Source organism: Taudactylus pleione, unplaced genomic scaffold, assembly GCF_031769625.1.
Source record: "Taudactylus pleione unplaced genomic scaffold, aTauple2 ptg000080l, whole genome shotgun sequence".
In the NCBI taxonomy this organism is placed as follows: Eukaryota; Metazoa; Chordata; class Amphibia; order Anura; family Myobatrachidae; genus Taudactylus; species Taudactylus pleione.
Genome location: NW_028284482.1, coordinates 8,576,416 through 8,648,504, shown reverse-complemented (window position 1 = coordinate 8,648,504; position 72,089 = coordinate 8,576,416). Strand labels below are relative to the sequence as shown.

At 43.4% G+C, this 72,089-nt stretch overlaps 1 pseudogene; it reads left to right on the top strand.

Moving 5' to 3' along the window:
* The first annotated feature begins 46,896 nt into the window (after positions 1–46,896).
* Positions 46,897–51,475, top strand: LOC148532281 (uncharacterized; annotated as a pseudogene).
* Positions 51,476–72,089: the final 20,614 nt, after the last annotated feature.

The window sequence follows — 72,089 nt, the reverse complement described above, 5'->3', positions numbered from 1 at the left end:
TTCTAGATTGGCAGATCTGTGTTTGCTGCAATCGATCTGCAAATCACTGAAAAAGATCTGTAATGTATGGGCGTAGATTGCTAGATTGGGAAATCCAAAGATCGGACAATAAATCTTCAAATTGTTAAATTGTGGTTTTCAGATTGCTGATGTATGCGGGCCTTTAGTCCTACTGAATATTTCTGCAGCATTTGATACCATGGACCGTGGGATTCTAATTGAGTGCCTAAAAAATGTTTGTGGACTGGATGGCACAGTTCTCAGCAGGTTCAAATATTATCTCAGTGGCAGGTTCTAGAGAGTGTCTTCAGGAGTTTATTCGTAATCACCAGTGCCACTGTCATGTGGTGCTCCCCAGGGTTTTGTTCTATATATGCTATCACTGTAGTGACATGTCATGGCCTTGTAGACCACTGCTATGCAGAAGATTCTCAACTGTACATGTAATTTGCTCCAGGTACTGAGAAAATAATAGCAATCTTAAATGTCTGTCTAGCTGAGCTCCAGGAGTGGATGAGTGCCATTTGGCTGCGACTGAATTCTGATAAAAGAGTGGTTGTTAAGACTACAGATTAGGCATCCAACTAGACATATGCTTGCGAGTTCGGAGTTGCAAAACACTGACTTTGTGTGGAATCTTGGTATTGTCCTAGATTGTAGTTTGACAATTAAACATCAGGTGTCAGCCATGATCAAATCTTCATTCTTTCATATATGAATGGCAACGACTCAAGATAGGACAGAAGCAAAGCCAGAATCAAGCACTTGATTACTGTACATCATAAAATCTTGCTGAACTCAGTATCCTCACGTTTGGACTACTGCAATGCCCTCTACCTGGGTCTCCCAGCAAAAGAATTGAGTCACTTACGATTGGTACAAAATGCAACAGCCAGGCTGGTAAATAATAATCAGCTCCTTTACTGCCACATAACACCCATTCTCTACTCCCTTCACTGACTGCCTGTAAGATGGTGACTTACTGACTGTTAAAGCCAGGGCCGGGTTAAGAGGGGGCTGGCAGGGGCGGTCATCCTGGGGACCCCAAACACAGACCCCCCACCACTAGAGCACACAGGGGGGGTTTCTGAGTACCTAGAAACCCCCCTGACGGATCAATTCTCCCTTCTACCGTGGCCAAAATGGGGCGGAGCCTACACGACAAACGGGGCCTTATGAAGTGAGCAGCAGCTGTATAGAATGTAATGGTGCACATTCACCAGGCAATATTAATGAGCTATTGCATGATTATGACATCGTAATCCTGCAATCGCTCATTAATCGTGCACAAATCGTGCACTATAATGTCGGAAACGACCAGTGATGCGCGCTCTCACTGGTCCTTTCCGACATCAATCATTGCCCGAACATGTTGGTCAATCTGCCGAAAACGAAAGATTTACCATGTTCGGGGATGAGGGAGGGTGCCTGCACTGAACCACTAATCAGTGTAGTCACAGCAGGGGACGGGGAATGACTGTACGATTACAATGTTGTAATCGTACTGTCGTTACCCCATCGCCTAGTGGATGTGAGCCATACGTGTATGTGTACTGTTTTATTGTTTATATATGTGTTTATGTGTATATATGTGTATGTGTTATTGTGTATATATAGTATGTGTATATATGTGTGTATGTTATTGTATATACAGTATGTGTTAGTGTGTGTATACTGTGTACTGTATGTGTGTTAATGTGTATGTATGTGTTTGTGTGTGTATACTGTATATGTGTGTATTGGTGTGTATGTTATATATTATATATGTTTGCTAAATATTATATATATACAGTCAGGTGCATTAATATTGGTACATTGACAGAATTTTCATATTTGGCCTCTATTCACCACCACAATGGCTTTGAAATTAAACAAACAAGATGTGCTTTAACTGCAGACTTTCAGATTTAATTTGAGGGTAATTACATCCAAATCAGGTGAACGGTGTAGGAATTACAACGGTTTCTATATGTGCCTCCCACTTTTTAAGGGACCAAAAGTAATGGGACAAACTAAACAATCCTAAATCTAACTTTCACTTTTTAATACTTTGTTGCAAATCCTTTGCAGGCAATTACAGTCTGAAGTCTGGAACGCACAGACATCACCAGACGCTGGGTTTCATCCCTGGTGATGCTCTGCCAGGCCTCTACTGCAAATGTCTTCAGTTCCTGCTTGTTCTTGGGGCATTTTCCCTTCAGTTTTGTCTTCATCAAGTGAAATGCATGCTCAATTGGATTCAGGTCAGGGGATTGACTTGGCCATTGCATAACATTCCAATTTTTAGCCTTAAAAAACTCTTTGGTTGCTTTTGCAGTATGCTTCGGGTCATTGTCCATCTGCACTGTGAAGCGCCGTCCAATGAGTTCTGAAGCATTTGACTGAATATGAGCATATAATATTGCCCGAAACACTTCAGAATTCATTCTGCTGCTTTTGTCAGCAGTCACATCATCAATAAATACAAGGGAACCAGTTCCATTGGCAGCCATACATGCCCATGCCATGACACTACCACCACCATGCTTCACTGATGAGGTGGTATGTTTTGGATCATGAGCAGTTCCTTTCCTTCTCCATACTCTTCTCTTCCCATCACTCTGGTACAAGTTGATCTTTGTCTCATCTGTCCATAGGATGTTGTTCCAGAACTGTAATGGCTTTTTTAGATGTTGTTTGGCAAACTCTAATCTGGTCTCCCTGTTTTTGAGGCTCACCAATGGTTTACATCTTGTGGTGAACCCTCTATATTCACTCTTGTGAAGTCTTCTCTTGATTGTTGACTTTGACACATATACACCTACCTCCTGGAGAGTGTTCTTGATTTGGCCAACTGTTGTGAAGGGGTTTTTCTTCACCAGGGAAATAATTATTCTGTCATCCACCACAGTTGTTTTCTGTGGTCTTCTGGGTCTTTTGGTGTTGCTGAGCTCTCCGGTGCGTTCTTTCTTCTTAAGAATGTTCTAAACAGTTGATTTGGCCACACCTAATGTTTTTGCTATCTCCCTGATGGGTTTGTTTTGATTTTTCAGCCTAATGATGGCTTGCTTCACTGATAGTGACAGCTCTTTGGATCTCATATTAAGAGTCGACAGCAACTGATTCCAAATGCAAATGTCACACCTAGAATCAACTCCAGACCTTTTACTTGCTTAATTGATAATGAAATAACGAGGGAATAGCCCACACCTGTCCATGAAATAGCTTTTGAGTTGATAGTCCCATTACTTTTGGCCGCTTAAAAAGTGGGAGGCACATATAGAAACCGTTGCAATTCCTACACCGTTCACCTGATTTGGATGTAATTACCCTCAAATTAAATCTGAAAGTCTGCAGTTAAAGCATATCTTGTTTGTTTCATTTCAAAGCCATTGTGGTGGTGAATAGAGGCCAAAATATGAAAATTATGTCAATGTCCCAATATTTACGCACCTGACTGTATATATATATATATATATATATATATATATATAGAAATAGACAGGTGTGGCACTCCAGGCAATAACACCCAAAAGTGGCAGCGTTAGTGTGTGTCAATGTTTCAATGTGTTTATTCACATTTTCTTCAGGACATAAAGAATATACAAACAGCTGCTTACCTTTATCCCCAGTGAAGCCACGTGTACCAGCGGGGACCACTCACCCGGGCGTCGACACAGGCTACTGACGTCATCTCCGGGTCACCTACATGTGACCAGGGAACACGTCAGACAACAGACCATCACCATAGTAACATAACCCCACTAGTGTAATCGCCCTGTGGCGGAATAACTGTTAAACACCTCGTAGTTATTCTATATCCAATACCAGATAATCAAGCATCGATGTCATCATCTAACTTATCAACACTTGTATAACCTTACAGAAAGAACTGATCTATTAAGGGAAATCTCTGTAAATTAGGTAACCAGCTGTATGAACAACCTATCAGATAAAGGAATATAGGACATTGGTGGGTATAGATAATTAATTAAATTAAACAGTGAAGGCTATGGTACTCATTACGCCCCTTGGGAGCAAGGGTTCCCAACCTATGTATCCACCTAGCCTCACTTTGTAATAATTTTAACCCATGGTTGCCACCCCTCAGGGAGAGTGGAATATGGTCAATTATGCAATAACGCAATGTTGCCAAAGAATGTGGTACAGTGGCAAAATGTCTAGTGACCGGCTGGTCACTAGAACCCCTGTTCAATGCAGCACGAATAGATGAACGGTGCCCTGCCATCCTCTCCTTGAAAGGTCTCTCTGTTTTCCCTATGTAGGACATCCCACAAGGGCACACAATTTGATATACCACAAAATGTGTATTGCATGTCAATTTGTGTTTAATAAAAAATTTTTTACCAGAAAGAGGATGGCAGAACACATCCCCAGGGATCAAGTAATAGCACGTGACACAAGTACACCTAATGCAGCCCATCTTACCTATCACATTTGGGCCCGAGGAAAAGGGGGTAATGTCAGTTTTTACTAACATATCCCTAAGGTTTCGACCCCTTGTATAACAGGGCATTAATTTGGTCTGTTCTAACCCTATCTCCTTGTCAGATTGAATCAATGGCCAAAGTTTTTTAGCAGTACTAGTAATGCACGCGCTAGCTCGATTAAAGTGGTTACACAAGGAAGAGTCAAAGGTTTTTCTTTTTTGTCTGAACCCATCAATAAATCCATTCTATTGAGAGCCAGAACCTTTTGTTTGGAGATTAATAATTCATTCAAAGGGTATCCCTTCTCGATGAATTTGGCTATCATTGTATGCATTTGTTGTTCAGCCAGGGCAGGGTCAGAAGTGATGTTTTTAATACGCAGTAGTTGGGAATATGGCAATCCCTGTGTTAAAGAACGTGGATGACAACTAGATTTATACAACAGATTATTGCGATCAGATTCCTTAGCAAACAAATGAGTTGAAATTTTACCTCCCTCAATAGAAATCAAGACATCTAAATAATTAATGTGAGAGTCACTAATATTAAAAGTCAACTTCACCGAACTGTTACTAGCATTATGACCTTGAATAATTTGTACTAGATCTTCTTTTGGACCTCGCCAGAAGATCAATAAGTCGTCTATGTACCGTGTATAAAAAGCGATACAACCCGCAATCTCAACATTGGAAAAGAAGAGATCCTCTTCCACTGTAAACATAAAAATATTTGCGTACGATGGGGCCACACTGGACCCCATCGCACACCCCATTACTTGCAGAAAAAACTGGCCATCATACAAGAAAAAGTTCTTGGTAAGTATCAGTTCCATAAGTTTCAGTACCAACGACAACTCTGGGCCCTCATAGTTAGGATGTTGAGTCAAAAATCTTTTCAAAGTAATCAGTCCCAACTGGTGTGGAACAATACATGTTGAGAACTGCAGTTGAGAACAATGAGATATCACCTAAATTGAGAGATGCTCTCCTGCCTTCATTTCCGCTTGCTCCGATATTTTATACCATTCCAAAACTACATAAATCTATGGTTGACCCTCCAGGCCAGCCTATTATTTCCACTAGGAATCGTTATTTCATCCCACCTCAGTTTATTTGGATACACTTTTCCAGCCATGTATTTGTGCCCAGCCCCGCTATTTATTGGATACCTTGACATTATTGAGAAAGCTTTTGTCATTACCATCGTTTCAGGAAGAGATTTGGCTTTGCAGCTTGGACGTGTGTAGTTTATACACTATTATTCCACACCAGTTGGGACTGATTACTTTGAAAAGATTTTTGACTCAACATCCGGTGCTGGTTCTGGAAAATACAGAGGGACCCTACGCATTTTTCCCCCTGTATTTCCAAAACCAGGACCAGATCAGAGCCCAGTGCTGGTTGCGCAGAATACAGGGGACCCCTACGTCGTTTGTCCCCCGTATTATGTCAACCAGGACTGGTTTTGACTAGACTGGTGCTGTTTGTACTTACATACAAGGACCCCTACATCATTTGTCCCCCGTATGTTGCCCAACCAGCACTGGGTCCCTGAAAGCCCGGAGCTGGTTGCCCTTATTTTGCGGGGGGTGCATGGCATTTTTTTTTTATCAACACCTTATTTTTTTTCACAGACGTACGGATGGTTCTCACTGAACCATACCTGCATCTGTGTTTATTTTATTAAAGACAGATGCATGCATTACAGATCTCCCCATGCGTGCATCAGTATTTTTTAAACAAATGATGGCGGTCGGACACACGATGCATCACATGCTGAAATACACGCCATGATCAGCATATGAATACGATGGACCATATGGGCTGCACATTTTATCATATGATACGTTTTACAGGGCCGTAGCTAGGGTAGTGCGGGCGGTGCCATCGCACAGGGCACCACAGGTCAGGGGGCGCTGTTTGAGCCTGTCAAATTTCTGTTTATTATCATTCTTGCTTGTAGATTCCTCTTATTTCATCCCCATCATCTCCTGGCCTCCCCTATCTCTTCCCTGGCCCTTCCCCATGAAGCCATGGTCCTTCTTTGGGTGCATTATATCCCTTTGAAAAATGAGGGGGTGCCAATGCTCTTTCTCGCACAGGGCACCAAAAAGTCTAGTTACGGCACTGACATTTTAGGAGCAGCGGGAGCGCACATCGCATCATATCCTACTTATATACACGATTTCTACACGATTCATCATATGACGCGTCGAAAATCAGGCACTTGGCCAGAAATCGTCCTAGTGTATGGCCAGCATAGGCTTAGGCACCGTGGAGGGAGGGTTAGGATTAGGGAGCCAGGAGAGGGAGGTTAGGTTTAGGCATTGAGGAGGGGGTGATGGGATTAGAGTGCAGGGAGGGGGAGGTTAGGTTTAGGCACTAGGGGATAGGTTAGGGTAGGCATCGGGGAGGGAGGGTTAGGGTAGGAACATACTTACCATTCATTTCTATGGGTGTCGGGGTTCTAGCTGTCGAGAAGCCGCTGTTGGTATTCTGACCAGCGGCATCCGACAGCCTGGATATCATACCCATTCCGTACAGTATTTACCTTACACATTCTAAATATGTCTAATAAATAATAGCTCATGTCATTACTTGTAAAAATAAAATTTATATTCACTTTGCTTGATGCTTCTGCATTTTAAATACCAAGTGTAAAGGTGCGTATCCACTTGCCGAGTAGAATAGACAGTACGATTACGACATTGTAATCGTGCAGTCGTTCCTCATCCCCTGCAGTGCCTACACTCAACAATATGTTGTTCAGTGTATCCCTCATCCCTGAACATGGCCAATCTGTTGTTATCGGCAGATTGACCGGCATGCTCAGGCGATGATTGATGTTGGAAACGACCAGCAAGAGCACGCATCGCTGGTCGTTTCCGACTTTATAGTGCACGATTAATGAGTGATTGAATGATTACGATGTCAAAATCATTCAATCGCTCATTAAAATCGTCTAATGGATACGCATCTTTACTTTCAGGTTTTAAGGGCCGCTGGGTATGTTGCTGGGCCCTCAGCTGGAGAGGAGGTAATCACAAGTTAGATAAGGGTCCACTGAAGGCTGAACAATAATGGACTTTTTTTTTTATAACACCCATCACTATTAGAAATGCTTTGCTGAAAGTGTAAAATCAAATGATGGACCATCCGCCTTCATCTTGTGGAAAAGTTTCATCTGGTTATGATCACCGGCGTAACTACCGTAGGTGCAGGGGTGAAGCTGCTATGGGGCCTGGGCAGCCTCCTGCACCTGAGGTGCCAAGCCAGCCAAGCCGTGGTCAGCAGTGTGCTGCGCAACACTATTGGCTGCTTGTCATTATACCACGCCCCCACAGTGCAGAGGGAAAGGTGAAGCTTTCTGTCCACGATGGCGGCGCTCAGGGTTCTCATAGTCATGCAGAGGGTGCACATAACTGAGCAGGTGAGGACTGGCATAGTCTCTCCCTATGCAGGTTTCAGTGGCATGTGCAGTGGGCTCCCTGTGCTGGGTGTAGTGGGTTCCCAACACAGCATGTGCAGTATAGTGCATACTTGCCAACCCTCCCTCATTGTCAGGGAGACTCCCTGAAATAGTAGCAATCTCCCTGTCTCCCTGAAGAGTATGCCAATCTCCCTGTTTCTACCTTACCCAAATTATGTAGCTGTTATACAGAAAAAAAACCCAGAGATATATGTCCCGGGTCTACAAGTGGTGACCGTCCTGGCACACCCCCCTGCACCATGTCCCTGGCCCCCGGCAGTGACAGTCCCAGAGCACCCCCCCTGCACCATGTCCCATCATCGGCAGCTACACAGGCTGGTCAGAGCGAGCGCAGTGTAGGGCCACATGAGAGGCTGCCAGCTGGGCTTCAGTGACCTAAGGTACAGTATGTATACAGAGTGGGAGTTCCTGGCCTGACTCATGGTGGCCAGAAGCATGAGGCAATAAATCCCCCGGGCAGCTCACATCACCCAATGCTCATGGAGATGGAGACTGGGCTAGCAGAATAAATGTGACAGAGGATATGCATCTCCTCACCTGTCCTTCATGTACAGCAGTCCACACTAATGTACAGTCATACACCCCCCTCCTAGCTATATTACAGGACTTTCCCCACTAACTTCACCCCACTGTCTCCAACAGCCACCCCTCCTCCCAACAGTGCTACACGACGTGCTACACTTTCACCCCTTATTTTCCAGTACAGCTATATACAGCCCCCCTCCACCAGATTCCGAGTCCTAGTACTAGAGGACATGCTCCTCGGTCCTGTACAGCCATATGTCCCCCACCCCAGCCGTGCTACAGGATTTGTCCATCTAACTTCACCTCTGTCATGTAAAATCATATACCCCCTAACCATCCCCTAACTGGATTATCTGGCAGTCATTGTGGCGCTTTCTGATTATCTGGTCACTGCCACTCTCTTTGCATTATCTGATGGTCACTGCCACTCTCTTAGCATTATATGGTGGTCACTGCGGCCATCTGCATTATCTAGCATTCACTATGATTCTTTCTGCATTAACTGGCAGTCACTATGATGTTCTCTGTAGTATTTGGTGGTCACTGTAAGACTCTATGCATTATCTGGCAGTCACTGGTACACTTTATGCATTATCTGGCGGTCACTGTTATGCTCTATACATTATCTGGTGGTTACTGTTACGCTCTATGCATTATCTGGCGGTCACTTGTACACTATGCATTCTCTAGCAGTCACTGTAACACTCTGGACATCATTCAGAGTCTCTCACTAGGGCGCGATCGCTCGCTATGAGCGATTTTTTCACATGTGCGCATGCGTATAATTCGCAGTGTGCGTGCGCAAGTCAGTCTTTGCGAGCTCATTTTGGTTGCTCGTAAGCCATTATCAGGTCACTGCTCTGAGTGACAGATAGTACCATTTATGGGTGGTAACAGGGGAAGGTGCTTGTGAACGGGGGAGTGGTTCTGCAAACGCAGGCGTGTCTGACCGTCAAAACAGCGTTTTAAGGCGTACATAATTTAAAGTGCGCATCATAGCAGATGTCATATCGCATCCTTTACGGTGGAACTTCTCGCAGTGCTTGTGGTAGCCCAGGGTCTACCACAAGCACTGTGTGTGCAGGCAATGGTTTCTGCCTCTGCCGATGTTTGCATTCAATGAATAGAGTAACAGGTGTTAATCTTTGCATTGTTTAATAGCAAAGTGGTTGCGTAAATTAGCATATGTTTTTTTGGAAGATTTATTTTCTTTTGTCTATTTTTGTGTGTTATTTGGATCTTAAATTTGATTACACACACAGAGAAATTGTTATTCCAAGACAATAGTCCCTGTATTTTTAAAAATCGCAAAAACATGTCTGTTTTTAAGTTTTTAAAGTTATAGTGCTTTTTTGTTTGTGGTATTGCACATCCCAGCATGCCATTCCAGAGTAAATACATGTTTTAGGCCCAATACTGTTGCAGGCCATGGCCGGATTTTGTCAACCATACTATTTTCATAATCATAATTTATGTTGGAAGAAGAAACAAACAACATTTTGTCAATGTATTTTTTTTATTTTCTTTTTCAAAAGTTTTAAAGATAATTTCCCAAAGCATCAGTTTTTTGGGGGATTTGAATTGAAACAAAAGCATCATTTGAATATTTTGGTCTAAACATAAATTAAATAAACTATTTAATTCATTAAAATACATGCATTTAGTTTAGGATTACCAACACAAAATGAAGAAGTGGACACACTTCCAGATGTGGGTGAAGAAAGTGTGCCTGTGTCGCCACCAGATGATCCTCCTGCACCTCCTACAAACATATCACCTCAAAACGTTGCAGGCACATCACATGGAACAATACAAAGTCAAAATAGTCCTTATGGGCCTTCCAGGGGCACTAACCAGATTCACTTTTGGGACATAATTTTGGAAAGTTCTGTGTGAAATTCACAAAAGATCATCAATCGGATTTTTTCTTCTTTGTAGCTGACTCCGGTAAACTGAAATTACGGATCCGGGTGGACCGTCGTGGACCATGCTGGGTGCTCGGTCCAGCCACAGCAGGGCACTGGTCTACCCCACCTTCTATTGGGCCAGTCAGATGTTCTTTAATCTCCCTGACATCTTGGCTTATGGACCTTAGATAGGAGGTTTGCTCCAACATGCTGGCCTGGACAGCCTCCATGGCTGCTGCTTGCCTTAACACTGCCACCCTAAGCCCATCCATGACTTCGATAAGGGTGGCAGTGGAGGATGGGGGAGGCACAATTGATGAAGGTTGTGCCGTCACCCCATCCATCTGAAGGCTTGCTGCCATGTTAGTGCCTAAAACATGGATGATAAAAAAAACAATTAATACAAAGTAAACTTAAAAAATTCAGATACAGAGCCAGGTGCATGCAAATAATTACCAGACTCAGCATGTGGGTCATCTTGTGGAGGCTCCTGATGGTATACTTCGGTCTCCACCGCTAGCCTCCTATCTAAGGCCCCCAAAAGGCGATATTGGTCAAAGCCAAGATGTCAGGGAGGGGACCCCCTGGCCCATTAAAGTGTTGGATCTGCAATTTCAGCTTCGACTTGAGTCGACTGCAAAGGTCACTCCAACTTTTGAAAAAGTTCACAACAATTATTTGTTAGGCCAAACATTTTTGAAGGAGCGAGGCCACTTTACAATAATTTTTCAGTTTTACTACTACTTTGTTTGTTTAACTAGAGAAAAACTTTTATTATTTTGTACAGTAACCAAAAAATTCAAAATTAAGTAATAAACTTACTTATTTCTCAGAAAAGTGGTCTCCAAATGAGTGGAGTGCTTCCGATTGATGATCTTTGTAAATTTCACCCAGATTTTTTTCCGATCATCCAAAGGAATATTATGCCCAAAAGTGACTCTGGTTAGTGCCAACTGGATTAGTGTATCTGAAACCCGACAAGGTTTAACTTGACCTTGTATCATTCCATGTGATGGGCCAGTCACATTTTGAGGTGATGTGTTTGTAGGTGCTGGAGGAGGATCATCTGGTGTGGGATCAGGCACACTTTTTTCAGCCCCATCTGGAAGTGTATCCACTACTTCAATTTCTGAAGCAATTCCTAAACCAAATTCATCCAGAAATTCATGTATATCAAGTATGCAGTCCTCATTGGCCTCCTCTGAATCCATGACTGCAAATGTTTGAAAATCGTTGGTTGCTATTTATAGCAATATGCGTACGTGCCTGTTACTGTGCGCCACTCCCACGCAGTGCACTACGCAATGCACAAGCGACCAACACACCCTTTAAAAGCGCCCCTCACAATTCCAAACACTTTCCCCAGGAGCTGCGTAGTATTGGGAGTTCCCTAAAGGCCGCACAGGCATATCCTATCTGTGGAATGAGGTGAGTCACATGATGTCTGATAGGTGTTGTGTTGTTATAGATTTATTAAATCAACAAATGTCCTGTGTATATCAACCATTTTTGAATGGCCAACCAATGAGACTGCACCATAGTTTATATAAAGTTTGCACACTTTAATATTTGTTATTGCCATCATGAGATCCTCCAGCTTTTGCAGACGGAGCTCCGCATATTGACACAAGTCATGGACTGTTGCCTGGGACCCGTAGGCCCGCATGTGCCTAACCACATAAAGATGCGGGCTTACGCGAAGGTCCGATCGAGGCTGCGGCACTTTGGATTCCGCCGGACGGTGGTCCAATTGGAGCGTCGTTGGTCGGATCTCCGTAGGTGGACCCCGGCACTCCTGGAGCAAATGCGTGCGGACAACCGCCAAAGTAAGTAATGTGTATATGCATTGCGTCATGTATGCTATGTGTTGTGTATGCCTTCTGCGTGTGTATGTGTGTGTTTATGCTTTATTTTCTACTTTTGAAGGGATTTTTATTAGCCACATTTTAAGGTCTGCCTATTTTTTAAAACACACAAAATGGCTGCCAACAAGTTGCTACCCATAACTTAAATACTGTCTTTTAAAATTAAGCCCAACTGTTGTAGTCATTAGGTGTGCGTGTGAGTTTTGTGTGCGTGTGAGTTTTACTTTGTTTAAAACCACATGGTTTATGACATATGTGTTTAAATGCAGAATATGTATGACAATTTGAGTGTCAGGCTACATTTTATGCTGTGTCTGTGGATTATTGTCACAAAGGTGACACAGGTGCCTTTATGTATTCCCTTTTTAAAAAAATATAACTTTAAAAAAAAAAACACGCCTTTGCTCTGCTAAAACAGGGAGATCTGGATAAATATTTTTTTGGACTTTGTCAGTTTTTTTAACCAAATTTCAACATTCATAGGATTACGTCAAGGAAAACAAAGGAGGAGGCAATCTCAGGATCATCCACCCACTCCTCCCTACCCACCCAGAAGAAGGATCCCCCACCCACTCCTCCCCACCCATCCCAGAAGAAGGATCCCCCACCCACTCCTCCCCACCCATCCCAGAAGATGGATCCCCCACCCACTCTGCGGGAAGTGGGAATTCGGCTGCATCAGCCCAAGAAGTGCTGGTCCAAGGACCTGAAGGTACATATGTTACTAGGGATTTGCGCCGGACCATTTTTGCCGGATATGGATTTGGATTTGGTTCTAATTCGTCATCCGGCTTTGGATTTGGATTTGCCAAACTGCGGTGACTGGCTTTGGATTTGGATTTTTTTACAAAAATTGACAAAAAAAGCTAAAATCACATAAATTGGTCTTTTTTTTCTTCCTAGAGTATTATTAACCTCAATAACATTAATTTCCAGTCAATTTAGAACACCTCACAGCTTATAATATTGTTTTCAACATTATTTGCCAAAGGTTGCAGTGAGCTGACTGGTTACCAAGTGACAGAGCAGCGGCACAACGACACAGACACCACAGTATAAAGCATATCTATGACACATTGCCACACAGCAGTGGCAGAAATGAAAAGTAGTGCACCCACCCAGTGGGGTACGGCCAGCAGAATCAGAGTACTTGTCTACAAAGTGGGCTACGGCCCAAGGAGTCACAGTGCACAATCTTATTCACATTACACCACACATAGTGCCCCTGATTCACACTACACCATAAAGTAGTGTCTCTTATTTATTACGATACACAGTAGTGCCCCTTTTACACAATGCCCATAGTAGTGCCCCTTTTACACAACGCCCACAGTAGCAGGCCCCCCCAGTAGTATGGCACCCCAGTAGTAGGCCCCCCAGCAGCAGGCCCCCCAGTAGCAGCCCCCCCCAGTAGTATGCCCCCCAAGTAGCATGGCCCCCCCAGTAGTATGGCCCCTCCAATAGCAGGCCCCCCAGTAGTATGCCCCCCCAGCAGCAGGTCCCCCAGTAGTATGCCCCCCAAGTAGCAGGCCCCCCAGTAGTATGCCCCCCCAGTAGTATGCCCCCCAGTAGCACCCCCAGCCCTTACACACATAAAACAAATAAAAAACTTACCTGAATCCCCGCTCCCGCGCCGTCCGCTCTGCATCGACGCGCCGAGGAGGGAGCCAGAAGACGGAGCTCATGAGTGAGCTCCAGCCGGCTTCCTCCATGCAGCAGCCAATGAGAGTCTGTGTGACTCTCATTGGCTGCTGTAACAAACACATAGCTGCCGCTGGCAGCTGTGTGTTTGTATCTGTGTAGGGTAGACCGCTATCACAGCGTTCTGCCCTACACAATAGGAGCCCTGATGTTGGATTCTCTAGCGAGAATCCGACATCAGGCAGCCGCCGTTCGGCCCTGAACGGGGATACGAGTCAGGCGGGGAACACCCGAACAGCGTTCGGGTGGACTCGGATCCCCTATGTTCGGAGCGGTTCAGATTCCACACAATCTGAACCGCTCATCTCTATATGTTACAGATGTCATTATGCAATGTATATGTAATGTAGGAACCAGAAAAGAATGCAATGTGGCAAAGGGATACACACCAATTATTCAGGCCTATGGTGGGTGGTTGTTATTAAAAACTGTTTGCCATTATTAACAAATACTTAATAATTCTTAATCAATTTCCTTTACATTTCAGTTGCAGAAGAGGAGCCACTGCAGGACGTACTCAGGAGGGAGGTGGCCGCATTGGTGAATGTGTCCTCCACATTTATGAGGCCATTAGGAGGATACATAGTGCCCTTTCATTTTTTTTGACCTTCCAAAAATTTTACAAATTAATGCATATAAACAAAACGTAAGAAAGTTGAACTATAGGAATCAATGTTTGGGTAGTCATGTACATTTTTAAGGTGTTACAAAAAAAAAAAAAAAAAAAAAAAATATATATATATATATATATATACACACACACACACAGTATAGATATATTTGCTAATTTTAATAAAAAAAAATGTGCAGATATTATAAAGATACACAGCTAAGATATATGTATATATATATATACATATATGTTTAGTTACAAATTAAGATATATTTTACAGGAAATATATCTAGATCTATCTCTCTATATATTTCTCAATATATTTCTAGGTATATCTATAGATATCTATATATATATAGATATATCGATATCTATATATATTGCGAACAACAATATTTAATTTGTGTCAGAAAGTTGGGGGAAGTCCAATTTGCTTACTACAGCCTATATAAATTCAATGATGAAAACAAACCAAAAAAACCCAAAAACATGGGTGCGAATTAACGCTGATTGCAATCGCATCGAAACTAGGGATGTACAGGCTCGGTTTTACTCGGATTTACTCGGTTCTTATCGCCACTTTACCGCAAATTCGGATTTATTATATTGGCTATCCAAAACACATGATAGGCGATAGCCAACAAAATGCCGTTTAAAGATCCGAGTAAATCCGAGCAAAACCGAACCCGCTCACCCCTAATCGAAACCAAGTAAAAGGTCCATCAAAAGCGCAGATGAGAAAACAAGACTCTGCCAAGATATCACGATGGTCATATAGGTTGACGGCTGCATCCGACAGATTACTACGACTGTAGTCCTCACTCACCCTGTTACGTGGCCCGGGAGATGTGCTTTCATTGTGGTGGGCGTTTACACGCTTGTGCTGTGCATTGCGAGCGAGCGCTTTGCATTTTCTCGCTCACTGCTGATGTGAGTGATCGCGCCCTAGCTAGAGACTCTGAATGAGGTCCTCTAAGCATTATTTGGCGGTCACTGTTATGCTCTATGCATTATCTGGTAGTCACTGGTACGCTCTAGGCATTACCTGGCAGTCACTGTTACACACTGTGCAGTATCTGGCTGTCACTGTTACGCTCTATCCATTATCTGTCAGTCACTGTTACGCTCTATGCATTGACTATTACAGTGACCGCCAGATAATAACGCATAGAGCCTAACAGTCACCGCCAGATAATGCAGTGTATAACAGTGACTGCCAAATAATGCATAGAGTGTAACAGTGATGGCCAGATAATGCATAGAATGTAATAGTGACCACCAGATAATGAATAGAGCGTAACAGTGATCGCCAAATGATGCATAGAGTGTAACAGTATCCTCCAGAAAATGCATAGAGCATAACAGTGACCGCCAGATAATGCATAGAATGTATCAGTGACAGCCAGATAATGAATAGAGTGTCACAGTGATCGCCAAATGATGCTTAGAGTGTAACAGTATCCGCCAGAAACTGCGTAGAGCATAACAGTGACCGCCAGATAATGCATAGAGTGTTTTGTTGCCCTTCTCCCCTGCAGGTGGCCAGGTTTGCTCCTTCAAATCCTGATAGTTAATACATTTTAAAAAAAGCAATGAAATTCCATAGACAAAAGACCTTACAGTTTCACATGTCCCATTAAGGCTTCTTAGACATGACCTGAAATTTCACAAAACCTATTGAATTTCTGCCACTCAAATTTCAAAAAGCAATGAAATTATGATAATTAAGGCTGACGCCTTAATGGACGTTTTCCTTGCGTAATACAGATATGGTATGCCATCACACCATGTGGTTAACTGCAGATTCAGCACTCTCACAGAGTGAATGTGTATAATGAATGAGATGGATGTAAGGAGTGAGAAGGATGTTGGAACTCAGTGGGATTGTTGTGGTGAATGAATGGGAAGATTGTGGGCACTGAGTGGGATGTGTGTGCCACATAACTGTTCAGACCTCATCTGCATAGACTGCATGTGTGTATTCCAATGGACATACAATTCTGTGAATTAGCAGCTCCACCATTTTGTTAGTGACAGCAATCTCACTCTTTAAGAGTGCTGAAACTGCAGTTAACCACATGGTGGCCCAGTCCGCCCCTGATACAGGGGTCTACAACATTGTGTCAGTATGTGCACCATCTTTATTTTCATGTTATTCACTTTATTTATTTTTTATGACATTTTGCCTTCCCTGTGGGCTTGGCTAGGTAAGGAAGGCGGATAGGACACTTAGGGAACACATGGCACTCCATCGGTCAGCCATCAGGGCTGCAATTAGGTCTGGACATAGTAACCAATCGGTGGCATGCCATTTGCAACAGCAGTGACATAATTTATCTTCACTTAGATATATGTTTATTGATCATATTCCTACATCTATGAGGTGTGGCAACAGATCATTCAAACTTCTCCAAAGTGAATCACATTGGATTTTCATACTGGGCACGCTTGCGCCCAGGGGTCTCAATGAGAACCTGGGGCTTCATTGTTTTATGAAGGAGTTTTTGTGTATTTAACATTTTTTTTAAATGATATATTATAACTTCTGTGATTATAATTTACTTGTCTGTTCTTTTCCTGGTGCATGTCCCTTTAATTTTTTTTACATTTTATGTCTAGAAGCCATTCATGATTAGAAGCCACATTGTTTTTATGTTTATACAGTTGCTGCGGCAACAGGCGACGGAATGTGACATCATCAGTGGGCTTCTCTCTGCGTATCTATAATTTGTGCAGGGTCTGCAGGGCACACGGGCCCTTGGGTCCAGGGGGGCCCACACCGCACACATAGCACCCACATTTTATATACTTACCTCTCCGGAGTCCCACATCGGTTAGATTAGCGCTGTAAAAATCACCTGAAAAATGGCCACCGCGCCCATATTCCCAGTGTTTTGCGCATGCGCTGTAGGGAAATCACCTGGAAAATTGCAGCTGCGCCATTTTTCCAGTGACCTGCGCATGCGCAGTAGACTCTAGGCACAGACTAGTACCCATAGTCTACTGCTGTGGCGATGCGCTCCGGAGAGAGAGGAGACTGCACACTGGCCCCCTTCTCTCTTAATACGCCCCTGCTTCCGAATGCCGTCAGCTTCACATGGCGTGGTGATGGTATATAGGTAAGTTTATTTTTATTGTACTTTTGACCCTGATGACGAGGAGCATCGAAACGTTGGTACTTACCTGCATTTGTATCTGATTTATTTACCTGAGTGCCGCCGTTTCTGCGTATATATATATATATATATATATATATATATATATATATACACAGTATATGTTAGCATATATATTTAAGCATATAACATTCATCAATATGAAACAGCAGGGACTGCAACTCAGCGTTAGTCTAAATAAAAGCAACTTACTCTCCTTTAGGCTGTAATGCTACAAGTGCTTCACCTTATATGAAATCTGATTGTTACTGGAGTTCATGGAATGGGACTAACTACAGAGTCATATAAAACATGGTATCTTTGATGGGAGTGGTATGAAATACCAACGGCTCAATGGCCAGAATCCCGAACACTGCAGATCCCGACAGGGGAGGTAAGTACCCTATCTCTACCCCTCTCCCCCCCAACCGTCTCTTAGTGGTGCCTAACCCTAACCTTCCCCCTAGTGCCTAACCTTAACCTCACATCGGGGATTCCTAACCCCCCCCTTCCCGCAGCCTAACCCTCCCCCCTCCCAGGTGGGTACCTAACCCTAACCTCCCCCCGAGGGGTGCCTAACCCCCCTACTTGTAGGCTAACGCTAACCCTCCCCAGAGAGTACCTGTCCCTTATGTCCCCCCGAGGGTGGCTAAACCTAACCCCCCATCACCGGGGACAGTGCCATACTTACTGCCGTCCGGACGTTTGGGCTTCCGGCGTTTGGGATGCCGACACCAGTATCCTGATATCATCCAGGATAGCGGCGGCAGCATTTTTTCAGCGGCCGGAATACTGGCGTCGGGATAGCAGTGGCCGGGATACCGTCTGCCGGCATTTTAACTACGTCTAGTCTTTGATCTATAAGAGCACCGTGACACTATTACAGTTAACAGACAAAGGAGCAGTGAGAGGAAACGATTACCTAAAGCAGGGGTGGGGAACCTTTTTTCTGCTGAGGGCCGGTGATTACAGTAATGCCTGGAGCATCCTGAGGATGCTCCGGGGAGCTGTAAGGTCAGCGGTGTGACCGTCTGAAGCTTCCTAAGGATGCTCCAGGTGGCATTGCTGCATAGATTCTGGTTGCAGTGTGCCATTCTAGGCACCCTGCTAGCCAGATGAGGCTAGAAGAATAAAGCTTTGAGGGCCTGACCAAATGATTCCAGGGGCCCCGGGCCTGAGGTTCCCCATCTCTGACCTAAAGGAAATGTTGCACAGGCGACTTCTGGGTCTCACACTCACAAATCCCAGTTAGTTTAAGCCACACAGAGCTGTATTGTATCTTACAGGAAAAATTGAAAGTTTAATTTAAGAGAATGGTTGGTTGTAATGTTTTAGGGGCCTAGGCTCTGAAGTGACTTGACTTGGATGTGACATTTACACAGTGATCCTTTTCAGATTTTCCACCTCTCTGCACACCTAAGGGTACTTCAAATTTGCAGTGATGTCTCCTGAGAGTGGGGAGTAAACATGCATGAGTGCAACCATCCAGGCGCATCAGGATCAAACCACAGAGAGTCTCCCCAGTTGTACCTGGCAAAACAACCATGACACCTGCAAATGCTTTAGCTGAGAGCATCTAGGCATACTAATGAGTGTGTGGTACCTCAGGGTATTAGTGTGGACACAGATACGTTGGGTATAGATGGTACAGGTACCTCACTGTAGAGACAGCAGTTCCAGTTGATCTTCCCTTTTCCTGGTTACGACTCCACTGGCTTGTCCTTGTCATACCCCTTTCACATTGAAAATGAAAATCCCGGGTAATTCACTTTTACCCGGTAATTTGCTAAACAACCCGAGTTTTTTCCCTGTGTGAAAGGGTCATCCCGGGACTAAATTCCCGGGTCTTCGACACTGGTTTTTTGCAGGGTCGTAGACCCAGAAATTTAGTCCCAGGATGACCTTTTCACACAGGTAAAAAAAACAGGGTTGTTTAGCAAATTACCAGGTAAAACTGAATTACCCGGGATTTTCGTTTTCCTGTGTGAAAGGGGTATCAGCCAGAAAATGGCAAAAAAAACCTGGCACGCAAAATGCCGGGTAAAAGCTGGTTTTTTTGCCTTTTCCTGTCTGAAAGTGGTATTAAGACTGTAGCAGAGAAGCTAGGCCCAAACACAGTAAAATTACTTAGCGTGGCTGCCTTGATAAGCAGAAATAAGTTGGAAAATGTATTAAAGGGGATAAGAAGACATGGCTCCAGGAAAAAGGTATGCAGTGAGTAATCAGCAGACAAATTGCATTCAATACGGCACAAATGATATGGTAATAATATGCATTAATTCACATCAATATTATAATATTATAACGAGCAACCAACACTTTAGGTTTCTATTCTCAATTAAAGACAGAGTTAATTTTAGCTGCTGCAGAAACTCTTTGGCGAATACTAAATAGAAATGCAATTGTTCAATTTACTTCAACACATTATATTCTGAATATATGCAAGAACATTCACATAAGCACATGGCAAAATATATTCTTACATAACATGCCATAAATACCACAGACTGATCAATCATTTACTTGTAAACGAACACAGAATTCTTTCTGGTGAATTAGCCAGAGAGATCAATTATCCGGCGTTAAAGCACCACGGCTTATTTGATTCTCCCCTCTTCTCTTTATACAGTATGTAACTCAGGGCCTCATTCCAAGGGCGAATCTAGACTTTTCTTTTAGGGAGAGCAGTTAATTAATACTGACTCCTCCCCTCTTTACTCATTACTCCTCCCACTTCCAGTCCTGGCTTCTCCCATTTTCATGCAGTTATCTCACATCATAGCTTTATATCCATTCCTATCTCCATTCATTATTAATCTTTTTACTTTTTTTATCCCTTTTATTTACCTTTCTTTACAATTTTCCCTCTCTTCTCCCTTGTCTGTATGACCCATTCTAAGCACTCTAGAAGTAGTGTATATAGTGACTAAGGGGTCTACTTACTAAGCCTTGAATTGAAATAAATTGGACAGAGATAAAGTCGCAGCCAATCAGCTCCTAACTGCCATGTCACAGGCTGTGTTTGAAAAAATTAGTTAGGAGCTGGTGGGCTGTTACTTTATCTCCGTCCATTTTATCTCCATCCAAGGCTTAAATAGACCCCTATATGGCCAAATATGTACTATATGCCCATCACTCCCTTCCCACACCCCATATATATATTATATGCCCATCACTCCCTCCCCTCACCCCATATATATTATATGCCCATCAACCCTCTCCTCACCCCATACATATTATGTGCACATCATTCCCTCCCCTCACCCCCTATATATTATATGCCCAATATATTTTTTGTCCATCACCCCCTTCTCACCCCTTATATACTTTTTGCCCATCACCCCCATATATTGGCCCCCATTTATCAACAAAGCATAACCTCTTTAGCATTTGCCACCCTTTCTGGATTTAACAAACAGCGGTAATCTAAGATTACCACTGCTTGGCAAGCATCGCTCTTGCCATCTTTTAGATGGCGAGAGCGATGCGGTCCCCATTGCCGGCAATGGAGACCCTGTGGTGCCTTTCCGGCTTGAGCGAAGCCTTACAGGCACTGCCAGGTCCCCGTGCCATGCACATGTGCAGACGGATCGTCGCACATGCGCATAACACAGGAGCCCTGTCGCTGGAAAACATTAGGCTGCCAGCAGCCCAGAGGAGGACCTTGCAGATGAGTAGGACTTCTCTGGACCTCGCCGGAGGGAAGTATTGGTAAATACCAGTACATTTTTTGTTTGTATCACAGGATACCAAACGAAAAATTGTGCTGGTTTACCATCATTGATAAATGGGGGCCATTGCATGCTCTGAGAGCCAGCCTCTGATGATTTCTGTAATGTATGTAATAGCACGGACACATGTATACTAGGAAGGCATGTCCACAACACCACTATGAATGACTGGCTGACTGACAGGGCAGGAGGTGTACACTTGTCATGAAATTTAGGAATTATCCAGCCAGGGGTTAATATCAATAAAAGAGGCCTCCAAATGTGATAGGCTGTTTATCCCTCCAAGCACAATAACAAAAGCCATGCTGGAGCTATTAGCAGCACTGCTTTGCTATGCATACAGCAGTGTGGCAGTGCTGCTCTCTAGACAACCATCTTCTTTTTCAGCTGGGTTACTAACCAGTGTGCCAAGCTGCAGGGGCTTCATCAGGAGCTTTCCCTCCATCCATGTCACCCCAACCAGGAGGCAAAGACATCCCCAAGTGCTCAGCCTCTAATGTAGCAGCCATGTGTTTACTGGTTTTTCATTCTGCTGGCAATGCCTCATGGGATTTGTAGTTTATCTTTTACTTCTCAGAGTCTGAGCAGTAAAAATATGAGATATGGTAAGAACTTACCCTTGTTATCTCTATTTCTACGAAGTCCATAGGGTTCCACAGGATACCTTGGGGTATAGGTGATGACGTCAGTCTTCAGGCACCACAGAGTTAAAGTTTTCAGCCTCCCAGGATGCATCTGGGTCCCTCTCCTATACCCCGCCCCCGGGCCAAGGCATCTCAGTTACGTCACAAGCCATAGGCCGGAGGAGGAGAAGAAAGAGAGAGAAGAAAAAAAAATCTGGACACTCACAAGAATCACATTCTCACCATAGGGAGACGGAAAAACCGGTGACCAGAATAAAGCCCATCTGCAGTACAGGTGCGACAGGGCGGGAGTCCTGTGGAACCCTATGGACTTCGTAGAAATAGAGATAACAAGGGTAAGTTCTTACCATATCTCATATTTTCTACTTCAGGGTCCATAGGGTATCCACAGGATACCTTGGGGATGTCCCAAAGCAGTATCCTTTAAGGGTGGGGACGCTCCTGTGCTGAGAGGAGAATCCGCCGCCCGAAGGAAGCATCCTGAGAGGCAAAGATGTCAAAAGCGTAATACCTCACAAAGGTATTGACAGAAGACTACGTAGCAGCCTTGCAGATCTGAACTGCAGAGGCACCACGTCTAGCTGCAAACGAAGGACCCACAGACCTAGTGGAATGAGCCCTCACCAAGGAGGGAACTGGAAGACCTTCATGAAGATAAGCTTCTGAAATTGCCATACGAATCCAGCCTGCCAAAGTCTACTTTGAAGCAGGCCAACCGTTTTTACGGAAGCCATAGAGGACAAACAAGGCGTCCGACTTCCTAAAAGAAGAAGTGCGGTCAACATAAAGTCTCAATGCCCGCACAACATCCCAAGTGGCGTCACCCACTGAAAGTCCAGGTGAATTGAAAGCCGGCACAACAATTTCTTCATTGATGTGAAAACTGGATACCACTTCGGGAAGGAATCCCGGACGAGTGCGAAGCACCGCCCTATTCCTATGAAAAATCAGAAAAGGGGGTCTACAAGAGAGAACCCCTAAATCCGAAATCCGTCTGGCCGAGGCAATGGCCAGAAGGAATATGGTTTCAGCTGTAAGCCATTTAAAGTCCACTGAGTCCAGTGGTTCAAACGGCGGCCCCTAGAGAACTCTCAGGACCACAGCCCAATTCCAAGGCGCCACCGGTGGAACAAAAGGTGGCTGAATGCGAAGAACACCTCGCATAAAGGTGTGCACATCAGAGAGCGCAGCAATCCTACGATGAAACCAGACTGACAGGGCAGACACCTGCACTTTCAGAGAAGCCAGGCGAAGCCCATGATCCAGTCCAGCCTGTAGGAAAGCCAACACCCTAGACAGGCGGAACTCCCTAAGGGATTACCCTCTAGGTCTACACCACCGGAAGAAAGTATGCCACACACGATGGTAGATTCTTGCCGAGGAAGGTTTACGAGCTCTTAGTATGGTTTGCACCACGGAGCTAGAAAAACCCTCTGGACCTTAGCATGACCGTTTCAACAGCCACACAGAGTCAGGTCCGGGTGAAGACAAGGACCCTGTGACAGCAGATTCGGTCGTAATGGTAACCTCAGAGGAACGTCTACCAGTGCCGTCTGGGCCACTCGGAAGCTATCAACAGTAGCGTACCTCCTTCTTGATTTGAATTTCCGTAATACCCGCGGAAGAAGGGAAAACAGAGGGAAAAGGTAGGCAAACTGGAACGTCTACTAGACGGACAGGGCATACACCAGAGACGCCTTTTCGTCTCATGTTCGAGACCCGTACACCGGCAACTTGTTGTTGTGCCGGGACACCATGAGGTCTATCTCTGGAAGACCCCACTTGTCCACCAGACTCCGAAAGACATCCTGGTATAAAGACCACTCTCCCGGTTCCTCCTTGCTGGTTTAAATAGGCCACCGTGGTGGCGTTGTCCGACGGGACCTGCACAGGGTGACCCTGGAGAACCGGCTGTGCCCGCTGGAGAGTTCTTGACACCGCATGGAGCTCCAAAATGTTTATTGGAAGCTCCGCTACCGCCCGAGTCCACCTGCCCTGAAACAAGTGTGGACCCGTGACAGCTCCCCAGCACCGGAGACTGGCGTCCGTTGTTAACAGGACCCAGTTCGCCACCCAGAACGGGCGACCCTTGTTGAGGTGGGTCGTCTGCAAACACCAGGTTAGAGGCAGGCGAACATCCGGAGTGAGCCCCATCGTCTGGGACTTGAGACACTGAGGCAATCCATTCCATCTGGACCGGATCAATAGCAGCAGAGGTTTGGAGTGAAATTGGGCGTACTCCACCATGTCGAATACCGACACCATTGAGCCCAATAACCTCTTTGCCAACTGTATCGACACTCGACGACACTGCAGACAACTGCGCACCCTCAACTACAAAGCAAGGATCTTTTCCTCCGTCACAAAGATCCACTGCTGCCTGGAGTCCAATAAGGCCCCGAGGTGCAGCATCCTCTGAGACTGGGTGAGAGTGGACCTCTGCCAGTTTGTCAACCAGCCGTGACGTTGCAGTACCGCAATCGTCAGATCCAGATGGTGTAAAAGAAGCTCTGGAGACCCCGCTATCAACAGGAGGTCGTCCAGATAAGGCAACAGGAGGATTCCCTGCGTCCGCAGGAGAGCCGCCATGACCGCCATGACCTTGGTGAATACCCGTGGAGCAGTCACCAGGCCAAAAGGCAGTGCCCGGAACTGGAAATGTTCGTTGCAGATTGCCAATCTGAGAAACTGCTGATGGCGCAAAAGAATAGGGACATGCAAGTAAGCGTCCTGGATGTCCAATGACACCATGTAGTCCCCAGGTTCCAGTGCCAGAATAATGGACCGCAGGGTCTCCATCCGAAACAGAGGCACCCTCAAGGACTTGCTGAGGGCCTTTAGGTTTAGTATTGAACGGTAAGACCCATTGGGTTTCTGCACCAAAAATAGAATGGAATAGAAACCCAGCCCCCTCTGGGAAATTGGAACATGCACTGTGACCAGCACCGGGCGAACTGAAGCAGGCGCCCCCCACTTTGGGGTCCCCCAAAAGGAGGCCTGGACCGTCAGGCCGCAGGTTTGTTTTCTGACCTAGGAGCCGGACGTCTGGTACTCCAGACCTGTTTCTTAGGCTTGGACAATTTCTTGGCCCCAGCCTGCCGTGGAAAGGACTGTACTTTAGGCCTACCTTGGGCCCTGTGAGGCCAAAAGGACGACCCACCAGCACTAGAAGGAATCGTAGCAGACAGAAGACATGCAGATTTTGCTGCTGCCAACGTAACTACAATTTTGTCCAGATCTTGACCAAATAGTACCTGTCCAGACCTTCTAATCCCTTTTTGGAATCCGCGTCCGCTTTCCAAGAACGCAACCATAAGGTGCGACGAGCAGCCACGGCTGCAGAGGAGATCCTAGAGGTGAGCATACAAATATCTAAGGCCGCTTCATTAATGTAAGTGGCCGAGTCTCGGAGATTGCCCACCAACTCGGTCTGTTCAGCCGAACAGTCAGAGTCCAAAGACGCCTCCAAATTATCCGCCCAGCGCTCCATAGCTCTGGCTACCCAACACACGGCCAGAGCCGGTCTGGATGCTTCCCTGCAAGGGAATAAACGGATTTGAGGCAGATCTCCACCTTGCGGTCAGTGACATCCTTCAAGGATGACATCGAAGGCATAGACAACGTGGCACTTTTGACTAGGCGTGTGACATGTGAATCCACTTGCGTAGGGGATTCCCGCTTAGAAAAATAATTGACCGCAAACGGATAAGCCACGACTAAGCGTCTCTGGGGCTGAAACCGTTTACCTGGATTTTTCCACGCCTCCTCTAAATGATCCACTAATTGATCAGAAAGAGGGAACACCGTAGCCTCACCCTTAATATCCTTAAAAAGGCATATATGAATGTGGCCACCAAAGGATCAATATCCTCAATAACTAAAGCCGAGCGGACCGCTCGAATAAGACCAGGGATATACACCTTGGACTTAGCGTCCGGCTCTTTGGTACAGAGAGGTTCTTGGTCAGATAGATCCAGAATCTCCCCATGATCTGACGTCTCATCGTCATCCCCATAAGGAGCAGATAAAGACGCCACCGGCCGTTATGAGGCCGCAACACAGACTCCCCCTGTAAAACATCGGACAAATGCTGAACCGATGTAGTTAAGAGTATTAACCCACGCAGGCTCCGGAGAAACCTGGGAAGGGACAGGGAGACTGTGGGGTACCATCAATTGTCTCGGGAACTCCCGCATGGGTGACGACACCACTGACCGCTGGGACAAACCCGTCTGGGTAAACGCAGGTGGCGGAGCTAGCTGGTCCACAAGGGTTGTAAGCGCCTTAGCGAAACAAGCCCAGGGAGGTTCCTGTACCGGGACCGTGACCATAATCGGCCGTGACAGTGCCAGGCACTGGGGGCATAACCCCTCCGCGTTACCCTCCCCCTCCGCTATTGGTACCTTACATTTAGTACACATGAGCTGGAGAGGAAAATCAGTCTCAGACATGATGGTAAGTATGTGACACTCACACCTATACGTATTGGTATAGTGTGAATAACACCCTGCACACCGCGCACCGCAAGGGCTTTGAGCAGAGCAAGATCAGGGACAGTAATAAAGCTGACAGTAGAAAGTGAAAGTACAGACAGCAGGCTAGCAGTTCAGTCACATACAATGCAGAAGAAACAAATCCCTGCACTATTAGCGCTGATTCTCAACTACTCAGATCCTCAGGCTGGTAGGACTCAGCGCTGCATACACTGACCTGTGACAAACAGAGGAGAGGTATGCTGGGGGACCCAGACCGCAATGCCACCGCTCACAGGCTTCCAGCAGTGTTCACCATGCTTTAAAGATGGCCACCGAGGAGCAGAAGATGAAGGAGGCCAGCCTGGGGAGGACAGCTGACACACTGTGGCCAATCAGGCAGAGCAGAGAGGCTGTGTGCAGCAGGGGAGGCGCCGGCTGTGAGACAGGGAAAGCGTGCTCCCCTGGCATGCATTTAACCCCTGGGACGCCGCAGCGCATGCCGCTCAGCAGCGGCCCGCTGTCCCAGGGGGTAGTGGAAGCGCAGGTTGGTCGCCTGGCTCCACGCTGCAGCCAGTCCCCAGGGAGCCCCCTGCCTGGGGACTCAGGACCATGTGATCAGCGGGGACCCACCGCGGGACCCCGCTGCTTACCTGCATCCCCTTGGATCCGGCCATGGTCCAAAACATCTGGGGACACCGCTAGCCGTGACCCCAGATGTCTACCAGCATCCCCGGATCAGTACCGGCGTTCTGGTACCGGCGGGGTGTAGGGGAGACGGCATGGACGTCAGTACTGACTGTCCATGCTGTACTCCCAGATGTGCAGCCAGCGCTGCCTTTAAAAGAAACTTCAGGGGCTCTTCATAGCCCCCTCTGCACAGTGCCTCCGACTCCGGCCAGGCACCGACGAAACTGAGATGCCTTGGCCCGGGGGCGGGGTATAGGAGAGGGACCCAGATGCATCCTGGGAGGCTGAAAACTTTAACTCTGTGGTGCCTGAAGACTGACGTCATCACCTATACCCCAAGGTATCCTGTGGATACCCTATGGACCCTGAAGTAGAAAGATAAACTACAAATCCCATGCCATTCCCCCTCCTTCTATGGTTGACTGCTTCTGACTGCAGTGGCCTCGTCTCGGCTGCCGCCCGCAACTTACACCATGCTCTGCGTCTGCTTTCCCAGAACTGCACTGCTGCTGCCTACAGGTACAGGATCAGTAGGTGGGCGGAGCTGGGACTGTGTGTTATGGGGGCAATCACCCTTATTGTCCTCCCTGGATCCACCACTGCCTCATTCAGAGATGTACGTTAACCCAAGAGTTAGCGCATATCTCCTGTATTTTGGGATCTCACTCGCAGAACCCCTGCAAGCCTGCCACTGTTATATATATATATATATAGCGGAATGTAGCTTCACTTACAACTAGGCAATCTCCCTTCTCAGCTCAATACACTGTCAGCTTCCATGGATCCTCTGTGATTCCCAGCGCTGCCATGCAGTCTGTACACTGATACTTTTACACTCTGCTGGAACTAAGCTGAGGTCCCAAACACTCTATTCAGCAGGTACTCGGTAGCCCTGGCGCTTGGCACCACTTCAACATCATCCCTTGTCCATTCTCCTCACTCAGACCTGCGGCACCTCACACCCACTCTCCAGCTGTACTCCTCGGCATCTCACAATCTCTATTGCGTGTGTTCGAACAACAAGTCTCATTTACCCTTGCCAGAATGCCTTCCTTGCGCTCCATAGCGCCACCAAGTGTCGGCCACCAGTATTACCTGGTCCATAGGCTTCTGTAGGAAGCTAGAGGTATCACACATGGGCATAAGGTGCAAGGCTGAATTGGGATCTGCTTCCTTTGTGTCCAAGATGTGAGCTCTTATTTGCAGAGCCCTCCTCCCTTTTGTTCTTCCTTAAGCTGCCCATACACGGAGAGATATGTACCTTGCTATGCGACTTGGGATCCGACGGATTAAATATCGTGCAGTCCCCACATACGGAGCGATCGGGTGGCCGACCGACAGATATGCCAGACGCCACCCACATAGCGCTGCATGGGATTGTACATCGCATTCCCAGATCAAGTGAACATGCAGAAAGATCTGGAGGTGCGATGTACGATCCCACGGGAGCACGCACTAGCTGATATCATGCCTACACATGGTACGCTATAGCAGTGATATCATACCAATCCGTCGGAATGGCTGCTATATCACACCGTGCACACTCCTTGTCACCAGTGCACTGCTCCCTTGTTACCGTCCCCATTTTAGTAATCCTGTCTGAGTACTGAATTGAATTCCACCATGCTTGTTTCCGTTAGTTGCCCTATTCATAGCCCAGTTATCTGTCTTTGCCTATCTGGTGTGATATTTATTGTTTGGGATTTATGCTATTCCATTCTCCTGCTGTTTTGTATTTAGGATCTAATTTCCTGTTAATGTGAAATGCTTTGTATGCTTAGGTAGCTTATTACACTAAAATGGGTTATAGAAGGGAAAAGCCTAGGAGGATGTACATTAAATAATAACATTATTACTATGGGTAGTAAACCCATTGGATGATTTAAGTGCAATGAGCATGCATGGTAAAGTTCTTTGGTTTTACTTTTGAGGTGAGTACTGCAGTGAGGTGAGGTGTGAGAAGAGGTGAGATGTGAGGAGAAGTGAGTGCTGCAGTGAGGTGAGGACAGGTGAGTGCTGTAGTGAGGGGCAAGAGGTGTGAGGAGAGGTGAAGGCTGCAGTGAGGGAAGGTGAGATGTGAGGAGAGGTGAGTGCTGCAGTGAGGGGAGGTGTGAGAAGATGTGAGGAGAGGTGAGTGCTGTAGTGAGGGTAGGTGTGAGAAGAGGTGAGATGTGAGGAGAGGTGAAGGCTGCAGTGAGGGAAGGTGAGATGTGAGGAGAGGTGAGTGCTGCAGTGAGGGGAGGTGTGAGAAGAGGTGAGATGTGAGGAGAGGTGAGTGCTGTAGTGAGGGTAGGTGTGAGAAGAGGTGAAGGCTGCAGTGAGGGAAGGTGAGATGTGAGGAGAGGTGAGTGCCACAGTGAGGGCAGGTGTGAGAAGAGGTGAGATGTGAGGAGAGGTGAGTGCTGCAGTGAGGGGAGGTGTGAGAAGAGGTGAGATGTGAGGAGAGGTGAGTGCTGTAGGGAGGATAGGTGTGAGAAGAGGTGAGATGTGAGGAGAAGTGAAGTGAGGACAGGTGAGCTGCAGTGAGGTGAAGTGAGGACAGGTGAGTGCTGCAGTGAGGGGAGGTGAGGTGTGAAGAGAGGTGAATTCTGCAATGAGGGTAGGTGAGGTATGAGAAGTGCGGGCTGCAGTGAGGGGAGATATGATGTGAGGAGAGGTGAGTGCTGCAGTGAGGTGAGGACAGGTGAGTGCTGCAGTGAGGAGAGGTGAGTGCTGCAGTGAGGTGAGGACAGGTGAGTGCTGCAGTGAGGAGAGGTGAGTGCTGCAGTGAGGTGAGGACAGGTGAGTGCTGCAGTGAAGGGAGGTGAGTGTTGCAGTGATGTGTGGTGAGTGCTGCAGTGAAGGGAGGTGAGTATTGCAATGAGCTGTGGTGAGTGCTGCAGTGGAGGGAGGTGAGGTGTGAGGAGAGGTGAGTGCTGCAGTGAGGTGTGAGGGGAGGTATGCTGCTGGGTTGCCAGAGGAGGGGTGTGCTCAGTGTCGGACTGGGGCATGCAATGGCAGGGGCCCGCTGAAGGGGCGTAACCAGCCTTTTGTAGGTGTGGCCATCAATTGAAGGGGTGTGGTCATTCCCATTAAATAATATCAATAATCTGTGACACTTTTAATATAATACCAATAACCTGAGCCCTCTTTTTTATAGTATCAATAATCTGTGCTCTATTTTATTAGGTAAATAATCCCTGCCCCCTTTATAAAAATATCAATAATTGAGAGAGAAAACAAGCAGCCCTAGTGGGGGCGGGGTTCCTCTTGATAGGGCCTGATTCTGTGACTCTGTGTCAGACGCAGTTGCACTTTATGCTAATGCAGCTACAATGCCCTTCTCTGGGGTACATCCATGCGTCCAAATATGTAAGGACTGAGACGCCCGCTGACAGTGTCTACAGACGCTGCAGTTATGCAATGTGCATGTTTAGATGCCACATCGGTCGCACCATTGAAACTTTTACCAGCCCTATGCTAGGTGCAGATCATCCATCCGAGCAATTCAGCACCTCTGTACACAACCACTTTCATTAACATGCCTGTGTTGCTACTATAACACCCATGCATTGTTACATCTGCGTCTGATTAGCCAACTACCTAAAAACACCCAACACATTACTAATACATTTCTTGGTGCATCTGTCTGAATTTGTACTGCAACTCTGTATGAATGAACACCCCTGGGACAGTACAACTCAGATGCATGCGCAGACTAATAACATCACATTAGAAAAAAAACACTTTGGTCTCCACAGAAAAAAAACCCAAACACATTTACCGCAATAAGACGAAAATAAAATACAATGGCCCTGAACAGGAAAAAAATAAAATACATTGTCGCACAATCCTGATAGGAAGAAAAACAAACACATTAGCCCCTGACAGGAAAAATATAAAACACACATAATTGCCCTAGTTCCCCACAGAAGACTGATCTGTCTGCAGTACTTGCTGACATGCTTAGCTGCGGGACATTTGGACTGCACCACACATCTTGAAGCAGGTCAGGGGGTCCTCAGTTACAGGGCAGAGCTGACAATAGAAATTGTGGGGCCTGGGACTGACAAAATAGGCAGGGTCCCCCCTATCTCCAGGGCTGGGACTCAAGTCCCAGCAGTCTTCCCCACCAGATGGCGGACCTGACTGAGGGCCTGATTCAGAGCCGCTCGTAAGCGGCCGCTCGTTCGTTCTGAGTTATGTTCGCACAACGTATGGGTCGTAATGCGCATGCGCATAACAGTCATTGCGGTCGGAAATCGTGCACTCGCAAAACAGCGAGGGGCTGCTAATTTGATTGACAGAATGTACCGTTTGTGGGTGGTAACAGGGGAAGGTGCTTGAAAACGGGGGAGTGGAGATCCGAACGCAGGCGTGCCAAACGGTCAAAAGGGCGTTTAATGGGAGTGCATAATTAGTAAAGGAGCGTCATCGACCACGTCACTTGGTTGTCTTTTAGCCTCAACTGCTCGCAGGGATAGCGGTAAGAAAAAGCTACCACAAGCACTGCAAGCAGTTCAGATGCCTTTCGATGTACCCGATTAATCTAATAAATACAGGAGATGACGTGTGATGCGAACGGAAAAGGGGCGTCTTTACAAAATAGCGAGCGCATTTTTCGTTCTCTCGCTCAGACATAGAGGCGTCAACAAACCGCAAAGAGCGAGCGCTCAGTTTGAATAGCCGGCCCCTTTTTTGGAACGACCGTCCGCAAATAGCGTCCGGGTCTGAATCAGGCACTGAGGCCGTAACTAGACTTCTTGGTGCCGTGTGCCCGAGAGAGCATTGGCGCTCCTCCATTTTTTAAATAGGGACATAAGATAGTGCACCTGGCCTCATGGGGAAGAGTCAGGGAAGAGATAGGGGGAGGCCAGGAGATGCTGGGGATAAAAGAAGAGGAAGCTACAAGTGAGAATGATAATATACAGGAAAATTGACAGGCCCAAACAGCGCCACCTGCCCTGTGCCATGGCACTGGTCGCACCATAGGCCTGAGGCATAATATGTTATACTGGAGTGGACACTGTGGGTCATAATATTTAATACTAGAGCAGCCGCAGTGTGCAAGGGAGACAGACCGGCCAGGCAGAGAGGGAAGGGATGGGGACTCGGGAAGGGGACGGGGAGAGGAGACTTAGGCTCACATAATAAACTCACCCTTATTGGCTACCCTGCTTCTGGGTGCTGTTCTGTACTATCTCAGGGGGTAGGCTGGTTAGGCTATATCCCCCGGTTGGAGCCACGTTACGCAGCCGCTGCTCCCAGCTAGCGTCACCCGGAAGTGCTCGCTATCTGGCGCATATGACCGCTTACAGTTTGTGTTCCACAGTGGAACGGAAGTACTGGAAGCACGGCTCCGGCCTACAGTATGAGCCGAGCCGGCTGAGGTGACTATGGGACCAGCCCAGCAGGAACTTACCCGGTGGCCCAATCCGCCCCTGATAGTAGCAATAATTGGTGCTCCTTTTAAATTGGACTAACAATACTATACATAGTTTACATACACACACACATATATATATATATATATATATATATATATTTCTACAGACATAGTGTACATAAACAATCCTATACATAGAATACATATATATATATATATTTATACACACGCACACACACACACATACATAGTGTACACATGCATGGTGTACATAAACAATCATATACATGTGTGTGTGTGTATATATATACGTTCACAGACGACATATTCCTCTTATGGACAGGGGAGAAACAGCATACATTTATACAAAGCATCCTTTATACAAATACATTTTTTATTGAATACAAGTCTTTTTTCTATAACAATTATATACCTTTTTCCATACAATGAATTTTTCCCATATCACACAATTCTTTTTAGGATGATTTAAGTTTTTTTTATGTTTTCTTGGAAGTTTCTAATTTATTCCACATTTTTCATTATCAGTTCCTCTATCTTTTCATCATATTATGTATCTATTAGGGGTGTGCACCGGCCACTTTTCGTGTTTTGTGTTTTGGTTTTGGATCTGGATCTTTCTTCGTGTTTTGGATCTGGATTGGTTTTGCCAAAACCACCCTTCGATGTTTTGGGTTCTGGGTTTTGTTTTGGATCTGTATTTTTTTTTAAAAAAGCATAAAAACAGCTAATATCACAGAATGTGTTGATTTTTCTGCTCCTATGCTATCATTAACCTCAAAAACCTTAATTTCCACTCATTTCCAGTCTATTCTGAACACCTCACACCTCACAATAGTGTTTTTATGTCCAAAAGGTTGCACCGAGGTAGATGGATGACTATGCTAAGCGACACGAGTGGGTGGCACAAACACGTGGCCCATCTAGGAGTGACACTGCAGTGGCAAACAGGATTGCAGTTTGAAAAACTAGGCCCCAAACAGTACATAATGCAAAGAAAAAAAAGAGGTGCAAGATGGAATTGTCCTTGTGCCCTCCCACCCACCCTTATGTTGTATAAACAGGACATGCACACTTTAACAAACCAATCATTTCAGCGCTAGGGTCTGCCACACAACTGTGGCTGAAATGATTGGTTCGTTTGGGCCCCCACAAAACAAGCTGGCAATTAATCTGGCCCTGCACAAACTGGCTCTACGGAGGCAAGATGTCGTCCTCATCCTCCTCATTCACCGATTCCTCACCCTCTTCGGTGTTGTGTACATCCTCATCCTCACAGAGTATTAATTCGTCCCCACTGGAATCCACCACCACAGGTCCCTCTGTACGTTCTGGAGGCTGGTCTCCCTGGAAGAGTTGATAATTCATTTTTATGAACATCATCTTCTCCACATTTTGTGGAAGCAACCTCCTACGCCTTTTGCTGACAAGGTTCCCGGCTGCACTAAACACTCTTTCGGAGTGCACACTGGAGGGGGGGCAACTCAGGTAAAATAGAGCCAGTTTGTACAGGGGCCTCCAAATTGCCTCTTTTTCCTGCCAGTACATGTACGGACTGTCTGACATGCCTACTTGGATGCTGTCACCGATGTAATCCTTTAACAGACAGACGCACGCTTGTCGCTGCTGCTTTGAGGATGCAGGTGCGGCTACAGCCCACACAATTCACAAAGACAGGAAAAAAAAGAAATTTTTATTGTTTGTGGAGCGCACTTTGAGGGTTACACCACCCTTTAACAGACAGACGCACGCTTGTCGCTGCTGCTTTGAGGATGCAGGTGCGGCTACAGCCCACACATTTCACAAAGACAGAAATAAAAAGAAGAATTTTTTTATTGTTTGTGGAGCGCACTTTGAGGGTTACACCACCCTTTAACAGACAGAGGCACGCTTGTCGCTGCTGCTTTAAGGATGCAGGTGCGGCTACAGCCCACACATTTCACAAAGACAGAAAAAAAAAGAAGAATTTTTTTATTGTTTGTGGACCGCACTTTGAGGGTTACACCACCCTTTAACATGCTTGTCGCTGCTGCTTTGAGGATGCAGGTGGAATCTAGACGGGATTTGGAACCAGGGACACAGTACCTCCATCAATTGTCTAAATCCCACTGCACTAATGGTGGATACCGGACACACGTCTAACACCAACATAGCAGTCAAGGCCTCAGTTATACGTTTTGCTTCAGGATGACTGCTGTCATACTTCATCCTCCTCGCTAGGGACTGTTGGAGGGTCAATTGTTTAGTGAAAGTAGTGGTGTTCCTACTTCCTCTCTGGGATGATGAACTACTCCCAGCAGCAGCAACAGCACTGGGAGGAAGTGGTTCTTGATCTTTCCCTATTTTTTTTTTTATCGGAGAAAGTTTGGTCCTCCATTTATGTTATATTGATATATACGTGCGGCTAAGGCGCACACAAACACAGAAAATATTTTTTTATTTTTACTGGAGAGTAGTGCACTTTGTGGGTTACACCACCCTTTACAGTGCACACAATTCACAAGCACAGAAAAAAAAAATATTTTGTTTCGAGTGCCCTTTGGGGGTTACAGCACCCTTTAGCGGTCAATCCAGCCGGCCCTTTATTTATGGGACACAGGCGCACGCTTGGCACTACTTTGTTGATGCACGTGCGGCTACTGCGCACACAATTCACAAACACAAAAAAATATATATTTTTATTTTGTTTGGAGTGCCCTTTGGGGGTTACAGCACCCTTTAACGGACAAGCCAGCTGGCCTTTTACTTATAGGACACAGGTGCACGCTTGGCGCTGCTCCTTTGTTGATGCACGTGCAGCCACAGTGCACACAATTCACAAACACAGAAAATTTTTTATTTTTTTTGCACTTGGGGGGAGCACCCCTGATGGACAGAGCACCCCCTGGACAACACTACAGCACCCCTTTAGGACTGGGACACTGCACTGGACTTTGGAGTGGACACAGCCCCTATGGACAACTGACTGCACAGCGCAGCACAGCCAGCCCCTATGGACAACAGCAGCACAGCGCAGCACTGCACAGCACAACACTACACAGACCAGCCAGCCCTAACTCCCACCCTCCCTCTTCACTGTCCACAGCCTAGTGAGAAAATGGCGCCGACGCGGGTACCTTATATAGGATCCAAAACCCGCGAGACCCGTAAGGCGGGATGATGACGTTTTGCGTCGATTTCAGATGCAAGTCAGGCGGGAAAAGTCGAGCCTGACTCGGATCGGTATCTATGGAACGTAAGTTCTCTTACATTCTCTGCACATATTGATCTACACTTCATGTTAACCTTCTATTTTTCTAACATTTGTATATACTTCATCATTTATTATTTTTTAATTTCATCACAATACACGTTCCCACACTTTTTCAGTTTTTTAACACGTCACCACATATCACTTTCATTATTTCCAGAATATTTTTTCTTCACATTCTCATTACTTTTTAATTTTTCTCTTTTTTATCACTATCACCATTTCACATAATTATTTCTTCATCCATTCAGTCACATTAGTTCTCAACAATTTTTTCCACTTCACATCACGCACCATTTACATATTTCACATTATCTTTCGCACAGTTCACACTCCCTACACACACTACACCTCACAAACATACCTCTCCCTTTTTTCCCTTTTTTTTTTTTTCTTTTCCTCTCTCTTTCTTTTTTTACACAGAACACGCGGTGGTTAATCACTTTTTTCTACTTTACACTTGTTCACACCTTGAAAAATAAGCTGAAAGCTTCGAAACGTTGTATTTTTATCATGTGACACTATTTAATACATTTTTCTTAAATATCAATCTGAGTGCCGCAGCCGCAGCTTTTTTGTCTTATTTTGCATTATGCATATATACATATTTGCTTATATAAATGATAATTAATTACTATTTAGAGGCATTAAGCAACACCAGCAGAATTCCAGATACACTAAACAGTCCATGTGCTTACCCAGGTGTCAGTTTTATTGGAGTGTAGTAGTAGTTACTGGTATAGCCATACTCACAGTTACACACTTGTTAATCTGGATGGAGCAGAAAATGAACGGAACATACAGAGCACCAGCCGGTGATGTATGAAGGTAGCCGTGCAGGTATTCGCAGGATATATACAGGATAGTGTGGCAGGGTCTGTGTAGCTAAGTTGAACACGTCTGTTTCCCACTGTGACGCTTATACAGAGTGACAAGATGCGCAGATGCCAGCCATCTTGGTAAAGTAGAATGCGATGAGAAAGGCAAGTCAGATGCTTGGTTGCATAGGAAGAGGAATCAGTAGCAGAAAGAAAGAAGTAATAATGCGTCTGTATAGGTCATTGGTATGGCCTTATCTAGAATTCTGCAGTGGCATCACAAGGGGGTGTGGGCCACAACCATGTGTCACATGCCGAGGGGTGGCACCAAAGTGGCAACTTCTCCTCAGTGACAGGAGCCGAGGGCAGCACACAGACTGGTCCGTGGGGGCAGTGCGCATCTCCGGGACCCCTGAGTGACTAAAACTGGGGTTTGGGATGCAAGGCCATGCCCCCTATCAGCGAGGCCATGCTCCCTACCCACGAGGTCATACCCCCTTTTTCCAGCACATGGCTCTGCCGCGCGGACTACAATACTATCCGGACCGGGTGTCACCGCAGGGAGGAGCACCACTGGAATGCTGTGTTCAAATCTGGAAGCCACATCTCAAGAAGGATATAAATAAAATACATAAGAGACTGTACAAAGAAGGGCAACTAAAATAGTGCATGGCTAACATCACAAAACTTACCCAGCAAGACTAAAAGACTAAAGGGGGGGGGGAAGGCACATGATAGAAACTTTCAAATATATTGAGGGTTTTAACTAGAGATGAGCGGGTTCGGATCTCAGAGATCCGAACCCACCCGAATTTGAGATCCGGGGCGAGAACCGAACATGCGTTCGGTTCACCCGTCGGGCCCGGATCTCAAACCGAGGCAAAGCCATAGAGACAAAATCTCGCGGCCCGCAAGCTTTCGTATCTATGTATATAAGGGACTATGCGGCGGCCGCCATTTCACTCCGGCTGTGGAGACTGAATAGGGAGGGTGGGTAATGTAGGAATGGGAGAGGTAGTACTTACCTGTGCTGGTGCTTTGCTGTGCTGTCTGCTGTGTCCTGGGCTGGTGCACTGCTGATCCATCTGGTGCTGTCACTGCTGTGCTGTCTGCTGTGTCCATCTGGGCTGGTGCTGATCCATCTGGGCTGCTGCTGTGCTGACTGCTGCGTCCATCTGGGCTGGTGCTGATCCATCTGGGCTGGTGCTGTGCTGTCTGCTGCATCCATCTGGGCCCAAGTTCTGGACCAGAAAAAAATAAAATAAAATAGTGTCTATTTTTTTTCTGTGTGCGCACGACTGCACGTGTGTGAATTTTGTAACCGCACCTTGGCCACACTATTGGTGCTTGTGACACTGCTTCAAGACCACAGAAAATATGGAGAGCTGTCACATGACAGGAGAGCAAGGCCAAGAACCACATGTTGTAGCTGCCGCCAGCAGTCATCATGATGATGCAAGGCCGTCAACTTCCTCATCCTCTATGAAGGCCCATACCCCAGGGCTTAAGTCACGCCATGGATATGGTAAAGCTACTTTTACAGTAGTAAAGAAAAGAAAATCGAAAGGCAAGTTGCCTTTAGATAAACAAAAAAATGGCAATATGCCATTCACTACACAAAGTGGCAAATAAAGGATAAGGCCTTGGCCTTTATTTATGATGACTGCTGGTTCTATTAGCCCTTCTGTTTGTAGTAGTAGTGGTGGTGGTACCATTATAAAAAGGAAAGTAAGACAGCTCCGGAAAAACCAACTATGTGCCCTGAGAAATCGAAATCACAAATCCCTGAGGAGAGTGCAAGTGTGTCCGCGGTTGCCATGTGTGAGCCAGACCTAAATACTAGTGTACTGGAGGATCCTCCAAGTTCCAACATTTGTGTGCCCTCTGTAAATGTGGGGAAGGGCAGTCAACATCTTGCAGACGTAGTCAGTGAGGATGCTTCTGTGGAATTGCACATGGAGAAGGAGGATATTTTGGTAGTTGAAAGCACTAAGGATGATGAGGATGTTGATAATGAAGATGTTGGTGATGAAGATGGTGATGCAGAGGATGTCCTATGTGTAAGTAAGGCAACAGCTGTTGCCCATGGATTGAAAAAGCCAAAGCCCATTGTTGTCATGCCGGGGCAAAAGACAAAAAAATTCACTTCTCACGTGTGGAATTATTTCCACCCCAATCCGGACAACAGTTGTGAAGCCATATATAACCGTTGCCAAGCAATAGAGAGTAGAGGGAGGGACTTAAACCACCTAGGAACCTCCTCCTTGTTACGTCACTTGGAGAACATTCATCAAATTTCAAAGTGTATGTCGCCAAGTTCCAAAACTCATAACGTAACAAGTCCAGTGTCACCTACCTGCTCCCTCTCTGTGGGACCCAAGCGCCTTCGATCTCCACCACCAAAACCTGCATCATCAACATCCTCATTCGTCATTGGGAGTAGTCCTGCTGCATCCAATGTTGTTATTTGAAGCATGATTGACTCCTCTCCTATCCGTGATTCCTCAGAAGGATCCTTGATGACTACGCCTGTTGCTGCCGCTGTTGCTGTGAGTGGATCTTCATCCCAGAAGGGGACCAGGAAGAAGACTACTTGTAGTGTATCCTCCAAAAAACAATTAACTGTCAAACAATTGTTTGCAAGGGCAAACAAGTATGACAGCAATCACCCAGTTGCACAGCGGATTACTGATGCCATAACATCTATGCTGGTATTAGATGTGCATCCAGTATCCGCCATTACTGCAGTGGGGTTTCAACAGTTAATTGAGGGCCCGTATCCTCACTACCATCCACTTCGCTAGAACAGCAATTCCAAGATTGTACAAGGACATTAAAAAAAACTTTATTAATGTCCTCAGAAATGCCGTTGTACCCACTGATATGTGGTCAAGTGGGACAGGTCAAACTAAGGATTATATGACTGTGACAGCCCACTGGGTAGGTGTATTACCTACAACAGCAGCAGCAACATCTACCAAAAGACAGCTAATACAGAGGCAGGCTACTCTTTGTATAATTGGTTTAACTAAGAGGCATACCACTGAGAACCTCTTAGAAAAACTCAGGGAAATCATTGCTAAATGGCTTACCCCACTTGGACTGTCCTCGGGATTTGTGATTTCGGACAATGCCACCAATATTGTGAGAGCATTACATGTGGGCGAATTCCAACACGTCCCATGTTTTGCTCACACAATTCATTTGGTGGTGCAAATTTTTTTTTTAAATGACAGGGGCATGCAGGAGATGCTCTCCATGGCCTGCAAAATATCTGGACATTTTAGACATTCGGCAACCGCTTGTGGAAGATTGCATGACCAGCAGGTACTGTTAAATTTGCCCTGCCATCAGCTGAAGCAAGAGGTAGTAACTCAGTGGAATTCTACCCTCTATATGCTTCAGCGGATGGAGGAACAGCAAAAGGCCATCCAGGGCTATACAATGGCCTATGACATAGGCCGTGGAGAGGGAATGCACATTACTCAAGCGCAGTGGAAAATAATTTCTGTGTTGTGCAAGGTTCTCAAACCCTTTGAACTTGCCACATGTGACGTTAGTTTAGACACTGCCAGCTTGAGTCAGGTCATTCCCCTCATCAGACTTTTGCAAAAACAGCTGGAGAAACTGAAGGAGAAGCTGAAATTGAGTGATTGCGCAAGGTATGTCGGATTGGTGGATCAAGCCCTTGATTCACTTCACCAGGATCCAAGAGTCGTCAATCTATTGAAATCTGAAAAATATATTTTGGCGACCATTATGGATACTAGGTTTAAGTCCTACCTTGTGAGTTTTTTCCAACAGACCGAAATCTAAAATAATGCAAACATTGGTAAAAAAGTTGTCAGCTGCAGCCGCATGTGAAATGCCATCATCTCCTCCTTCAGTTTCTGCAGCTGCCAGGAAAAACTCAATTTTCCTTACAGAATGGTCTAAGGATAGTGAGGATATTGGGGCGCTCCAATAAGATAAATGCAGCCTTTTTTGACACTTTGGATCTGTCCCAATGCAGATCCTGGTTTTGGTGCATGTACTAAAAAAGGGGATAGTGTCAAACAAATGGCGCTATTATCATGGATAAAATGAAAATATAGTATATAGGGAGCAGTATAGCAAATACTTAACGTTATTCAGTGAGTTTTCATTGAAGTTCTTGAATGATGTTGAATTGAAGTTCTTGATGATGTTGAAGATATATATAAAAAAAAGGTATTAGAGAGTTCGAAGAGCTCAAAGTTGTATAACAAAAAATATGCACAATCCTAGGAGCAAATGGAATGTACCCCTACTCACTCTTCAGAGTGGGGTGAAGTTCCTATAAAGGTATCTTTTCAATGTGATCTAATTCCAACAACACATTATAAACTTGAATCCTGTTCTCAAAGAGGTAATGACATACCTCTCTTACATCAGAGATAGGTATAAAACACATACAGAGGTTTCTTTTCAAGTTTCAAGTAAGTGCGTACCAGTACTCACGTAGGTCAGTGTGGAGATAATCCTATCAAGGTTTCTTTAAGTGAAAGAGGCCTCTTGCTCAAGAAAAATTTTATTAGCCAAACATACCAAGTGGCAAAAAATATATATATACATAAAACACTTAAAATGATCTTTATATAAAAAAGATCTTACTATAAAAGGTGATGTGTGAGGGAGCTGGCTTACATAACGAAGACCAGGTAGGACTCTAACACTCTCCAAATGGACGGGACCGGTACCAAAACAGATGGACAGATAATTATAAAATGGATCTTACCTTGGCTCCGCTTGTAGGTGGTGATAGACAGCCAGAAATCCTCCAAACAGCACTTCCTCTGGGCAACGAGTTTCGAGAACCTGTGTTTTTCAGAATGCCAATAGAAAAAAGAAAGCGCTGAATCAGCTGAGTATTTTTAATATATTTAATATACCTCTAATGGTTCAAAAAAATTAAAAAATAAATGTTTTCCAACTGTATAAAATATACACCAGCCTACAATAAAATCATTAATCCACATATATCCTAAAATAATGGGCCCACAACACACAATCTCTCTATACCTTAGCGTAAAAGATTTTCTTGATATACACATAACCTTTCAATCTGCTGAAAGTAGTAAGTGTTCCTACAGCAGCAGAACATCCACTGTTTAATAAACTTAAAACAGATACAATTGTATCAATAATAAACTAGAAACCAAATTGATACATAGTAATACATCTGTTACTGCCTAAAATTCTCTGGGCAGTGTGTTGTTTCAGACTGTCAGCAGTCTCAATTCAGATACACTTGTAGCAATAAAGTACCCAAAAACTGATACACAATATTAAACCTTTTTGCTGCCAAATTAGGTTCTAGGTAGTATATTATTTCAGACTGTCCGCAGTCTTGATTTCAAACATAATCCTTAATTATAGAGGAAAGTATGCAAGCTGTTTCAGACTCTCAACAGTCTTAATTAATATATAGTCCTTTTAAAACAATTTGTTTATTTCCTTCAGCAGGATTTTGCTCTGCTGTTTATGAGTGTATTTAAATCACAATCTCCTTCATAAGCCTTTTGGAAATAAACACAGTCAGGGAATTTCCACTTAATTGTGATAAGTTATACTCTCAATTTTATGTCCCACATGGCCATGCGATGTATAAAGAGGGTTATATGAAAAAAGAAAAATTGTATATACTCCTCTTTACCGGGATAGACGTCCGCCTTATCTGGAGGTCTTTCCAGCATTAGGCTTGCTGCGGCTGCACGCCTTTGCTGGTCGTGTTGTTACACCTGTGTAGTGTCCAGGTAGCCACCTCTGAACTTTATAGAAATCCTCTGGGTAATTAGCCCTCTGCGGCTTACCTCGGTATTAATAGTTGGTCTCCGTGGGTACCCTTCAGAGTGGAATTTCAATACATGTGGAGCTGTATTTGCCGGCTTCTCTGAAAATATAAAAACACGTTTCTCCACCTAGCTGTCAGCGGCTTCCTCAGTCAGTATAATTATGCAATGCCACACACACACTCCTTTTATCCGTCTCTTGGAGGTATGCGCATGTGCTCTTTATTTATTATTTCTTTATCCTTTATCCACACCTCATTTATATTTCACCTCTGTAACACATATCGGGTATATCAAAACCTTTAAATACCCTTTGTAATCCGAAAATTCTTCATTATGTTACTCATAGTAGTGATATTCATTTTTAATTTGTCTCCATTATATTCATCGGAAAATATATTTATTAAGCAAATAATTGTTAGATCATATAATCTTCTACCCCTTTTTTTAGTATCAATTATTCCATAATTACATTCTTTACAGACCTATTCAAATCAATGAAGATATTTAAAACAGACATGACTTATATCTATATATATTTATATAATCACATAAATAATTCAATATGACAATATAATAAAAAATTAAAATAAATAAATACAATAAATTTGATCATCTCCATATAGGAATAAATATTAATGGTAAAATTAAATTAAAATTATTAATCTCCATGTAAATAAATGAACCCCTATTTTCTAAATTGATATTATAAAAATATATATATAAATAACCAATCATGAATAAGCAAAACCTAAGCTCCAGTCGCCTATGACAGACTCAGAATTGGTGGTAAGTAAATCAAAACACATGCATATAGGAACCTGCTTAGGTACAGAGTAATATTAAACCATATCATACCTATAATATTTAAGACAGGTAAGCATACATCAAATATACCCAAAGAAGGGTTTAAAACATGAACTATAAGTATCCCTAATAAATCAACTAGCCCAAAGGGTCCTTTGATCCTATATGGCACATCAAGGAATTAATGTCATTGTATAGATCTTCATCTAATAGACATTGTTTAATTCGATCGTATCGTTTAAACCATCTGGACACAAAGTACCCAGTTGGTATATCCAAAAAGCTTCTCTTTTACAGAGATGACTGAATCTGTCGCCCCTCACTGTAATTTTAATCTGTTCAATCCCTGTAATATTAATATCTTTATAAGAGCAATCTTTACAATTAATAAAATAGCTAGAGAGGGGCAGCTGCCATGAAAAGACTCACTTTTCCTTACAGAATGCCTGCTGGTCATGCAGATCGTTCACCAAAAAATGACATCTGGTCGGGCCTGAGAGAACTGCCTACTAGTAACAAGTCTACCGTGAGTATGTGTGATACGGTCTCCATTCACAGAATGGTGGAGGACTATTTCAGAGATAACATCCTAATAGGTATGTCAGACAGTCCCTTTTAGTACTGGTAGGAAAAAGAGGCAATTTGGAGGCCCATACACAAACTGGCTTTGCATTACTTAAGTTGCCCACCCTCCAGTGTGTACTCCGAAAGAGTTTTCAGTGCAGCTGGCAACCTTGTCAGTGATCGGCATAGGAGGTTACTTCCTCAAAATTTGGAAAATATGATGTTCATTAAAATGAATTGCAAATTCCACAAGGAAGACCTCTACCAACAATTACATTAAAAAATTACAGAGGCGCCTATGGTGGATTCCAGCGGGGACAAATTAATATTGTGTGAAGAAGAGGATGTACACACTGATGGAGATGACGAGGATGACCACAACTTGCAATGTAAAGCCAGTTTGTGTATGGGATCATTTTCATTTCCATGTCCAATGCACATTGGCAGCTTGTTTATGGGGGTCCAAACAAACCAATAATTTCAGCCACAATTGGCAGTCCTTGTCATTGAAATGATTGGTTTGTTAAACTGTGAATGTCCTGTTTTGTATACAACATAAGGGTGGGAGGGTCCAAGGACTATTCCATCTTGCACCTTTTTCCTTTCCATTATGTGTTGGTTGGGGCATTGCTGCCTGACATTTTAAATTAATGTTATGGTTGGTTTAGGAACCAATGATTGTTTTTAAATTAATTTATTATAAATTTTACAGCCAGGGGCTGCACCAATCAATTTCTTTTTATTAATTATTCAGCCTAGGGCTGCACCAATGAATTGTTTTTTAATTAATTTATTATCAATTTTAGAGCCAGGGGCTGCACCAATGAATTATTTTTATTATTAATTATTCAGCCTGGGGCTGCACCAATGAATTGTTTTTTAATTTATTATATATTTTACAGCCAGGGGCTGCACCAATGAATTTCTCTTTATTATTAACTATTCAGCCTGGGGCTGCACTAATGAATTATTTTTTAATTAATTTGTTATCAATTTTACAGCAAGGGGCTGCACCAATGAATTTATTTGTATTATTATTCAGCCTGAGGCTGCATAAATGATTTGTTTTTTAATTAATTTATTATCAATTTTACAGCCAGGGGCTGCACCAATGAATTTATTTTTATTATTAATCAGCCTGGGGCTGCACCAATGAATTGTTTTTTAATTAATTTATCAATTTTACAGCCAGGGGCTGCACCAATTAATTTATTTTTATTATTCAGCCTGGGGCTGCACCAATGAATTGTTTTTTAATTTATTTATTATCAATTTTACAGCCAGGGGCTGCACCAATGAATTTCTCTTTATTATTAACTATTCAGCCTGGGGCTGCACCAATGAATTGTTTCTTTATTTATTTATTATCAATTTTACAGCCAGTTGCTGGATGCAACCTTTTGGTCCTTTAACTAGATGAAAAAAATCAATATTGTGAGCTGTAAGGTGGTCATAATTGACTGGAAACGAGTGGAAATAAATGATATTGAGGTTATTAATAATGTAGGAACAAAAAAAGGCCCATATTATGTGATTTAAGCAGTTTTTTTTTATTTTTTAAGAAAAAATCCAGATCCAAAACTAAAACCCGAAAACAAAACACTGAGGTGAGGTTTTGGCAAAACCAATCCAGATCCAAAACCAGGGGAGATCCAGATCCAAAACATGGGGTCGGCGCACATCCCTAGTTTTAACAAAGTATAGGAATTAAACATTCTTCAAACAAAGAGAAGTATTAGAACACGAGGATGTGCACTGAAACTGGAGAGTAGTAGGTTCAGAGAAAATTGAAGAAAAATTGCTTACAAAAAGGGTATTGGATAAGTGGAATAGCCATTAGATGTAGTAGTGGGTAATAGAGTAGAGCAATGTAAACATGCTTGGGATAGACATAAGGATATCCTTACAAAGATCTAAGAATTAAATTGGGTTAAAGTTACCATAAAGTTACAAAATGGGCAGACTAAATGGGCTAAGTGGTTCTTATCTGCTGTCAAATTCTATGTTACTATTGTATGTTTTTTCACATAAGCAGCATTCATGGAGGTAGCACTGTAGAACACTCCATATTTCAACATATATAACCTGTGGGGCTGCTCTTCGAGAAATTCTGCTATAACCATAAACCTGGTCATAAGTGTGGTTTCACAAGAGTGGTGGATTATTCCATAAGAATTACATTATATTAGAATTTCTACTAGTGTGGTTCGGTTTTCACGAAATACGAACACACCCTATCTTAGAGGTTCTGAGTGAAATCGAGACCTAGTTCGGACTCACTCGAGTCAAACCGAGTCCTGGTTTGGTTCTACAGTCAGTTTGGAACTCGGATTAAATAACTGAACTCTGCTATTGGATTGCATGTGAAAAGGTCCAAATTACATGATTTTAGCTGTTTCATCTTTTTTTATAGGTTTTTATAATTTTTTTTATCGATTTTCATCGATTTTTAAGAAATCCAAAACCGAACCAAAACTGAATTCTAATCAAAACACTTGAGGGTGGTTTTGCTAAAACCAAAACACGATGATGAATTAGAACCAAAACCAATACCAAAACACGGGTGTCCGTGGTGCACATTCCTAATTTCTATAATTTTGTCTGTGCATATAAATGTGGAGAAAAGACTACATTGAGAATATATTGAAGGTGATATTTCAGCCCAATGGATTACAGACGTACAGTCTAGACTAATACCCCTTTCAGACAGAGAAAAGAACCCAGTAATTTTCTGGCTCTTGCCGGGTCGACCCGGGATTTTTTTCTATCTGAAAGGGTCAACACGGGATCTAATTCCCGGTACTTCGACCCTGGTATTTACCAGGGTTTTTCCCGGGTCTTACACAGGTGGGCGGCTGTCTGAAAGGCGCCGACCCGGGTTTTTCAACTCCGGGCATAGTAAACAGCGCTTATTGGCTGAGATGGCAGTGCACAGGCTGATTGGCTGAGCCGCTGGGTCTCCCTGATTGGCTGAGCGGGCGGGGCAGTGGCACTGGCGTCTGATGTCACAATTGTGCTGCAGAAAAGGAGAGAGAGAGAAGCATGGTGCACTGGAAGGATGAGGAGATCCGTGAGCTGCTGGCAGTCAGAGGGGAGGAGGAGATCCGCAAACAGATCAGTGGCACAGTGAAGGACGCGATAGTCTACCCAAACATAGCTAAGGTCCTCACCTCAAGGGGCATTGTGTGGACCCAGCAGCAGGTAGTGAACAAACTGAAAGCTCTACACAAATACTACAACAAAGTTCACAACCATAACAGGTGGAAAAGTGGTGCTGCCAGAATGGAATGGGTTTACTACGATCACTGTAATGAAGTCTTTGGCAATTCTGCACTGGTTAATCCCATTGCCATATCATCGTCTAGTTGTGCATCTTCACGAAGTGTTACCCCGGAGAACAGCCAATCCTGCCCAATGACACCACCAATACTCTTTGATGACATCACAAAGATAAGTGACACAGATCCGATGGCTGAAAACAGGTACAGCGTAGCCGCGCTAAATGAAAAGCAGCTCTGTGTGGAATAAATATCTTGATAAAAAGTAAGAGCGCTACTGATGTGATAAACCAATAAAAATGATAAATAAAACCGAGGAGGGAAATGGAAAGGAAGAAGAAAAGAAAAAAGTTTGACAAACACCATAGATGATTTATAGCTCTTTTGAGATAAGATCAGTGGACACCATAACTGGTGTCCACTTAACAAAGAATTTGAAATATACAGATATATGAAAAGAGATTTGAAGGCCTGACCAATATGGAAGATTTCAAGAATCTGATGACCATGACAAATAATAAAATTGAAAAATTAGAAGAAAACATTATAATACAAAAACAGAAAAAATTCAGAAGAGACAAGGATCAGTTGATCATTTATCAACAGAAAAAGAATGAAAAAAGAATGTCTATTAAACAATCTCAATTAGACATGAAATATAAGAATAAATCCTATACAGAAGATAAAAATAAATGGAATTTTCATCCACAAAAGGAATCACGTGCCATTAATTAAACACACACCGAAATATACCAAAACAACAAGGAATTATTTACCATACAATCAAAAGAACTTCTCTTATACCAATCCATACAAATTAATTCAAGAATCCTATCAATCAGGAAAAGAAACCGCCATAAGGGAAGAAAGAGAAGAAATGAACTCACTCATACAAATCATTTCTGAAAAAAACTTGGAAACACGGGAAGTCCCAACAAGAAGAAACTATTCAATGAAAAGAATTCTCTCTAATGAGAATAACACAGACAGTGAGGAGGAATATTTTTTATAGGAAACACATGGAGTGGAGAAACCACCAGATTGGAACAGAACGCCATATTACAAAAAAAACAGAAGAAATGGAAAAGAAGAGGAACAAGAGGAGGTCGTCAAGCAAAAAAGAAGAACATAATCAATGAATCAAAATCCACGATATTCAATTTAAGTGGAAAAACACTCACAAAGGCTCAAACGACTATACTTGAAAAAGGATTAAAATTTGCCCCGCAATCGAAAATAAATAAATTTAATTTATATATAGATGTTCACAAGTTCATTAGAAAATTGACTTTAAAGAAATATTTTTCCAGAGATGCACTAACAAGGACTCAAATAGATTACAACCAACAATTCAAACACACCGGTTTCAAGCCACCATCAACCTTTAATCCCACGTTTTGTAAAAGTTCCGAAATTGACACATTCCAAAAGCTGATTGAACAAGAAATAGACCAAATTCCAGAAAAATCAAAAATGAAATATAACATATCAAAAGAAGAAAGCGCTAAAAGAATTAAAGGAAGACAGCTCAATAGTCATCAAGTCAGCAGACAAGGGTGGAGGAGTGGTCATAATGAAAAAGGATGATTACAAAATTGAAGCAGACAGATTATTATCTGACACAAACACCTATGAGTTAATGAAATCCGATCCAACTGAGAATTTCTCAAGAAAACGTGATGATTTTTTGGAAGAAGGTCTAGACATCGGTATAATAAACAAAAAAGAATATGAATTTATAAAAGAAAAGAACCCTAAGATCCCGACCTTCTACTTCTTACCAAAAGTGCATAAGGATATAAACCACCCACCAGGACGCCCGATTATTTCAGGTATAGGTTCAATTACAGCACATCTTTCCAAATACATAGATCATTTCCTTCAAGATTTGGTATCACAACAGAAAAGCTACCTTAAGGACACCATTAGTATGCTACAGACATTGGAGAACTTAACATGGAAAAAATAATATTTTCTATGTACAAGTGATGTAAAATCATTATATACCTGTATTCCACAAGATCTAGGCTGTGATCATACCCGACATTATCTTTCAGCCTTGACTGAAATTTCAAACGAACAAATCAATTTTGTCATGGAAGGCATTGACTTTATTTTAAAAAATAATTATTTTTGGTATGAAAACAATTTTTACCTTCAAAAATGTGGGACAGCAATGGGTACATCATTTGCGCCGAGTTATGCAAATCTTTATGTATCAAAATGGGAAGATAAATGTATATGGAAGAACAATGTTTTTGAAAACAATATTATATTTTGGAAAAGATACATAGACGACATATTTTTTATTTGGGATGGTCCAGAGAAAGAATTAAAAAACTTCATATCCTACATCAATAACAACAATAAAAATCTGGAATTTACAACGATCACAGACAAAGAGATGGTAGTTTTTTTAGACCTGGAAATATACATTAAAAATGATCTTATACACACAAGAACACATATAAAAGAAGTGAATGGTAATAACATACTCCCCATTTCCAGCAATCATCATCAGAATTGGAAGAGAAATATTCCCTTTGGTCAATTTAGACGAGTGCAACGAAATTGCACAGAAAATCTATTTCTTTTTCTAATTCTTTTTTCTAAACTTTTCTGATCCTATTTTATCTTTTGACACACCTTCTGATAACAATGTCCATCTAGGATATAGATCCTACCGCTATTTTTAGTCACTTCCGGATTTGAACTTCCGTTTTTTAAGTGGAAACAATAAAGTTTTTCTCCTATAAAAGGAACATTTTTTAGGATACCAAGCTATCCTTGATAAAGTGCGTTCATCGCATGAAACGCGTTTGAGGCTACCAGTGGAGACTACCAGGATACTCTGCACATCTAGCGGAGCTCACCGCAATTGCACCATCACCTGCGGCACCCACCAAGTACGTCATCAACCACCGCCAGGTCGGGCCGGTCATGCCGGGATAGAACGCCGGAAGCAAACCACAGCTGCAAGCCGTGAGAGATGCTTTACCACCAGGAGGTAGCAGTGGGAAGGAGCACGGGGAGTAACATCTCAGCACCATCGGCAGGGACCGCACCATCGCCGGGACAAGACCAACGGGACTTTACTGCCACTTCCATCCCAGGATAGAGGTAGGGAAAGTTAGTATGTGATCCCTTGTACACCTTTGGAACTTATCCCATCAGGTCTCCACTGATCTTATCTCAAAAGAGCTATAAATCATCTATGGTGTTTGTCAAACTTTTTTCTTCTTCCTTTCCTTTTCCCTCCTCGGTTTTATTTATCATTTTTATTGGTTTATCACATCAGTACCGCTCTTACTTTTTATACAGATCCGATGGCTGCCATGGGGCTCCCAGACACCAATACACTTGAGTGTGTGGTTGAGGCGAGTGGAAGCAGTACAAGTGGGACGCCAACTCCTGCACAGACTGAGACTCCGACATTGTATAGTAACTTACTGTTCCTGCACACCCACTATTTTTGGGATGTTAACATTGTCCTGTATTGACTTGTCATTATAGTATGACTATGCTGATTTTACTATGCTGAAATCTAAACTCAATGTATCTGTTGCAATGTGAAGCTAATGTGCAGTAGGCCGCAAGCACATATATGTTTACATTATGGCTTTGAATTCATTTGTAAATGTATTTTTTCTTTTCTTCTATTCCTAGTCTTTGAAGTACCAGAGCGGAATAAAAAAACTTCCAAGGTGGAGCTAGCAACGCGCACAATGACCAGAATCCTGGTAAATCAGCTGCGAGATTCTGATGCTGAATTCCAGGCACAGGAGGATGCCCGACTCCAGCACTTCTTTGACAATGAAAGAGAGTTACAAACTTAATTTGTCAGTCAGCTTGTTGGTCTACATACACGAACGAATTTCACGTGAAAACAGAGAGGCACAGATGTCCTTCCTTAACGGTCTAGTGTCTAGGTTACACACTACACAACCATATGTAATGTATCCTTCTCAGTACTCTGAGGGTCCTGTTAGAAATTACCAACAGCATAGCAGAGGGCTACCATGTCTGCAAAGTAACCCCTCCAATCCACCTCATGCTACCCCACATGGCACAGTGCATAGTTATCCAGATGGCACAGGGAATAGTGATCCACATGTCACTGTACAGAGCAGTCCATATGCCAATACCAGTCCAGAGGGCACAGTGCCTAGCACTCCACATGTCCTGACGGCACAGGAAATACTAATCAATATGGCACTGTGCATACTTATGCAGATGGCACGGGGATTAATACACAGGATGGCAGAGTGCATAGTTATTCAGATGGCACTCATCATAACACTCCACTTAGCACTATTGTCAGCACTGCCTACAGACAGTTGTAGACTTGTATGATGTTTTACATGTTTTTTTTGTTGAAGCTTGTTGTTTTTGACAATATTGTTTATCCTGCCATTAACAGGCCTGGCAAGAGCTTAGGGCAATGTGTGGGTGCCCTTTAAGTCAGCTACGTGTATATATGGGGGTGTACATAATTTAGATTGTACACACATTACCTCCATTTCTTTTGTATTTAAAAATTTGTATACTGCACTTAACAGGCCAGTCGTGAGCTTTCTCCCATGTGTGGCCGCTGTATTACAAAATGTATACTGTATATGTGTCGTTTCTAAGGCTGGCCCTAACTCACAGTTCTAATAGTTGGGGTGCCTCCCCTATTATATTTTTCAGTTCCATGACAGCACAACCTATTTTTCTATTGTCTTTATATATAGATATATATATATATTTAAATTGTTGAATGCATTAAGGCCATATTGTTAATGGCTAATGCATATTTGTTGAAAAATAAAAGAAGCACTTTAAAAAATTTAATACAGCAGGTGTTACATGTGACATAACATGTACATAACATGAGGCTTTCAAATAAAAAAAATTTGATTGCAAAACAAGACTTGTGTCGTCTATACTATGTCGTTGTATGTATGCAGTGAGCAGACACCACCCACTTTTCATGACCTCATCTCTGTGTGCCATTAAAGCAGTCCATTTATTATGACACACTGTGTATTGCAGGGATAACCTGGGTTCTGTGTGAAAGGGGTCTACCCAGGAATTTCCCGGGAATTATGTGCTGTGTGAGAGGGGGTTAGGAGCAAATTCCCGAGACCTTCCCGGGTTGAACGATACGGGAAAAACCCGGGTTTTGGGGATTTTTCTGTCTGAAAGTGGTATTAATAAGGTTTACAGGCTATTAATCAAATGGTGACAATACTATAGGAGCACAAATAGTTAAATTTTTGCTATTTGTTTTGTATTTGTGGAAGATTTTAGTGGACTCCTGTGTATAGACAAAATCTGCACTAGAGGTAGCGATGTGAAGGATTCATTGTGTTTAATGCATGTATCTTAGTCTATAGTAAATATGACTCTTTTGCAAGTATGTATTTTAATTTAGCTATCACATGTTAAAATAAAACTAACAAAACATAGGTTTATGCCTAAAGGTCATTAGGTTACCACACCAGATCCATGGGGCACAGAAGATATATTTACCTTTTTACAAGCTCACTCTTATATATTTTGAATATCCTCTAATTATTTCCAGTACTATGGGCTGACTTGGAAGTTCATTATAATGTAAGCTGCTACTCTTGCAGAGAGACACATAAAATGAGTAACAGTAATGTCTTTCAACAGTTTATAGTACAACATTAAAACAAACAACTGAATGCAGCAATTTTACTGCCAGTCATAAATGTCTTTCTGTGCCCATCAGCACATTTTAAGGACTTTTTAAAACTTGGTACTTGGATATTGTAAAATATTAATAGAGATTTAAAGATGGGGCTTCAACCCTTTTGTACAATATTTGCAGAAGAGGTGGAAGCTACAGTGTAAGAATTATTTAGAAAGTCAAATATACATATTTTTGGAGAAATAAATTTCAGCACATTCTTTTAGCTGCATTTTCTTCATTGTCATAGATGTCCAATTCCATAAAAGTAATGCTAAGGTGATTAACATACTATGAGGGGTATTCAATATGAAACGTTAACTTCACTGTCGAAGTTAACGTTTCATATCGGAGTTTTTACCTGCGTTAAAGTATCGGGCGCGCTCCCGCTTATCCCCGTATTCAATTTTAAAATTAACGAATACGGGAAACTCCGAAGTTGGATTTGCGTAAAGTTACGAATTTTTCCTTAAACCAATTGTAAGACCCCCCTAAAGTTGTAAAAACATGGGGGAACACTATGGGTACCCCCGTTTTAGCCTTTAATTGAAAGTCGGGGATTTAAATAGCCGTAGCAGGTGTTTTTTTCCCGACATTGAAGAAGTGTTGCAGAAGAGCACTTAGGTTATTTTTTTTGTTTTTTTAAGTGGTCCCATCAAATTTGGGGTACATGAAAATGGGTACTAGCATATTTTTAAGTCCCTAAAGTAAATTTTAAAAAATTCTGCATTTGTGCACCTGCCTCTATAATTCTATTCTTCAAAACACCTGCCGCATACATGCAGAATAGCCCTGAACCTATTTCCCTATTGTTACATAATTTTTTCCCATTTTTTTTTTCACCCCAATTTTTAAATACATTTTTTGGGGTGTCCCTATTTTTTTTTTAAAACTTTTTTGACACAGTTCTTTTTTAAATGTCATTCCCAGGGGTGCAGGCTATTTTTTAAAGCCTGCACCCCTAAACCCCAATTCTGCACTTTTTTTCGACACCTATTCAATGGTGAAAAGTTATCCCCGTTTTTTATCAAAGACTTTTCAAAACTGCGATAACTCTTTGAAATTGAATACGGTGTAAAAGTAAAATCTGCGATAATGACGTCATACCTCCGATATTAACGCAAAAACAATGTTTTCGCTCCCATATTGAATACCCCTGTATAAGTTGTTTGATAATTTAAAAAAAAAACATTTTTTAAGAGTGTAAACTGTTTTTAAAATGAATAACATTGAAAATATAAAAAAAAGTTTTTATAATTAAAAAAAGTCTTTTTTTTGCTTCTCAAAAACACCCATAAGACACCCAAAGGCTTGTAGTAATAATACACATTGTTCCTGCCCTTTATTCTCATAAGCACATGAACACACTAAGGTTAATTTTGGCAATAGCCAATTGATTTGCTAGTATGATTTGGGACCAGTACATTGTCATTCCTCCTCTGTAAGTAAGTGCACTTATCAGGCTCTGCAAAGCCCTGTGCTATAATGGAAGTCTAGGTGCCCTTGCTTTTGATTTTGTACTGCATTTTGGCCATTTCGTGCTTTGTAAAATGCCTCCTCTGACTACTATACATTATTTCACTTCCATAGGGCTCCGAGCAAAATTAAGTGAATTTGGGCTCAGAGCAGGCCATGAAGGGTGCGAGGTGCCGGTCCGTTGCCGGTGTTTTAACGCTGTAGCAACAGCAACTTGCACCTTTCGCATTTAATTGGATTGACCCATTTGTAACTTCCAGAAATAGATAATGCTATATAAAGACTGCACAGTATTTGTACTGTTATGTACATACACTGTACTACTGTGTAAATATACAGATGCCTGACATTCCATGTGGATGTTATCCATTAAATATAGATACAACGCCATCTAGTGGCTCTAAATGAGTATTTTACTTACAATTACAAATAACTCCACAAACTCCATGTAATCAATAGTAACATTGAAAATACTGAGGAGAGCAATAACTTATACAAAGAATTACATGTGATCAGGTAAATATGCTGAAGCCTAAAGTAAAAGTCAAAGCAATCTGCACTTTTCTGTTTCTAGGTACAGACATGGCATATACAGTATGAGCACATATCTAATAATAGGTGTGTTGGTAAATGTAATTCCTGGCTGCACAGTTGTTTGATGTGTGCAGTCTACAGTACACAAGTAATTAGAAAAGCAGTGACTCTAAAGGGACAGGTGACATTCTACCTTTCTGCTGTCTGTGGTCATGGATAAAAAAGCATGTTTTCGTTTTTACAGGATAACACATTGAAATAGATTGCTTTCTTATATTGCTAGCTAAGTAAAACAGTGATATCACTCAAAAATACTTTATATTGTATCATAGTTACATTTACTTTTTTAGCGCAATTATAGAAAAAATTACCTAATATATATGTCTAGATCTCCCCAAAATAATGATATCAAACATGCATGTATTAGTGAAGGATCAGAGGGAGTATGATATGAAGACATATTTATTTATTTCTTTCATTTTGTTTCCATAACTTCTTTTATGATAGAAGATGCATCATAAACGTAGAATCATCATAAAGTGTGATCCTACAAAGCTCCGTGATGTGCACAAGTGTCCTATGGTCCAGCTAGCAAATTGTATACCCCGGCATCATGGTTCTTGGACCTGCCCATGATATAGCAATCATGCACCTAGATTTCTCAGCTTGCAAATAAACCTGAAAAACTTCATGGTGGAAAAAGTTACAAAGTTACATCAAAATCCATCCTACCTATATCCACAAGGACAAGCTACCTCATAAGTGATTACATTTTTCTTCTACAATATTGTTGGGTAAGTATTTGAATATATTATATACACACTACAGTATGATATATTATATACTATAGAGGCCATATAGATTCCAGAAATTTTAGGTTATATTTGTGAAATCTTGTTTTCCCAGATTTGCACTTATCAGCAAAATGCTTCCAATTCTCCAAACCTCCAATTGGCTGCTGCAAACAATTACACCTTTGAATATGTAATTGTTTTGGCTTACAAATCCATGTCCTTCCTCATTAAGGGCCTGATTCTATTGCCATCAATTCAGACCGTATCAGAAAGGTGGCAGAAAAGTGATGGGTGTTCCTGTGCAGTGACTGAGATGTGGCAATAATGGTCCATGGTGCGTTCTCAGATGCACAGCCACAGGCATAGGAGGTCATGGTCACCTGTCATAGGAGTGGTGCAAGTTTCCATGGTTTCGTTCTACAGCGTGCACGGGCGCTAAAGGTAGACATCTCAGTCCCTCATGAATGTACACAAGGGAAGGAGGCTGTTTGCCATTTGCATAAACTCTCAGACGGATGACTGCCAATAAACGATGCTGCGTGCACTTCTGCATGTGACTCAGGGACCTATTCATCAACACTAACATAACGTTTTTAAGGACATTTTCCTTAATTAACGTTATTTTAGTATTCATGAAGATACTTAACACAGGAGATATCACTGATATCTCCTGGTTAAGTCCCCCTGCGTTAGTTTCCCCACTCCCCATACATTAGTATGGGGATATGGAAATTATGGTATTCATCAAATTCCGAAAATTATGTCGCTTCAGAATTTGATGGAGTCAATATCCGCTAAGGATGTGCGCCGATCCCCGTGTTTTGGTTTTGGATCTGGATCTTCCCTGGTGTTGGATCTGGATTGGTTTTGCCAAAACCTTACTTCCGTGTTTTGTTTTCGGGTTTTGGTTTTGGATCTGGATTTTTTCTAAAAAAATAAAACAGCTAAAATCACATAAAATGGGCCTGTTTTTGTTAATACGGTATTAATAACCTCAATAACATTTATTTGCAGTAATTTCCAATCAATTTTGAACACCTAACAATATTATTTTTATTCATCTAGTTAAGGCCAAAAGGTTGCATCCAGCTAGCTGACTAAGCTAAGTGACACAGTGGGTGGCACTAACATGTGGCAGTTCAGCTTCCAATTTCCAACACAGATACAGTGTGTTATACAGTGTGGGTTGGATACACCAATAGTACACTTACTGTGACAGCAGTGTCGGTAGATCGGGATTGCTGACGGTGTCCTCAGTACATGGCAGTGCTGCCATGCTGGCAGTGTCCTCAGTGCAAGGTATCGGCGGTGTCAGCAGAGCGGGTGCCAGTGCTGTCTTCAGTGCAGGTTTGCTGACTGTGTCGGCAGTGCAGGGGTGTTCTCAATGCAGGGTGCCGGCGGTGTCGGCAGAGCAGGGGTGCCAGTGGTGTTCACAGTGCATGTGTGCTGACCGTATCGCCAGTGCAGGGGTGATGGTGGTGTCCTCAGTGTGGGAGTGCCGGCAGTGTCGGCTGTGTGGGGGTCGCTGATGGTGTCCTCAGCACATGGGACAGCAGTGCAGGGGTGCCGGCAGTGTTGGCAGCAGTGGTGTCGGCAGTTGGAGATGCTGCCAGTGGGGGTGCCAACAGTGTCGGCAGTGGGGGGGGTGCCGCCTGGGTCAGGCAGTGGGGGATGGCGGGCGCCATCTTCTTTTGCTTCCTGACTGTGTGCAACTGTGCATATTAAATGGGATTAACGCTGACCGGCTGAGAGCCATGACAGACAGCTCTCTCAGCTAATCAACATTAAGCCTGCTCAATACAAAACCTTGTGACCCGACAGCGGGATCGCAAGGTTTTGCCTCGGGTGAGGGATCCGGGGCAGGCAAGGAGATTAGAGCTTGGCTCGGTTCACCCCGAATCCCAGAAATTTGGGTTGGTTCGGATCTCTGAGATCCGAACCCGCTCATCTGTACTATCCGCCACTGTGAGGTGGCGAATAGCAGGTGAGACTTACCTGCTTCCAGCTGGTGAGGTCCCCCGACGTCTTCCTCCGGCACTCTGGTCTGTCCTCTGGCTCCGGTGGCAGCTCGGACACTGTGTTCTCCCAGCAGAACACAATAAAGTTTAGAAAAAAAAAAAGTTTTTTTTTCGAAACTACTGTGGTCAGCTGGGAGAACACTTCTCAGACCAGGCACTGGAGCCGGAGGCGCTGCAGCGGGCAGGTAAGTGTGGGATGGGGGGGGGGGTTTGGAGGGGAAGGGGACACAAACAAAATTACCACAGCTGTAGGTAGTGCTGCGCATGCGCTGGTTGCACAGATTCCAGCTGCGGTAATTTGCAAGTTCTAAACCTAATTATCTCCAGATAGTTTTTACTTATGATGAATAGGACCCAAAATCAGATTATCATTTGTGGCATGTGACATGGACTCCATTTTTCCATGTTTTGTGATTTGTAAATGACCCTTAAAAACTGAATATAGCTTCCATTTAGATATGTAGTAGTTACTATTAGCTATGTATTTCTATTAAGTGGTGCAAGGAAAGTTAATAGAGTGATTTCTCACATGTCCTTAGTAAGGAACATTTGCGCTGAGAAATAGAAAAATATAGTAGTCGCAGAACATTGCACCTGCTAACTTTGCCGACTATGGTAATCAGAACAGTAGATGAGTGTTTGTGTACATACCACAATACTGTATGAGAAACTGATCAAGACTGGATTATTAGGTGAGAGCAGGGGCATTACACTGTATTGGACCTTCTTTTGGTATGTATATATATATATATATATATATATATACACACACATTATCTTCAATTCCAATATACAGTACCTTACATGTATATTTTTAGAATACTGGCTGTTGTGGTGTCACTTTTTACTGCTGTACACTTTACCCAGGTAATTCAGACACCGTTCATAACAGCTGGCTGAGTTATCAGTAGGAAGTCCCTAGGGTAGTGGTTCCCAAACTTGGTCCTCAAGGCACACTAACGGTCCAGGTTTTAAGGCTCAGGGCCACAGAAAGCCTGGCCCAGGGAAATGGGGCGTGGCCTAATCATGGGAGGCATTGCCACACCTCTTAGGACAAAAAATATTTTTGTGCGCTGGGGAGGGGGGTGCTGTTAGGCTCTCAGCCCGGCCCAAATTCAGGAGGGTTGCGATCAGTGTGATCACTCCCCCCTACAGGCAGAGGAAACTGCTGCTGCTCAGAAACAGCAACAAGCAGCCTCCCACTGTAGCCCTGCACAAGCCCGGGTAATCAGAAAGTTTCATGGTTTCAGTTATAGGATGCAGGGGAGCAGTTGCAGGGGGGTGCGGTTACAGGGTGCAGGGGTGGAAGTTACAGGGTGTGGGGGTGTCACTTACATGGGGAGCAGTTACAGGGTGCAGGGCATAAACAGGAGAGGAGAGACTGCACATGGAGGAGCTAGAGATGAGGCATCCAAGTGGTGAGTTGTCAGGAGCGCAGAGTTTTGTCTCGCGAGAGGTCAGTCTCCTCTTTCAAATTCAAAAGGCCAGAGCTCCTCTATGCTGCAAAATGCTGACAGGCGCTGGCAGGTTGCGTCCGGTTCCGCCCTCAGAGCGGCGGCTCCAACCGCACCATCCTAGTTACGGCCCTGAGGAAGTTATTTGGTTACATCAGCTACTACAGGAATTTGGAGAACCAGTAGCTCAACCGACAGTATTAATGCATAAAGGAAAATACACTCTGATTGTATAATGGTGCTGGTGTTAACAAATGTTCTGTAAGGGAACCTGAATAAAATATAACAGAATAATATATATAATAATACGTATTCCTCAAAATGTTGGAAACAGGTTATTTTCATGGTGACTTGAATCCGTCCAACATTAACTCTCGTATAATGGTACAACATGCAAAAGAAACACAAAACAGACGGAAAAAATGGTCACATAAAAGTTCTTCAAATCCTAAATTCATATAATCGGGAGATGAAGCCATAAATCATAGGAAGGGTAGCGTACCCCACTCACAAGCTCGTGGATGTACACCCTGTGTGTAAAGGTATCTTTATACTGTCCCCGGTGATATTTTCAACAGTGCGCAGACAATAACCACACCTTCTGGTAAGTAAAATAGAGGGTGTAGGCCACTCACTCACTAATGATGCTTGTGAAGCACATAAAGGTTTATTTTCCAAATGAAATATCCTTTCTTCTTTTCCAAGCATGAACATATGACATCATAAGGTTTAAAACTTATCTATTGAGTATAAGTAAAGGTTATAAAAAAACTTGTCACAGCTCTTGGATGTAAAAATCTGACTTAATAAATAGATTACATGGAAGATGTCAAAAACATAACCTGAGAATGTGGATGCAAAAAAAGTCTGGACCTCCACCTCCAAATTATGAATCCAATAAGTCCTAGTAAAGTTCAGAAGAAGTCATCCAAGGTCCACTGTGCCCCCTCCACCGACGTGTTTCGATTCTAAATGAATCTTTATCAAGGTATGGGAGTAAATTGTCTTAATTGTCTTAAATACCTCCCCAATCAATCTAAATTGGCAAGCAAATTGTGCAAACCCCCGTCATATGTCTACATAATAAAACAAATATTACCTATACAATAACATAGAAAATATTCAGATTGTTCCCATTCCCGAAACGGGAAGTCATGTGAGTCGCGGCTCCCGTCTCTTTGGTTCCGGGACTATAGAAACCATGGCAACACACAAACGCAACACTCAGTGCTTTAGGGGCTGGAAGTTCCCGTCTCCATTGTGTTTGCAAACATCCTTTTTACTCCCGAGCATGACCAACGATAATGCGTACTGCGTTGTCATGGCAACATGGTCGCTTCTCATATCCATCATTTTTTAGCCCAGATCCAATGTCCCATTCGTACTATAGGCATCCCAAATCTGGACATTGAAAAACGACAGTATTGTTTCGGGACAATCAAGGATTTATAAAGCTTGCAAACAGTGAAAATGTTAAATGCTAGAAACAAACATTTTGATGTTAAGCTTCATAATCTTTGTGATCTAGTGAAGCAAAATGTGATTCTGCTTATATATTGTGAGACTGAAAATATGTTGGCAGATGTTTTGACAAAGCTAATCCCAATGCAAAGTTTGCATTCATTCATTTGCATACTTGTCTACTCTGCCAGAATTTTCAGGCGACTCCAGATTTTTCGGGTAGTCCCCTGCACCCCAGGGAGAGTGGGTGGATCTCCCATATCCAGCCCACTCCCTACTGAAGAGGGCAGGATGAAGGAGATATACTGGGAGGGGGCGGAGTTAAAATTAAGCAAATAATGATGAAAAGACCCTGGCTCCGTCCCCAAAGTAGGGATCCGTGACTGGATGATGTGCGTTGATGGTACTATTGTTCATGCAGAAGAGCGACATTGGACAGATATGAGAAAGCAGCAGTGGGGCGTCTTTATGTTGACTGAGCTTTGACAGGCAAGAGCATATTTTCGCAGCTGTGTTCCATTCGAAATTACAGCTGCGATCGCATTTCACAGAAATCTCAGGCAAACTGCTAATTAGCACTTCAGATCATAGGGCCTGATTCAGAGCCGGACGCTATTTGCGCTCGCTCGTTCAGAAAAAGGGGCCGGATATTTAAATAGAGCGCTCGCTCTTTGCGGTCTGTTGATGCCTCTATGTCTGAACGAGCGAACAAAACATGCGCTCGCTATTTTTTAAAAAACGCCCCCTGGCCGCTCGCATCTTACGTCATCTCCGCTATTTATTAGAGTAATCGAGTACATCGAAAGGCGTATGAACTGCTCGCAGTGCTTGTGGTAGCATTTTCCTACCGAAATCATGCGAGCAGTTCAGGCTAAAAGACAACCAAGTGACGTGGTCGATGACGCTGCTTTGTTAATTATGCACACCCTTAAAACGCCCGTTTTGACCGTTTGGCACGCCTGCGTTCGGATCTCCACTCCCCGTTTTCAAGCACCTTCCCCTGTTACCACCCACAAACGCCTCATTGTCACTCAAATTAGCAGGCATTCGCTATTTTGCAAGCACACAATTTCCGACCGCAATGACTGGTTCGCGCATGCGTATTACAACCCATACGCATGTGCAGTTGTGCGAACATCGCTCGGAGCGAACGAGCGGCCGCTTACGAGCGGCTCTGAATCAGGCCCATAGTCCCCAATATTATCTGACCCCTATGTACTAAACTCCAAAATGCAAAGCTTTTCAAAGTTTAGCCCCGGTAATTTACACCATATTCAGATGGTGTAAACTACTGAATGCCTATGGAGACTCCAGTTGTAGGAGAGAGATGTTTTGATCTCTCTCTCGCAGCCCCTAGCCGGCTCCGGAAGCTGACACTGTGGAAGTCCTCCGTGTGCCTGTATACAGGTGTGATTCTCCTCTCAGAGCACAGCTATATTCAGAGGGTACCTTGCTCTGGACACCACAATGCAGGACAACCCTCCGACTAGCAAATTTCATTTTATAGGGCTTATGATTCCTTAACACGTTTCCCCGGCTATTTTCACGTCAGCGGCTTCATCAGAAAGTGTGCTTGGGGGAAGCATGCACAGATCACTATGATCTGTGCTTGCTTCTTAGGATTAAAAGAGCCTGAATAGCTAAAAATAAAAAAAGTAAAAAAAAACGCCGTGGGGTACCCCCTTATTCCCATAACCAGCCCTGGACCTTTTAGCCTGGTCTGGCCATGAAAAATTGTGCTGAAAAAAAGAGTGGGTTTCCTCTTATTTTCCATTTACCATCCTAGTGATCTGTGCATGCATCTTTATTATATCTGTTTCATTTGTTTTTTTTAGGTTCGATTTGCATTCAGTTTTGAACGGAAAGTTCAAATCCGAATGCAGTTACACCTGCCAAATCCAACTGACAATGGTTTTTAATTTCAAAATCAAATTCAAATGTTACTAAATGAGTGTTTTTGGCTGTGCTTTATACAGTCGATTTTGAGTCAATTTCAGTAGATTAAAATTGACATAAAAATTCCCTCAAGAAACGACCTTTAGTAAATATACCCCTAGGTGTGTGAGGACACATCTGTACGTTAATATTAGCATTGCATGGAACTCAGAATCAGCACCTATGAGTGTATGTCTTATGCTATTTTCACCTGAGTAAAGAAAACTAGAATTTTTATACTCATTCATTGAATCATAATTCCCAGCACCTATACATCTATCTACATCTTTTTACACAATAAGTAAAGTTGGAGTTCAATCATTTAGCAGCTATCAGTTAATCCAGAGGTTAGTGCTCTCTTAAGACAGTGAAAGGCATTGAAGTTGTTGCAACATGCCGCTTTCCCCTACTGGGTCTGGTCAGGTGCAGGCTACATATCTGCTGGGCACCACTGGACTGCGGCTCTTGTAAGTCCAGTTGGGTGTAAGGTGTCTGGCTTCATCTTTGGCAGCGGCTCTATCTCATGGGTGCTGTCAACTTGAATTTGCTCTAAATGCATGTTGAACCTCTGTAGACAATCTGTTTGTGGTTCTGGTATAAAGTATTGGCAGAGCCTATGTTGATAGGTGTAAGTGGTGTGTAATGGAAGTTAGTCCACACAGTAAATAGGTTAACCAGGGATTGGTTTATTAACCAGGTAGAACAGCAGGATGTAAGACAACACAAACTTAATGTAGCACAACTCAGGAAAATATAGTATAAGACAGATCCAGCCAGGAGCAGGTTAGTAGAGGTGGCATGCAGTGGGGTAGAGCATGAACCTGCAGATATATACAGTGGTGGCAATCGATCACACCGGGTGGAAAGCTGTGGTGACACAGTGGCTTATTAGTGTACCCAGCAGTGTCTAGCACAATCTTCATTTGGGAGACACTCAGGGGCACTTCCTTACTATCTGGAGGATGGTAGAGGAAGACTTGTGGTAATGGCACACGTGCGCATTAGCACATTTGGATCGGAGGTTGTGCATGCCCAGTTGGGCACCTTACATTACTATGGGGAAGTGGCAGACACGAGGAAACAGAGCAGAGTGCTCTCCTCTACACAATGAGGTAGTGGCTGCCACAATTTTAGAGTAATTCCTGATGAAATGTCTTGCAAAGCCAATGAAGCCTTGAACCACTTTGACAGTTTTTGGAGTAAGCTATTTTTCAATGGTCTTAGGTTGGGTACACACTAGGCCGACCCCCTGCTCTATGTGATGTGTCGGGCCTGACGTCACAACTGGGCAGGAATTTAAATCATCACTGACAGGTCCCTGCAGCATGTATATGGGCGATTGACAGGTCGCCTGTACACACCAGCAGATGCACTAATATATTGGCAGACATTTCAGAGGTACACACCCGCCGACACGCTCATGATATACTGTATATATCGGCTGTTCAGTTGAACGGCTGATATATCACCCAGTGTGTACCCAGCTTACGTTTTGACAGGATCCTTTTGTAACCTCTGTGGAAAAATGATGGTCTGACCAAGGAACTTCAAGCATTCTTGTTCAAAGGAACGTTTTTCCAGCTAGGACATGCAAAAAATAAAAACAGATCACCCAAAGTGCTAAATTTGCATTTAATAGAACAATTATCTAATCAATTGGAGCTGCTGCTAATACTGACTGTGTAATCTGTATAATTATACAAAGCTAAGATAAGAGACCAAGATATGGCTGCTCTCCAATTTACCAATAAAAAACATATATGAAAATGACTCAAACAATAGTGCATATCGCAGAAATAATAAAATTCAAAATGAAACCAGTTTTCAAAAAATGTAAAAAGAAAATCAATAAACAACATCAATCTCAGACAGTGTATGAGACAAATTTAAATAATTAGATTGATGAAGGCACAAGTAAACAGATTAATTAATGTTCTACTGGTGGAAGGGATCTTTAGGAGAGAAATGTTATGACAGCCCTTATAGTGTAATGTAGTAAAACAGGACTTAGCCCTATGGTCAGTTCATTTTTAAATAATCTTCTCACCATTGTAAAATAGGTGTATCTCTCTCCACAAATGTCACTCCAGATGGTTTACTCTCAAGTATAAGAAAAATCGCGCATTAACACCTTAAGGTAAAAGAGACCATCTCTGTGAGCATTTAGGATGATCTTGGTAATGTTCACTTGTTCCAGCTGTCAAGATAAATATACTTTCCTCAGGGTGTATTGGTAGTAATTGGCACTTTCATTAGAAGCATAGGGGTATATTTAGTAAAGTGAGAGTTTTTAGAAGTTGAGATGTTGCGCACAGCAACCAATCAGATTCTAGCTATTATCTTCTAGAAGGTGCTAGTTAAATGTTAAGTAGAATCTGATTGGTTGTTTTGGGCAACAGCTCCATTTCTAAAAACTCTCACTTTAATAAATATACCCCTAAGAGTTAATAGATTCAATCCTAGTATTTAAATCCAAGATAACTAATCAACGTCAAGAATTAATTAAGCATCTCCATATTCTGCAAATTTACAACACATGGCACACAAGGTATAGTTATGCAAAACAATAAAAGGTTTCTGTGATATCTAAATGATAAAATTGACTGCTGATAAAATGTTATGTCATAATGTTGGACTGCCTGGACTCAGACACAAGAAATATATCTGAGAGAAAAATCTCCACAGCAGTAGTAAGTGACCCAGTAGTATACCTGAGAGGGAATAGAGACATACATACAGGAAAGTAAATGGCAAGCAGCACAAATCTTAAGCTGGGTACACAGTGACAGATATATTGGCCGATCAATTGATCAGCCAATATATCGGGTGCCCATCGGCCAATGTGTACCCGCGATATGTCTGTGAACTACATCATTTGTAGACATATTGTGTCGGCTCTGCTGCACAGCCGATGGCAGATATATCTGTCCTTTGGACGATGTGTACAGGCGATCTGCCAACTGCCTGTACACTTGCAGCAGAGGCCGCGGGGACGTGGATGGGACATGCCACCCCGGTCAGCAGGACCCGTCGCCAGAGAGAGATGATGGTTATTCAGTGTGTATGAACAACCATCATCTGCAGATGTATCTGTTCAGTGTGTACCCAGCTTTAAGTTAGAAGTGGCCAAACTGTCTACTGATAACAATCAACTATGGACATTTATAGTTGAAATGCTGTTGTCTAAAGATGAAGTTTAGAATTACAGACAGACCATAGATTAAGAGGTCTATTTACTAAGCCTTGGATGGTGATAAAGTGAATGGAGATAAAGTACCAGCCAATCAGCTCCTAACTGCCATGTCACTGGCTGTGTTTCAAAAATGACAGGAGCTGGTTGGCTGATATTTTATCCAGGCTTGCCGACATTTAGCTCCCTGCTTCCGGGAGTGAGCTATCGGGCTTACAGGGCTGGGGGTGTAATGCGGCCAAAGGGGGCGGGGCCCGGCATCTGATGTGGCATTGGGGGCGGAGCATGGGGCGCGACAGCACGATCGCGTCATCGTGGCTCCGCCCTCTTCACAATGCCGTGATTAATGGCATTGTGCAGCCGGGGGTAATTCAGCGCGAATCGCATCACTGGCCCCCCTGCTGCCGGGGTTTTTACTTAAAAGCGCGGGGGGGTGCGGACACATCACCGGGGCTGGGAGGATTGCTAGCCTTCGCGGGAGTTCTGGAACGGCATCCGATTTTCGGGAGGCTCCCGACCGAATCGGGAGGGTAGGCAAGTATGATTTTATCTCCGTTCAACTCATCTCCATCCAAAGCTTAGTAAATAGACCCCTAATAATCAGGAATGGGACAAGAAAAACAGACAGGCGTGTGTCACCATAAGTTTATTAGTTGAAGATGATCAGCTAATTCATATAATGGTATGTGGGACACACTGCAGAGACTACATGCATGAACCAGTTTAAGCAGCAAATTATTCCTGATAAGAAAACTGTACAGATGAGACTTAGCAAAGGAAAGACTATGCAAGAGTATATAAATGGGCTGCTGGAGATTGTAGCACAGCTCGGATATAGGAGAAGATATAAAATGCAGCCACATAGTAACCATGCTCCTGTGCAGCTTACCTGACACATACAGTGCAATGGTAAATGCTCTTGAAACAAGGCCTGAAGCAGAACTCACACTGAACAGACTCATAAATGAATATTAGCGCAGAAAATAAATTACACAGGATAACATGGACAGTGACACAGAAAAAGCCATTACATTACAGATAGAAAGTCGCATAATAAGGAAACAAAATCATGTTTTAGATGTAAGAAAATTGGACATTTACGAAAAACTGTTCAACATGGAAAGCGGAACAGCAGATACTATCTTTGAAAGGACCAAGCACAGAGTTAAAACTACACTCACAGACATATGCACAAGCAAGTGCAGTGGAACTTTTAAAGCGACAGTACAGATGGGCCAAGCTAGTTTTTTGCTTATAGCGCGACATTCAGGCTTCTGAGTCGCGCCTTGGAACATTGAGTGATGGCTGTACTGTGGCGTTCTATAATGTAAGATAATCCACGGCATGTAATACACCGCTTAACCGCTGGGTGGCGAGTGCACCACTGATGAAATTTGTACTACCGAATACCATACTGTAGAAGTGGATGGATATCCCCGAGAAGCGGGCCAATCACGTTCATGCAGTGTATTTGCATGTTGCATGTTCGCACATCCGATCTTTAACCTTTAATAATCTTTTTAATGCTCGGGACGCAATGGTAGTGTAATTGCATTCTTGTTATGACGTATAACCGATGCATTAACAAGACGCACGCACAGCTTTCAATGAGATGGGAGGAATAATTATTTACTAATGATGGGGTCAGCGCCGTAGCTAGGCTAGTGCGGCCGGTGCCCTGGCACAGGGCACCGCAGGGCAGGGGGCGCTGTTTGGGCATGCCAATTTTCTGTTTATTATCATTCTCACTTGTAGCTTCCTATTATTTCAACCCCAGCATCTCCTGGTCTCCCATTCACTTTTGGGTATGTTATGTCTCTTTGAAAAATGGGGGGGGCGCCAATGCTCTTTCTGGCACAGGGCACCAAAAAGTTACGGCTCTGGATGGGGTTATGTGTTTACATGTACTAGTATAATATTTTGAAAGGAAGACACATTTTTATTATTATCATTACTATTATGCTTCCCTCACTGCGCCCTCCCTAACTACAGCGGGTGGGTGGAGTACACAAGGATTCAGTAGATGGATGTAACAGCCTTCTTGGCCTAGTGGTTTTACATTGCCATGGTCCATGGTTCAAATCCCACCACACCAAATATTATTTTGTAATCATGATCACTTTAGATTTTTTTCTTTATTATTTTTTTATACCATCCGCACTAGTCAGACGCACCCACAGGTGTTGGGGTTTCAGGGACTCGATTGCAACCTCTGTTTTAAATAAGATAACATGATTTCCTGTTCAATAATGATGCAGTAGTGTATTGAAAGCACCGTATTGCTCCACAACTCCATCACACACTCATACAGTTATGGGGTGCAGGGGCTCCAGTGTCGGGTTTCAGACGCACCTCAGAGTTGAACGCAAACTCAGTTTTAAATAAGATCACATGATTTCTTGTTCGCTAACTTTGCAGGAGCGTATTGAAGGCACTGCATTGCTCCACAACTCCATTACACACCCATACAGTTATTCGGTGCAGGGACTCGAGTGTCGGGTTTAAGACGCACCCTAAGCATCGGGACAGGTCGCGGGAGGGTTTATGCTAGCATGCAGGAGCTGTCTGTGGTGTGGTGTAGTATGCAGCAGGGAGTGAGGCTGCCTGTTGCTGAATGGGGTACTGGCTGATCTGAGGAGTTGAAAGGAATGGCACAGGCGATCGCTAATAAAGCTAGGGGGGGTGGGCTTGGGGAGAGATAGCTATACTATAGGGAGTGGGCCACATAGGGAGAGCTGCAATGAAAGATAGCACAGGAGAGAGTCGGGATGGTGAGCAGAGTGGAGGTGGGGGGGGAGGAGTGCCATAAAGTATTTTATAAGGAGGGGGATGCTTAGGGAACTATAGGGGAGGCTTGCAATGACAGATAACTATACTATAGGGAGGGGGCAGCAATGAGTGGGGGAGGGAGAACTATAGCTGGACTTCAATGAGAGACACATGGAGAAAGGGGCTGCAATGAGAGACACATGAAGGATGAGGCTGCAATGAGAGACACATGGAGAAAGGGGCTGCAATGAGAGACACATGAAGGAGGAGGCTGCAATGAGAGACACATGGAGGAGGGGGCTGCAATGAGAGACACATGGAGAAGGGGGCTGCAATGAGAGACACATGGAGGAGGGGGCTGCAATGAGAGACACATGGAGAAGGGGGCTGCAATGAGAGACACATGGAGGAGGGGGCTGCAATGAGTGACACATGGAGAAGGGGGCTGCAATGAGAGACACATGAAGGATGAGACTGCAATGAGAGACACATGGAGAAAGGGGCTGCAATGAGAGACACATGAAGGAGGAGGCTGCAATGAGAGACACATGGAGAAGGGGGCTGCAATGAGAGACACATGGAGGAGGGGGCTGCAATGAGAGACACATGGAGGAGGGGGCTGCAATGAGAGACACATGGAGAAGGGGGCTGCAATGAGAGACACATGAAGGATGAGGCTGCAATGAGAGACACATGGAGGAGGGGGCTGCAATGAGTGACACATGGAGAAGGGGGCTGCAATGAGAGACACATGGAGAAGGGGGCTGCAATGAGAGACACATGGAGGAGGGGCTGCAATGAGAGACACATGGAGGAGGGGGCTGCAATGAGAGACACATGAAGGATGAGGCTGCAATGAGAGACACATGGAGGAGGGGGATTCAATAAGAGACACATGGAGGAGGGGGCTGCAATGAGAGACACATGGAGGAGGGGGCTTCAATGAGAGACACATGGAGGAGGGGGCTGCAATGAGAGACACATGGAGGAGGGGCTGCAATGAGAAACACATGAAGGGCACATTTTGGTGGATATTGTTGTTTTATTTTGTTCTTATTCCTGTTAAGTGCTGTAAATTGTTCTTTGAAAGAATTATAATTGAAAAAAATATATATATACATTATTTTTCCTTGGATTTATGTGTATTATTTTTGCAGGCTAGTTAATAAGTATTTCTTTCCTACCCTAAATGTAATAACGTTATTTTAAACCAACTATTCTAAAACAGGGCTGCTTGGTAACTATTTTGGCTTAGGGGTGCCTTGAAAAAATCATGGAGACCCTAAGGCTGTCTTAAACTGAAAAAGTTTGTGAACCACTGACCTGCTGTATGCCGATGTTTTAGAATATGTTCAATAGTTACTACACCTCATATTCAGATTGTGAATAGTACCAACTACATTCACAGTAAAAAAAATACTGCACTGGGTTTGAATACTGACATAAAACGCTGTGTAAATAAAATAGCACATGCATGTTCCATATAGACTCAATATCATTTTAGGAAAGAGCGTTATGGAATAGACATTATATAACTAAGATTTGCTCATTTTGACTGTATGCTAATCTGCCTGTTTTTTATGCTGTTCTGTGTATAGCGGGTATAACATAAACAGATGATTTAGTGTCATAACTTGGCTGTACTTTTATGTTCATTTTTATCTACATGTTTATGCAATTGTGATAAACTTATATATATACAAATAAAAGTAAGGTATGACCTTGTGTGATGAACTCATAGGGGCGGATTCAATTAGCACATTTCACCATGTAGGCGGATCCATTTCACACCTCCATAGGGTGCAAGCAGGATTTGCCTTCTGCAGTTTACACACAGAAGCTGCCAGTACCCGTTTAGGTAACATCCGCAGCTAACAGAATCGGCCACATAGGGGCATTTTCAATTGGGCGCGAGGTTTAGCGAGGTAAAAAACCTTGCACCCCTCGCACCCAATTTTGGAATACCGCGGGTATGCGCGCTCCAGATAGCCGCTGTATCCAATTAAAAAAAAGTGGTCACGGGATTTTCAGATCTGAAAACCCTGCGCCACGTAAATTTAAAAAACAAACAAATCTTCACTTACCTGCCCGAGGGTCTCCGGTGTTCTCCACGGCTCCCGATGGCTTCCCCTCTATCTTCTCACTGGAGAGCGGGCTTCTGGGAGTCCCGGGGGCTTCTGGGAGGCTCCAGGGGCTAGTGGGAAAGGCAAGGGCTGCTGGGAGATGTAGTTCTCCCAGCACCCATTCCAGGGGGCCACACGGCCACTGGGGGGACACATACACCGGGACACACACACACACACTGACATACCACTGCTGCAGTAGTCTGGGACCCGACGCTGGATGAAGAAGATAGCACTTCCAAAGGTGAGTAATTACTGACTAATTAAGCAAATTGGAAACTTCCAATTGCTTAATTAGTCCAAAGGGGGGGTGCCAGAGCAAGTTCCACAGTTTTTCCTAAAATTATCGATTTTAGGAAAAAAATCACACTTGCTCTGGAGGTGTGTGATTTTTATTCTCCCGACGCGGAAAAAAAGAAAAAATCCGCACCTATTTGAAATGCAAAAAACACGCACCTGCAGGAAAAACCTCGCAGGCGCAGGTTTTTTGCTATTCTCGCACACAATTGAATATGCCCCATAGTGTTTGATAACGGGTGAGCCCACATTTCACATAATAAACATAGTTTCCTTTCATAAGTAGTTTCTAGTATTGAAACAGTATTACAATTGACTTATTAACTAACACTATTAGAGAAAAATCCCACATTAATTAGTAAACATAAACCAATAAATAATGTATCAAGCCTGATATTTTCAATTAACAGGCAATAAGTCACCTTGATTTAAATTGAAATAGTAACTTTGCTAAAGAAAAGTAACAAACACCTTAGAGTGCAAATTCTAATCTATGAATTATAGATGTCTAGATGGACTAAATATATCTGGCAGGCTCTTTGTGTAGGGTTACTATATTTCAAAAATCTAGATCCGGAACACATTAATTCTCACATATGAAATATGGCAGAACTCACTGTAATCCCACTGGTGCAGTCAACCTGCATCGCACCTATTACATAATTCCCATACTGTAATATAGGTATTATATTGCCATGAAGGTATAATACAGGCTGTACATAGAATTTAGTGGTGTTTGGACATATAAAACATGTTTAATGTTTACAATTTATCCTGGCTATATGCATTTTCATTAAAGAAAAAGTGTCAAGTTAACAGACAAAAAATTTATTTTTAAAAGCTCACATTGTGATGTAGATGATGATGTTCCCTCACTTTCATTTTGTTTTTGGGAGTAGGAGTATTTACATGATCCATTAATCTGTTGCAGCAATTTTTTGTTAAGAATCTTGTGGTAGTTTTACAAAATTAGTTTTCACTAGTAGACTGGCTCCTACTCAATCAATGTCTAATCCGTTTCTCTCTTCTGTCCATCGTGCGTTCTTAAGTAAGAATACACATTCCACTGAAGAGTTAGTTGCTGGAAGTGAGAATAGAAATTCTACCACAGATGAAAACACTGAAACATCAATTCCTTTCTCAATGAATGTTTTGAAAATATGCACCCATTTATTTTCTAAGGATAGACTGGCTTCTGAATTAGAAGTCCA